Below are 72,089 nucleotides of genomic sequence, written 5' to 3' on the forward strand. Positions count from 1 at the left end.
AAAAATTCATCTGTAGAGGAGAGTGTCAGAAAGTATGGAAGAAAAATGAAGCCTCACTCACTGTGTAACTGATGAGTGGGGCCTAGTTGCAGTCGAAGGCGAAGCTGCTGCCTCCATCTTCTGTAAGGGCAAAGTCGCGCGTCGCGTCTATTACACACGCGCGATGTGCAGCATGAGGGGGCGGGGCTTAAGGGCCTATTTAAGCCCAGCCGCCCTTTCCTACCCCCTCTTTGCTCGCGCGATGCCCACTCCACCCTCCCTCTTTCATGGTGTGCCTAGGGGTCACTTCGGGGCCGAGTAGGAATTTTTATCCTGCCCACCCTAGTTGGCGGGCAGGTTTTTTGCCTGCTCCACACTATGGGAGCGGGAGGGGATCGGGTTAGGGGGCGTTGCGATCAATAGGTGGTTTTGGCTAATTTGGCTAATTTGCATTGGAGGTTAATGCCCTACCGGGCAGATTATTTTAGCACTAGTGCGGGAAGGTACAGGAAGGGAAATAGGTAAGGACAGCTAGGTGGCCCCCTTAGCCACCTTTGGAGGTGATTGGCGGTTTCGGAGGCCTGTCTGTCAGAGCTTTCCGGCTTGAGGGCAGGATATGGGCTGCCTCTGGGGCCAACTTATCTCATCTACCCAAGGGTTATCCGGCCCCGGGTGGGGATGACGTAGGAAGGCCCCCCTACTCACCTACTAGGTGTGGCCTGGGTAAAGGTAAGCACATGGGCTTGCCCTTCCTCCGGCATGGGCTGGTCGCCCGAGAGCTGTGTGGCAAGATACTTGCTTATAGACAGTTCCCGCACCTAGGTTTTCCTTCTGCAGGTCACTTTAAATTGGGTTTTTGTTTAATGTAATTTAATAAAGTGGCCCTTGTTCAACCCAAGCTGATGTCTCTGTGTTTTATTTCGCCCCTCAACTGCAACAGGCTTTCTTGGACAAGATAACAAGGCCACATATATGTGTTATCTGGAGCGGCATGGTTGCAGTCATCTCTATAGCTGCTTTCACACCACTTTAGGTAACATCTGCATCCTCCACTCAAAAGGAAATGTGCAGCCAGGGCCTACAAAGACGATGGATTGTGAAATTAAATACAGTGTTTTGCTGCAAGAAATGTTTCTGCAGTCAGTTCATCTAAAGGTCTTTTGATAAAATCCCACACAAGTGATGCCAGTCTATTCCTTTGGATCACATTGTTGGGGTCAGTTTAATAGTAGTCTTGGATATAAAGCCATGCAGGATACATTTCCAGTCCCTAAACATCTTCTTCTGACTGTTGTGTGCTCTCATATCCCTGGAAGTAAAGAAAAGGCTGAGTTACTAGCAGCTACTCAGAGTTAGTCTATCTGGTTAGTCTGTTCATGAACATGAGAATTTAAAGTTCCCAGTAATTGGTTCTGAGGGTGACAAGCACTTACGTAACTCAAAACATTTTATTTTCTTTTTTTGTATAATGTTTATTAACGTTTTTTGTTTTCCAAAACAGAAGCATGTGATAAAACAATAAAAACGAAGAAGAACCAAGGCAAATCCCAGCGAAGAACTGTTACATATGTCATGTACAGGTAAAAATTGTGCTTGTATTCTAGTTGTAATGTCCAAACCTGAGAGCCTTTGGTCCCCTTCATTTCCTGATCTTAAAAATAAAAAACAACTACAGAAGAAGAAAAAAACCCTGAAACATTAAAACCTATAATTGCATGAAGATTACACACGGTGACACTTTCTTGACTCCCAAACTTAAGCTATAGAGAACATTTCTCATTTTATCTAAATGTTCATTACTATCAAAATCTCTCTTGGAATCCTATCTCTCTCTTTATATCCAAAAGGGGTACTCTACCACCCAGGCCTAACTTTTCACATGAGAATGTTAAATTGCTAGTTTCTATTGAGTTTCTCTTTATGGAGATGGACAGTTCCATTTCTGATGAAATACAAGCTGTCAGCTAATATTGTCAAACAATGCTGTACTCTTATTAATTTGTTTCAGTCTTGGATTCTGAAAGAGCTCTCCAGGTTCTTAATGTCACCTGTTAGGGGCATTAACCAGCTAAATGATTAATCCATTGGGTAATTGACAACTGATTAAAAATAGATTTTAACTGGAATTAGGTCCAGCAGTGCTGGCCCAAGACATTTTGCTACCTTTTATCTATTTATAACAATATTTATATGTCACCCTCTCAAAAACCATTAGGGTAGTGTACAACAATATTTAAAAAAACCCTTTAAAAGCAATACAGAACAATTCTTAAAATAACTAGCTGCTCAAGAAAACTTTAGGCAACTATGTAGGCCTGTCAGCATAAATTTTGCCTGTTTTGGACTATATTATCTTGGGGATCATCTTTGGGGGGGCACATGTTGTTGGTGGGTGAGACTGAAGCCAGTGGTGAGTGGGTCCAGAGTCAGAAGTGGATGGACCACCATTTTCCCCCCTTGCTTTTTGCCATCACCCTCTCTTTTTCCCCTGACCCCCACCCAGTGGGCTGCAAAGGAAAAGACAGACCACTCTTGCCAGAGGTCTGAACTGATAGCTTGGAGAAGGATTTTGAAATAAGGTTGAGAGGGTCATATCACATTAGGCTGAGGGGCAGATGTTCCCCACTCCTTGTTTCTGCTAACCCCAAATCCAAGTCTCCCAACCCTTACATGTCCCTGTTTAAAAACTGAACAGCCTTACACACCAACTTCCATATGTCAAAATGCTGCAGAAAGATTCACAATATCTCCCTCTACCTTTTTTAAAAAAAAAACACATTGCTCCCTCAAGTGCACCTATGTTGTACCTCTGTGTTACAAGAGTGTGTTCCAGTCCACCTGAGAAATGCAACAAGAACACCTTCCCAAACTGTTGGCTCCCATCCACTGCCACATATAGCCAACAGAAAAGTGGCTGTGCTAATGGTCCCAAATCTCTGGCTGAACCTTTCTCACCAGAGCATGGGCAATGACTCTAACTCAGACTTCAGAGATTCAATCTGAATTACAAAAGCCTTCTCTCAGTCTCTCTCTCTGTATGTGCATGTGCGCCAAGTGATTTTTTAATTCATCAATTCTTATTGTTAATTGCTGACTATCTTTGTGTACCTATTTTCCACATACACACGCACTAGGGCTTGCCACAAACACTCATTGTGCAGCTAGCACCCCACTATCTGTGCCCAAGTGATGACGATGATTTCTTTGTGTACCTGTGTTCTGCATACGTATTATTGTCTATTATGGATTGCAGTGCTATCTTGTATTCCCAGATGCTCACTGTTTGAGCGGCATACAGCAATAGTATGCACATTTAACACAGTCACACCTCTTCAAACCTGTTCCTCTTTGCAATCTTTGTTTGCTAAAATAATATCCCCTTGGGTCAGGGAATGTAGTGGAGGCAGTGCAAAACCTAGCAGGTCATAGGAATGTAGGAAGCTGCCTTATACTTAATCAGACCATTGGTCCATCGAGTTCAGTCTTATTTATACTGACTTGCAGCAGCTCTCCAAGATGTCAGACTGGGCACACCTGCAGCCCTTCCTGGAGATGCTGGGGAATTGAACCTAGGACCTTCAGCATGCAAAACAGATGCTCTACCAGTGAGCTATGGCCCTTCCCCAGCATCATATGTGGAGACAAGAGGAACCTCATAGGTCAAGGCCAAAGCCAGGACAAAACCTGGGATTTGCTGGCTTTTCAGTTCCCAATACCTGTCAGTCCACAGTTTAACTGACTCTTGGTGTTTCACCATTTCTGGAAAAAAGGAAAGATGAATTTAGGTATATGATTGGACAAAGGATGTCGATCATATTCATTAGAGCCAAATGGGCCTACCATGGCTTTGTCAAATGTGAAGATGTTAGCTGCACCATTTTCCTGCCAGTACAGACATTTAAAAATAGCTCTTGAATTTACCTAGTCCAGACACAACAATCATAGGTATCCTGCAACTCAGAAAATGAGAAAGTGGCCTGTGATTTTACATAACGGTTCTTTCCTGTAACTTTCACCCTATGACTTTAAGCATATGCTCTTTTTGAAAATAGCCATTAACCTTTCACATGATGTATAACTAGCTTTATCACTCTGGAAAAAGAAAATCCCACTCTGAGTTCTGAAAAGACGACCCATTGGGAAACACACAAATGGTAAACTATACCAAAGGACACAAAAAGGCCCATAAAACATCAGTAGGGTTATAAAGGTCTATGGATTTTAATTGCTGTGTGCCATTGGGCCTTTACAAAGCAATCAAGCAGGCAATCTCCAAAGACAGCCCTGCCATAATACATTTAACAATAGAGTTCTCACCCCATCAGCAGAGTAGGGTTTACAAAGGTCCCAATAGCAATTAATGACCTTGTACACCAAGAGAAAAAGGCAAAATTACTTAAATTGGCTGCCGTTTTCTGATGCACAATGTAGTGAAAGATGCATAAATTCTGGAGAAGGAATGCACAAGTTTTAATAGTGGAAAAAAAGGGTGTTCACAGCAGTGATGTTCAATGTTCTGTCTGTGCACATTTGCAAGTGGTCCAGAAATCCATTCTTCGCTGGTAGCAAGAAGAGGAAGTTAATATAGTGCTTGGTTATCTAAAACAGTGCTTTACTGGCATCTGTGGGAGGAGGAGAGGAGGTCTGAGCTAATGTGTAGCAATAATGCAATATTTCAACTTGAGAACTTTATTTGGCTTGATTGCCAGTCTGAGCATTCGATCTTAATGATGTTGAGGCCAATGTGAAGAAGCAAGCATAATCTACAACAGCAGAAGTACAGTTAAGTGGACTGTCTTGTTAATTCTGTTGAATCATAGTGAGAAAGTTTGTCTTGCTTACATGAGTTTTCCTTCTGATTGCATTTACATGTAGAATTGTGCTGATACCTTATACAGGGACACAAACTGAGTGCCAGAACTCACAGAGCTCTAGATACATGGTTGGAGGAAAGTCCATAAAAAAATAATGAGCACCCAGAGGTATCCCCTGTGCTGTGAAGATGAACAGGAGATGTAATTAAAGCAGGACAATAGCTGAAGTTATGAAATTTCAAATGAAAGTGTAAGATCTTGGGATGGTTGTCTTTTATAATGCTAAAACTTTACAATGCTCCAAGTGACAAGTTAATTTTGCACATTTCTTCATAGTGCAGTGCAATTTTTTTCTATTTCTTTTTTCAGTAAGTTAAAGCAGCGATTTTCAAACTGTGTTCAAGTTAGTTCTGGGGTGTCTTGGTGGATGATGTACTCAAAGAAAGCCTTGGGGGTCACATTCAGATGAAAACAGAAAGGGTCAGGAGGCTGAAGACCTGGTTGAAGCTGGTGAGCTGGTGCTTGGATGGGTTCTGGATCAAGTAGACTAGACAAGGCAAGGTTGGCTGTGTGGATTACTCAGTTGTTCAGAATGACAAAACAAGCTTGGAGCAGCAGTAACATAGAACCAGCCAGACCCCTGTTGGTTAAGGTCACTTGGACTGATTGATCTGATGAACTGCAGATCAACTGGACCCTAATCCTGAGTCCCCAGTTCTTAGCAGAAAAAGTTAATATGGTTTTCAACTCTGAGTTTCTTTCCTGGACATCCCCCCCTTAATAATGTTATTTGTTATTTAATCTAACTTTTGTAAATTGTATTGCCTTTATCGTTGTATTTTTATATTTGTGTCTATTTTTCTTTGTAAGCTGCCTTGAGGGCTTTTGGCCGAAAGGTGGGGTAGAAGTAAATTTAATAAATAAATTTAATAAATAACTATGGAAGGGGATCCCTAGAGGTAGGAAGCTTGAAAATCAGACAACAAGAAAAAAGCATTGTTGCCTTGCAAGTTATGAAAATCTACATACTGAAGAAGGCTGAAGACCAGATCTGCAAATATTAATAACACTAATCTAAATAATCCAAACACCACCATTAGCTATGCCAAGAACAGCGATGTGTGATTCCTATGGATAGAAAGATCTGTAAGTTTTTATTCTCTCTGATTCTCATTTTTCCAATCTTAAATTCAGTTCTCCACATTTCTGAAGCAATTTACAATTTCTTTTAAGTCCTCATGAAAATTCTTCAGTATTTTAGTGTGAATTTCTCAAACATAGTTTTGTATGCAATTTTGACTAATATACACATTTTTGCAAGCAATTTCTCCTAATATATGTTCTCTACCACATGAGCAATAAAGAACCATGTAAGAAGTAAGACTTTGTTTATACTGCAGTTATAATGATGAGTGGAGCAGGACTGGGTGCTTATTACTAAAGGGTGAAATAAAAAAAATAACTTAAAGAGATCTGGGGGGGAAATTACCCTAAGTCACCTTTTACTCTTTCAAAGCACTCTATACTCACAATCATAGTTGCTATTTTTCTTCTTGATGGCAAAGGATGAAAACAGCCATAGAGGAATGGAAACATTGCTGTGCACACTACAGTTAAGTGGCTGGCTGGCCACCTAGCCTGTAACTCAGGCCTAAATTCTGATTTCCCCAATGTGTGCAGCTCAGCATGAAGCCTTTTCAGGGTTCACTGACTCACAAGCATTTAGCAAATTTGTTTTTTCCTGAATTTGAAAATGAAAGGACAACTAAGCTTAATTTTGATAATTTTTTACGTTACTGTAATTCTAAGAAAAACCAAAAGCTGCAATTGTTCTAAAGTACAATTTTTAGATACTATATATTTTTGCTCACTCTGAAAAGGTGTATCATGAACCTGCCATTCAGAAAGCTTTCTTGCATGTTTATCAAGTGTTTTTATAAGTTTACAAAAGGAAGTCGGTTATGGAGTAAATATTTTACAAAGTTAAGGACTCAATTTCATTCAAAAAGGAAGTTACACATATTGTTCTCAATACCTCTCTACCTAAAATTTTCACTATAGTTGCATTATAATGTGCTCTTACTTTGTTTCTAAACCTGTTTTTTTAATATTGGTGGTGGTGTGATACCAGATTAAAATTATTTAATTCCAAGACAGCGGAAGAGTATTGTGGAGGTGAACGCTGTGGAGGAAGACCGGGATTATTGTGGCCGGCCTCCCTGTGGTGGTGCCCGGCGGTGGCTAGAGAGTGTGGCAAAAGCGGCCCAGTGGCGGTGGAGAGGGTGCCGTGGAGGAGCGGTCCACCGGCTGTGAGAGAGCCGAGAGAACATCAAGCCGATGGCTGTGAGAGAGCCGAGAGAACATCAAGCCGACGGCAGTGGCGGTGAGAGCGCCGTGAGAAACGGCCACGGCAGTGGCGGTGGCGGCGGAGTCGAGGAAGTGCTGCCGAGGAGTGGCCCTGCGGCAGTGGGAGGCCGCCGAGGAGGAGCGGTGTGGCAGCGGCGGCAGCGGCGGCGATGAGAGAACGCCGCCGAGGAGGGGACCAACGACAGTGAGAGATCGCCGAAGAGGAGCGGCCCGGCGGCGGCGAAAGAGCGCCACAGAGGAGCGGCCCGGCGGCAGCGGAGGAATGCAGAGGACGATTGGGCCTGGAGAGGCCGTGGAAAACGTTAGACCGGCGGCTACTGGGGGGCGTCAGGGGGGCGGCTGGCGGTTGGGTGTGGCCAGCCTCCCCGCCTTGATGCAGGACAGTTGACCCGGTGGCGGAGGGGGCGCTGTGGGAAGAGGCCGAGGTGTGGGCGCGGCCTTGTCGCATGGAGGCACCTTGGCTGGCGGGCACCTGGACTCAGAGGCAGCTGTTGGTTTGTTGCCAGATTGCTGCTGCAAAGACATTCCGGGAGTGTTTTGGGGGCGCTGCCTGCAGGCCTTTTTGGGGTTTGTACGAGGGGGAGGTGAGGGAAGGAGAGTCGCCGGTGCGCCAGATTGGGGTGCCTGGTGGTAACTGAGTTGGGAGGGGAGGAGTCAATAACAGACTTTTAGAACTCTGTGTGGGCCATTAGGACTGGGGGATTCTGTTGAGGCCCGGACGGGAGGGGGTCATGTGCATAGCAGAGAGAGTCCCGGTGGGGAGGGTGGGAAGCCATGACATTCAGAGGCTAGGCGGCAGATGCTGGAAAGGTGCTAGGGGCAGGCCAGGCCAGTCTCGGGGAACAAGGAATAGATGCATAATATCCATCCCCTGTTCCGGGCCTGCTCATTACCCGAAGATAACTGGGGGATGTACAGCTCCAACCAATCTTCGACTGCTGTTGTGTAATGCCAGGTCTGTGGTACAGAAAACATCTCTCATCCATGACATGATCATGGATGAGAACACAGACCTGATATGCATTACGGAGACATGGCTGGATGAGGCCTCAGCTCCTGTGCTTGAGGCCATGTGTCCAGCCAGTTTCCAGTACGTGCAGCAGCTGAGGATTGGTAGGCGGGGAGGGGGAGTGGCGGTTATTTACCGGGGGTCCTTGATTTTTGCCAGACTCCCTCTCCATGAGACCAAGTTGTTGATTGCATGTACTGGAGGTTGGGCCTTAAGGGCAGTTTAGGGTTTCTTCTTGTGTACCGCCCACCCTGCTGCACAGCTGACTCCCTGATCGAGGTGCTAGAGGTTCTCTTGGCTGTGCGGGTTCTTTCCCCCAACCTTTTGGTTTTGGGGGATTTTAACTTGCATGCCGAGGCGGATTTCATAGGAGCCCCTCGGGATTTCATGGAAACCATGACTTCCTGGGAACTGCACCTTAGTAATTGTGGGCCCACCCATGTAGCTGGTCATGCTCTCGACCTTGTATTTACCTCTGGAGGGGTTGGTAGTGCTCTGAAAATGGGGGTTATTTCTTCAAACCCCATGTCATGGTCAGATCACTATCTGGTGAAAATGGACCTCTTATTGCCGCACACCCTCCGCAGGGCACAGGAACCTTTTCGGATGGTCTGCCCCAGACGCCTGATGGAGCCAAAAGGATTCCTGAATGCTCTGGGAGATTTGGAGCTGTCTGAAGGCCGCCCGGTTGAAACCCTGGTGACAGAGTGGAAAAGGGAGCTCACCGGGGCAATAGACCGGGTGGCTCCAAAACGTCCTCTCCCCCTGAATAGAACTCAAACCGCACCATGGTATACACCACGGTTGCGGGGTTTGAGGCAGGAGGTGAGACGGCTAGAACGCCGGTTGCGGAAATCTCGCTCCGAGGACGATTGGACACTGGTTAGAGCAGCGATAGCAGCCTACCAAGTGGCAACAAAGGTTGCATCTGCGGAATGTTGTCCCAGGAGGTTGTTCCAAGTGGTCCGAAGCCTGGTCGGTCCAGTTGCCCAGGAACCCATGGAGCACTCTAAAGCCTCCTGTGACGTATTTGCAAAACACTTTGCGGATAAAATCGATTGCCTGAAGAGCTCAATTCCGCACGCCGTGGACACAGGAAGCGGGCTAGAGGCGATCAGTTGCGATCCGGTCTGGTGGGATCGGTTTCAGCCTCTTTCCTCTGAGGAAGTGGACAAGGTGCTCTTTATGGTGAGACCGACCACTTGTTTGTTTGACCCTTGCCCCACGTGGCTCATTGTGGGCTGCAAAGAGAGACTGAGCAAAGGGATCAAGGCGGTGGTAAATGCTTCCTTGCAAGAGGGTACATTGCCATCTGCCCTCAAGGAGGCGGTAATAAAGCCCATCTTGAAAAAACCCTCCTTGGATCCCCAAGATTTAAACAACTTTTGCCCAGTCTCTAACCTACCATTCTTGGGCAAGGTGATCGAACGGGTGGTGGCCAAACAGTTACAGGCACACTTGGAGGAAACCAATTATTTAGATCCATTCCAATCGGGCTTCAGGACTGGATATGGAACTGAAACAGCCTTGGTCGCTCTGGTGGATGATTTAAGGAGGGCATTGGATAGGGGAGAACACTCCTTCCTCGTCCTCCTGGATCTCTCAGCGGCTTTCGATACCGTTGACCACGGTATCCTCCTGGATCGCCTGGAGGGAATGGGAATTGGGGGCACTGTTTTATGGTGGTTCCGTTCCTATCTCTCTGACAGGCACCAGAGGGTGGCATTGGGAGAGAAGGTTTTAGACCCTTGGCCTCTTAATTGTGGTGTGCCACAGGGCCTATCCTCTCTCCCATGCTGTTCAACATCTATGTAAAGCCGCTGGGGGCCATCATCAGGAGATTTGGGTTGCAGTGTCACCAATATGCGGATGACACTCAGCTCTATCTCTCATTTAAGTTCTCACCGGAATTGGCTGTGGATACTATTTCCAAGTGCCTGGAGTCTGTAAGTGAATGGATGGGAGGAAACAGGCTGAAACTGAACCCCGACAAGACCGAGGTACTGCTTGTGGGAGACAAGAGAGGGGTAGGAGATATTGACCTGGTGCTGAACGGGGTTAGAATGCCCCTGAAGGACCAGGTTCGCAGCCTCGGGGTCATTCTTGACTCCCAGCTGTCCATGGAGGCTCAGGTGTCAGCAGTGAGCCGGGCAGCTTGGTATCAATTACATCTGATACAGAGGCTGTGACCCTACCTCCCTGTCCATCTGCTCCCACGGGTGGTGCACGCCCTGGTCTCCTCTCACTTAGACTACTGTAATGCGCTCTACGTGGGGCTACCCTTGAAGACGGTCTGGAAATTACAACTGGTACAGAATGCGGTGGCACGGCTGATTACATGCTATGGTAACCTCGCGTCTGGACTACTGCAATGCGCTTTACGTAGGGCTACCTTTGAAGACGATTCGGAAGCTACAGCTAGTGCAAAATGCGGCAGCCAGACTGCTAACAAGAACTAAGCGGTCTGAGCATATAACACCTGTGCTAGCCCGTTTGCATTGGCTTCCAATATGCTTCCGGGCCAGATTCAAAGTGTTGGTACTTACCTATAAAGCCTTATACGGCGCGGGACCACGATATCTGTCGGAACGCCTCTCCCGATATGAACCGGCCCGTACACTACGGTCTACTACGAAGGCCCTCCTCCGGGTTCCGACTCATAGGGAAGCCCGAGTGGTGACAAGATATAGGGCCTTCTCAGTGGTGGCCCCCGAACTATGGAATGGCCTCCCCGAGGAGGTGCGCCTGGCGCCGACACTATCATCTTTTCGGCGCCAGGTTAAAACCTTTCTCTTCTCTGAGGCATTTTAATTCCTGTTAATTGTAAATTATTATATTTTGATTTTAGACTGCACAGTTTTGTGTACAGTTTTGTGTTATTTTTATTGTATTTTTAATGTTCACTGCCCAGAGAGCTGTTGCTAGTCGGGCGGTATATAAGCTTAATTAAATAAATAAATAAATAAAATAAATAAGAACAGCTGCCGCCAGGATCATATCACCCCAGTGTTGGAAGACCTGCACTGGCTACCAGTTGTGTACCGAGCCCAATTCAAGGTGTTGGTGTTAACCTTTAAGCCCTATACGGTGTCGGTCCAGTTTATCTAAAGGAGCGCCTCCAGCATCACCAAATATGCCGCCTGACGAGATCTGCCTCACAAGACCTTCTCTCGGTCCCACCAGTTAAGACAGCTAGGCTGGTGCGGACCAGAGAGAGGGCATTTACAGTTGTGGCCCCCACCCTCTGGAATTCTCTACCATATGATCTTCGCCATGCCCCCTCCCTGGTAAGTTTTCGCCAAGGACTAAAAACTTGGTTGTTTCAGCGGGCATACAGGACTCCAAGATAGTTTTAGTTTACAGTGTATAGATGTAGGTTGGTGGATTATAATGGTATTATATGTTAAAACTGTATTAAATGTTGTATTTTAATTTAATTATGTACGCCGCCTAGAGTGGCCGTTCATTCGGCCAGATAGGCGGCCTAAAAATAAAATTTTATTATTATTATAAAAACAGATCTTAAAATACATTAAAACAAAACATCATTAAAAACATTTAAAAAAAAACCTTTTAAAAGGGTTTAAAACATTATTTAAAAAATGTATTAAAATGATTAGGACTATAGAATAAGTATGTCACTGGAATTTTGACTTTGTGACCCAATTCCTAGATCAGAGTTTGATGAAACTGAATGGATGTATTTGTGAGGTAATACAAAATGAATGTGTAAATGTTTGGTGTTGGGGGGAGTGTACTATGCAATCTGAATAACAAGTGCCTCTCCTCAGATCAAAAAGTGGTCTTCTTGTATAACAGAATAATTGGAGGGAGAGGAATTGTACACTTTTACATATGAAGTTTACTTCTACAAAGTTCTCTGGCATATCTTGAGTCTAACATTTCTCCCCCAGGCACCTAATGTCTTTTTTACACACACACACGCACGCACCACACACACACACACACACGTACACCCACACACCATTCCTTTTCACACACTCTGATATTTTCCTGTTATATTTCCCTGTATCTTCAGGCTGTGATTTCTTTCCCTAACCATTTTTGTTGCACAAGCTTTTAGATTTCTACTTTGAGCCAGGAACTTCTAAGTCCAGGTCCCAATAATGCACTTATCTCAGATCCCAGATTCGTACCTTTGGCTGTTTATTGATGGATTTACCAACTTTCAAAATAGTAACAGGATATTTTTGAGCCCAAGAGTAATTTAGGAAGCTTGAAGAAATCATTCTGAAATGGTCCTTTTTTCTCACTTCACATGACTGTAAAATTACTCAACTTGATTCAATTTAGGCTTGGGAAGACATACCAACTATAGGAAGCTGGCAATGTGCATGCCATTTTGGCAATACGTAGCACATGAATTTAGTATATTTTTACTAATTTACTAAAGCAGCAATAGGAAATAGCTGTACCTTTAAAAATATCTATTAATTTCCTATTCCATTGAAATTGTATTGTAAAGAATATTTTGTGCATAATGTAAATTAGAAAAAATAAGTTGCAGAGAAGCTTTGATGCTCATCTGTAGCATTGAATTCATGCCAATGCCTAATGTAGATTTAAAATCCTCTGCTTGCCATTTAAATATCTGCTTTTCTGCCCTATGTTTAAGGCATCAAGAAAAGTGTGATGACAAGATGCAGCATTTGTCTTTTCATTTTCAAAACATTCTGTCCTTTGAGCTATTCACATCCTTCTGCATATTTTTGCTTATTAATTATGAGCAACTAAGAGATCACATAAAAAAGCAGACCTTAAACTGAACTTAGTTACAAAACAGGAAAAAGTTTTGAAAACTAAACCAATAAGAGAATAAAATAGCATAGCTTGTTAGCAGCAGAATTAGCAAGTTCATAGTGATCAACTAAGGGACAGTAATCTCAAATTTATTTGCATAGATTGTTGTGACACTACATTCCATTGAGAAGCTTCATTGGGAACATTTGATCTGTGCAACATTTAAAATGCTAATCTTCCCACGATGTTTATACCAATTTTCATAGCACAAGTTAGGCTGCAACGCCTATAGTTTCTTAGATTTCCACTTGACTTGTAAAGGATTGGGATAATTTTAATTGCATATTATGTATTTCAGTTAAACAGATCTGTGATCATACGGTGTTTAAAAAAAAAAAAAAAGAATACAGTTCAGGCCCAGCAAAATCATGCTGGTTTTATACTAGCTAAACTGTCATGGCTTGTATGAAAGAACTTTGGAAATTGTAGTTTGACAAAAATGCTGTGTTAGAAATCTCTATCCACCCTAGGGAAAAAACAGTTCCCAGAGTTCCCTGGACAGAAGTAATGACTATTCAGTTTGTCTGTACCATAGATATGTCCCAGGTGTGTGCTGTAGGTGTGTAGGCGTGTGTGATGTGTGTGTGCAAGTTTTGCCTTTGGATAAGCCCATTTTTGGGGTGGCCCTGCCATCACTAGCATGAGGCCCCTGGAATGTTGGCGTGAGGGAGGAAGTGTGGCTTTTGAATGGGAAAAGTTTCTTATCCTTCTAGGAATCACCAATAGGTTCTAAAATCTGATCCAGTGTTACATTTATGCCTGGGGTTGCCAGATGTCCAGTGTTTACCAAGAGACTCTGGATTTTTGGGGTGCTCTATGGGTCTCCAGTTGAGTCACCTTAATGTCTGGACTCTCAGCTTTCATTTTTTTTCAAAAAATTAAGTTTCTAGGTGGTCTGGTTCACGAGATATACACCAAAATGTCAGCCCCTCCGCAACTTCAGTTAAATGAGCTCATAGCTGGCTGCTCTAATCCCTCCCTTTTAGGTTTGTAGCCACTAAGTGAAGTCAGGGTTGTGATTGACAAGGCAGTAACTAGAGCCCTTTGCAAGTCAGAAAACTTGTTTGTCCTACTTTTCTGAAAATCTAATCAATTAAGTACATAGCTTTCAGTCTTTTTGTCTATTGTGTGCAGGAGTTTACATATACATTTACATTTACAAGTTTACATTTTCCTGGGCTGTTGAAGGGGGCAGTGTTTTGAAAACCTTCCCAATCTGAACCTTTAATCCAGTACTTGCTTTTCTGGCAGTAAAGCTGCAATGCTTATCCCACATACCTGGAGTAAACCCCACTGAATTCAATAGGACTTACTTTTGAGCAGCCATGGTTAGGACTGTGTTGTAAATTAATGGGACATTTGAGTGAACGTAGCAAAGAATTGTGTTGTAAATCTTTCTCTCGCCCTCCAATGCTATTTTTAAAGCAATTAGGCAGGGCTTACTTAGGTGTCTCTGCTTTTATTTTGTAGGAAAATAATACTGATTTTAATTTTAGAAATGTTCTGCAATGACCAACAGGTCTTGACAATAAATTATTACATGGGGTGTATGTATTTTTACAACTCCTCTGTGTGTGTGTGTGTAGTCATTCCAACAACCCTGTGTGTTGAATGTGCGTTAAATGATTTTTGTGGATCTACCCTAGGTAGGCTGTGCATTCATTAGTGAATTGAAAAGAACAATTTTAAAAGTTACTTTTTTAAACAGGAGAAGGGTTGTAGCTCAGTGGTAGGGCATATGCTTTGCATGCAAAGGTCCAAGATTCAATTTCTGGAAAAGACTACTGCCCGGAATCCAGGAGAGCCAATGTTAGTCCATGTCATCTGTACCCACTACCCTCAACAAACCATCTAGTACTAGATGGTCCTAAATGGCCTGAGTCGGTATAAGTCAGATTTCTTTGTTCCTAAAAATGGAAAGAGGCCACAGTGACTCCAAAATATATCTACATATTTTTACAACATTCATATACTGCTTTATTGTAAAAAATCTCAAAGCAGTTCATAGAAGGAATTAAAACAAAATTATTGGCAAAAACAGCTAAAGACAGGTATTTAAAAACATTCAAAATAATAAAACCAACAATGAGTTAAAAACAGATTAAAAATACAACAGCTTCTACATGCCTGGGTAGGCTTGCTTAAACAAAAAAGTTTTTAGTAGGTGCTGAAAAGAGTACAATGAAAGTGTCTGCCTAATGTCAATAGGCTGGGTGTTTCAAAATGTTGGTGCTGCCACACTAAAGGACTGATTTCTTACAAAAGCAGAACAAGTACTATGTGGCACCGGTAACATGAAAGCACACCTTGAACTTGGCCTGGTAGCAAATCAGCAACCAATACAGATTTCAGAACAGAGGTATTATGTGCTGATAGGGTTACACTGATGTCAGCAATCGTGCCACAGCATTCTGCTCTAACTGCAGCACCTGGGTCAGGTTGTGCTGCATGGGGATTTCTGTGACCTTGGTTTACTGGCTGCCAGGATTTTTTTAGTTTTAGTTTTTGGTTAGGAATGCTGACTGGTTATGGGATGCTGAGTTTTCTGCCTTATAGTAATCTTGTTGTGATTGGTATGGTATTGTATTTAGGAAATCATCACTGGGTTCCTGCTGGGAGGAAGGGGGGGATATTAATCAAATAATAAATAAATAAATAAATAATTCACTCTTTTGTTTTTATTTGTCTATTTGCATTTCATTTACCTTTATCCTCACACCCTTTAATCCATAGAAGCAACAACAGTGGTTCCATGCACTCTGCTCAACCCCCTTAAACCCACTGATGATGCACTTTGTTGGTTGCATGACAATTTGTTTCTTGCTCAATAGCAGTAAAAGCAATACTGGGCAGCATGGTTTCAATTGTTGTTTCCAAGATGCTGCCTATGAAGGTAAACCAAACCATGTGTGTTTTCTCTCTGTCAATTATTATTCACTGGAATTTGGTTGGTTGTCAACGTGAGTTTATAGCAGCCCACAGGGGAGAGATGAAAGAGTATCAAAAGGGAATTTTCCTACTCTTACTCATTTCTCAGACCTCTTTCTGAAGTGAAGGATCAAATCTATAAAGATATTTGGAGCAGCCATATTAAAAGATAGGGGCAGGGCATTCAAGGAAGGGGGTTGCCAACCCTACTTGGTTATGGATATCTTTTCAGAGGATCCCTATTCAAGCTTTACCAACAACACAATCCAAACTATATCTACTCAGAAGTAAGTCCTATTGAGTTCTGTGGGGCTTAGCCCCTTACTGAGTGTGTTTAGAATTGCAGCCTTCAGGGGCATCCATCTTTACTCCTCGGTGCTCTCATCTAACATCTCCACAACACTAGGCTCCTTTCTTCCTACAATGGCCTTCTGGTGACTGGCCAGGCCACAGGGCACTAAAACCATTTTTGCCAAAAGCAAGTTGGCTAGATTAAATGTTCCCTACCCAGGCTCCATCTTTTAGCTAAGGTATCTATCTTAATTTCCAATCAGAGAAATATTTTTGTTTGGATTGTATGTGCCAAGCAACTGTGGTTGATGCTTAATGTATCATGCTTAATGACATCACTCAGGCTTGCCCCATGACATTGCTCATGCCTGCCCCATGACATCACTCAGGCACACCCCCCCCAAAAAAATCTCAGGGTTTGGGATGCTTCTGACCTGGCAACCTTATTTATGTCATTTTACCTCCAAAATGGTTCAAGTGTGTTTTTCTCAAATAAAAGGAAATACAAGGAATTTAATTTATCAGAATTTAATGTATCAGCATTTTCTTTCAGGGGTACTTTTGTCTACATGGCATTTTTGTCTACAAAATTTTTCTAATAGTTTTTACTGTAAGGGTTTTTTTTAACTTGTAAACTGCTTTGATGTTTTACAATAAAATAGCAGTATACAAATATATTTCTAAATAGATAAATAAATAAAATAGTCCTTTTGTTTATCTGATCTGTACTAGCATGCCAGTGTCAGCACATGGCATGTTGGCAAATGTTGGGATCCTCTGGGGCTGATGCCAGAATGATTATAATGATACTTTCCACATTTTAAGGGCCCATGGCATTGCCAGAGTCACTTGGGAGAAAAAGAGGGTAGCCATTGCAGCCGCCCAGCCAGATGCTTCTTTCAGCATCAGGCCCTTAAAAGAAAAGCAAAACTTGTGGAACAAGCACCACCTCCCTAAGTTCCTTAGTCCATCTTCCTCTTCCAACAAGCCTTTTAAGTTGAGACCTTATCCCAGTCTGTGTCTGTGTTGGAATTGCTTTTTAATATGTTTTTAAACCTTTTTTTTTTTTTTAAAGCACAATATTTTTTAACCGTTTTTTTTTTAAAAAAAGATGTCTTGGAAGCTTTTAAACATGTTTTTAAATATGTTTTTTGTAATGTATTTTAAAGTCTGTTTTTATGATGTTTTAAAGTGTTTTTAGTGCTTTTGTTTGGCGCCCTCTGCTCCTGCTGAGAGGAACGGCGGGATATAAATCAAACTAGGGGTGCTGCCACTCACCACAGTGCTGATTTGTGGGTGAGAGTTTAAGAACATCGTGTTCAGGGCTTCCTCAACTGGTACTAGCCCAGTGTACCAGAGCTCCAGCATGACAATTCCCCACCCCCACTGACCTTATTTTTTAACCAAGGACTAAACTAAAGGGCCACTTCCCTTCTCTTGAATCTCATACATATATTTATATATACATACATACACTGGATTTACCTTTGCCTGTTGCTCCTGAATGTTATACTTGTGAATAATTAATATTCAGCTCATTAGAGGCATTAGACGCTGCTGCCATTTTTTGCCAATCAGCCACTTAAAGGGTTAGCTGCACTAAAACCACTTGTGTGCCTCGGTGTACTGTTATAATAAAGCAAAGTCAGTTATACAGTCATTTATATTGGAGAATAGGACAAAATTGTAAACCAAATGCGATACATCATGTTGACATAACAAATGTGGACATTAATTAAAGAGCAGCAGCATCCAGCAGAGAAGTTTGCCCTTCATCTGCTCGACCTCAGGTAATGACCATATTTCTTTAACCAGAAGTGACACATTTTCTTGTATTTCGTTGGACTCGCTGAAGTTACCACCCTTGGTATAACTGACCATATGTGTCACATCACAAACAACAGATTGACTATAGGTTTCTCATATTTTATAATGCTTTATCTTTTAAAATGCTTGTTTTTCCTTACATAATGCAGTAAGCCACATACTATGGATACACTCCATCTCCCATACACGCAGCAACGTAGTATAGGGCTCTATACATATTTTTCATTATCAGTTTGGATACTCCAAGGGAATAACATTCATTTTTAAGTTCAAAGGATGAATGCCATCCCTTTTCTGAAAAGAGTTTTGTGTTTTGTCTATACCCAACATGACTTTCATTTTGTTCATTGTTACTGTTGAACAAATCATTCAAATTCAAACATTTGGGTTGAGCTATGGGGGTTTGGGGGATGGAATAGACTTTTGTATCAGCTGGGGGGTTAGTTTTTAAATATTTTTGCTTTGGCTTTGTTATTGAGCTTTATGCTCATTTATGTTTTGATGTATTTTTTTCTTAATGTAATGATTATACTTTTTATTATGTGTTGTGCTATTGCATTTGGACTATTTGTGTGAACCGCTTTGAGCACATGTGTATTTGTGGAAAATGCGGTATATAAATAAATGTAATAATAATAATAATAATATTGTTTAGTTTCTCATTTTTTTCACTCTTAAGTTTAGTTATCCAAATTCCCATATCAGTTTACAATTTTTAAAGTCCTCATGAAAATTCATGAAGTGTGAACTCCTAATATACAAACATTTTTGTATGCAATTTTGGCTAAATATACACATTTTTGCATAGCAATGTTCCCTAATATAATGCATTTTTGTATGTTAATTTAACTAATATATGCATTAATGTGCACACTTTACCCTACTATGTGCATTGCTGTACACATTACTTGGCTGAAGAACTGCATTGCAGAATTTGGAAAAGTAAACATTTTGAAGAATGGCTGTGTTTCAATCCGTGTAGTTTCTGAAAGAGTGAATTAGGTAGGTTCACCTTTAAATGTGAACTGAATCAAATTTGTCTCCCATGACTAATTCTGTGAAAATGCTACTAATTTCCACACAGCATTGCTCTGCTAAGGCTCTAGGCCACAAAGGAAGTCATCCCTATGAGGAGGAAGGAGCATTCATGGACCAGTCTCCTTTGCAATTCCACTTAAAGAGGAGCAATTGGTTGTGCCCTAGGGGCTTTTCAAAGATCCTTGCATTGGGGGAAAATATAGTAAAACATATCAAGTTGATTTTTATATATCATATGGAATTAACTACAGTATTCTAACTGCTAAAGGCTGAGACACAAGTTCTTTGATGCCAAGAACTGTTATCAGAATTTTCTGGCAAAAAACATCCAGTCCTTGTGAAGATACCTGGATTGTTAGAAGAAATGTGTTCAAAGCATAGTAGCAATGAAATAGTAGTATTGGGAATCAAAGTTATCCCAGTAGAATATAGGGCCCAACCATCTTCTGCATAAGTTATAGGCATAAAATTGGCTCTTCTATCTTCAAATAATAATCAGAAAATGAGATACTAATGATTTATTTTATTTTATTGGAAATAATTATATTTCTTCAATTGGTCTTCAGTGGGTTTTTATCAACCTCTACATTGAGGTTGTTCAACTGAATATCTACTAGGGTTGCCAGGTCTCCGGTTTTTGCCTGGAGATTTTGGATTTTTGGATTCTCTCCGGGTCTCCAGATGACTTACCTTAATCTCCGGACTCTCAGCTTTCATTTTTTAAAAGTTTCTAGGTGGTCTGGTTCACAAGATATACACAAAAACATTGGTCCCTCCTGCAACTTCTATTAAATGAGTTGTAGCTAGCTGCTTTAACCCCACCTTTACAGGTTTGTAGCCAATAAATGAAGTCACGGTTGTGATTGACAAGGGATTTCTTGGCTTCCAGGCAGTACTTAGAACCCATTGCAACACCAGAAAACTGTTGGTTTTTTTCTTGCTTATCTGAAAATCTCATCAATTGAGTAAGTATATAGCTTTCAGATTTTTCTCTATTGTGTGCAGGAGTCACACAAGTTTACATTTTCCTGGGCTGTTGAAGAGGGCAGTGTTTTGAAAGCCTTCCCAATATGAAGTTTTAATCCAATACTTGTTTTTCTGGGAGTAAAGCTGCAATTCTAATCCCACATTCCCATTGAATCCAATAGGACTTACTTTTGAGCAGCCATGGTTAGGACTGTGTTGTAAATTAATGGGACTTTTGAGTGAACATAGCAAAGAATTGTGTTTGTATTGTAAATCTTTCTCTCCTCCTCCAATCCTATTTTTAAAGCAATTAGGCAGGGCTTTCTTAGGTATCACTGCTTTAATTATGTAGGAAACTAATACTGATTTTACTTTTTTTAAAAGAAATGTTCTGCAATGACCAGCTGGTTTTGACAATAAACTATCATATGGGGTGCATATATTTTTATATGTCCAGTGAATGTGTGTACATGGAGTCTTCCAACACCCTGTGAGGTAGGATTGCCGATTGGAAAACACAGTAGCTCTCGATAAGAAACAAATTGCTTTAAAATCCAATAACCATAAAAACAAGTATAAACAGTTGCAAAACAGCTTAAAGTGGCATGATTCTGAATTTCGGTTTGGGTGAGTGAAGTTCCTTATCACTTGAGGTTGCAGTTCTGTGCATGCTTCCCTGTTTGAGTAAGCCCCATTGGATACATTGGGACTTGCTTCTGAGTAAAAAAACATAGGACTGCACTATTATTTACAGGTTGTGTAAATAATAAACCTTTGACAGTCATGCTTTCATAAATATTTCTTCATACTATGTTCCAATAAGTATCTGACTTCACATTATAGTTATTATTATATGTTATTATTTCCTCTACATTTTAAGTGTGCCCTTCTTCCTTGGGATGGTCATGGTTCCCATCTGTTGTTTTCATCCTGATGGGCAGATTAGGCTGAGAAATGGCCCATGATCAACCACTAAACTTTATAGCTCATTTCCATTTAAACATTTAATTAAAATGATTTACATGCAGGCAATAGATCCACACAATACGTTTAAAGTATATCCAAGTTGCATTTAAAGGGCATGACTTCCCATAAAAAATCCTGGGAAGTGTAGTTTCCCCCTCACAGTTATAGTTCCCACCACCCTTAACAAACTACAGTTCGCAGATTAAGGCCATGAAACAGTACAACACTCCACATTGGCAGTGCAATCCTATACATGTCAACTCATCATAAGTAAGTCCCAATAAGTGCAATGGGGCTTCCTTCTAGGTGAGTATAGGATTGCAAAAGTCAGCAGTCTCTGCTATAGAGTGCCTCTAGCTTAATTGAAGGACTAATCTTCAAGTATGCTGTGCTGCTAAATAGTCAACAATGCATGGAGTTCAGGGGAAATGGAATATTGCCTGGGAAAGTGTTCCCCCCCCGGGTGCCCCATTGTGGCCATCTGCAGAACACCCATCCCCAGTGAATAAAGTCTCCATAAAGATGTAATAGTTAAAGTCATAGACAACAAAACACCAGCACTTTCCCCCTATATCCCTGCTCATTACCATTGACAGCTGTACAGTGGTAGGATGGGGTGGTGGGCTGCCTTCAAAGGGCAACCACACACTTTTAAACTGCTGTGGCTTACACTGTAACATGGTTGTTCATGTCTTCCATAGGTTCATTGCAAGATCTATGCATCTTCCAACCCTCAACCTCATACAGTATCAATTACGAAATCTTCCTTGAAGCTAAAGAGAAATAAGATCCCATATCTCTCTGTGTTTTCTTCTTTTTGGTATGACAATACATAGGAAATTAAAACATTCTTTTTGTGCTGGAATTGGCAGAGGAACAGACGGCATTTTTCTTGGTCTGGAACAAGGATGTCAATTCCAGTTAAAATATTCTCTCTTTCTCTTTCCCCATTGCCACTGCTTCTGCCTTTCTCCTTATAAAGATTTTGCTTATGCTTAGTAAATGAAGAAAGGAATTAGTGATGCTCCTCTCATTTCCTGTCTTCCCACAGATGGTGATAAATTCAAATTCAGACTCCATTAAACCTGAGTAGAGAAACCCAGCAGGTGGCTACGCTAATGGAAAATCCTGGCTTTGGAATAATGGGAATTGCAACCGACAGTTCTTCTACCCCACAAAAAAGATGATGTATTCCTATTGACAGTGCTGCTTTGAGTCCAGAAGGCTGATCTGATAGTTCAAGGCTGGCACGAGGGAGGCTCAAAGGCCCGTGGGTGTTTTCTTTGGCCACACCACTATAATTTTTTGTCATCAGAACCATCTATTATAATTCATTGTACAAATCTCATAGAGGTTGGAGAAAGGGGCAAAACCTCCCTTCATTTGGCCTTCAGGCATACATTTGTTCTCCCCCCTCCCCCTTAGTTTAAAGGACAAATCAAGGTTGACACACAACAGCATTTCCAGCCATTGCTGGATTTTTAATGCTGACATTCCTAGCCCACGTGCTGTTACTGTTCCCAGACAAGCTCATCTGAGAGAGTTTGTGTTAAAAAGATGCATGGATTGCCCCGGAGGTGTAATGCCTGGATGTTTTGCTATGAATTGCCAGAATATTGCATTTGTGCGCATTTTTTAACCTATGGATTTTCAAAAGGTACAGTATTTCCAGAACACCTATTGCCCAATCGCTATAGAAAAGAAATTAGAATTGAACCTTTTAAATACACTGTTCTTAACTTTACTGTTGTATTCCCAAGACTTTTTGTAAAAAAACAATGCACTTTTCAATCTCATTTATTCTTATAGTTTTCTTCTAAAATGGTATTTTCAGTGTGTCATTTAGTAATTCTGCAGAATTACAAAAAATAAAAAGCTTAAATCATACCATGGCACATGAAAAAGTCAATGTCCAGTAAAATATCCAACTAAAGTAGTAAGCTGCCAAGATACTGTTATTAGCCCTATAATGAGATTCTAAAATAAATACCAGAGCATGTTAAGATCATTGCAGATCACAGTTTTTTTATTATTTCAAAGTACTTTCTGGGCAAAAAATTCAGATATAAAAATGATTCAGAAATTGTTTCCTGATACTGTACAAAATGTATGCAGAGTGGTTCTGTGTCATGTTCTGTTTGAAAAGTATAAAATTATTCCTATAAACCAGAACAAAAGAGGCTGAAAATGGTGGACTATTTTAAAGCATTTTAATTCAGATCGTATTTCATTACATTGTATGCCATAAAACGCATAACCATGGTTACATTTATTTATTTTATTTATTTATTTATACCCTGCCTTTCTTTTTTCATGAAACCCAAGGCGGCTTACATATGGTTCCCTGGCGGTCTCCCATCCAGGCACTGACTAGACCTGACCCTGCTTAGCTTCAGCAGGGAGCTGGTCATATGTGCCTTCAGACATTTGAATGAAATGTCAAATATATATATAAAAAAGTGTCCATGTTAATATATAGCTGATGACTTCCCAATGAACTAAAAGACTTTATATTCTTTCTTTTCCTTTTTTTTTTTTTTGAGGGGGGAAGAATACACACTTTTAAATTCATAAATTCAACCAAGTTAATATTTATTTTAAATACTAAGTACATTGGCAATCTTTCATTTTATTTGGCATAGAGTTTATTATTTCCATCCTAGTTTCTTGTTAATCTCGGTATTTTTTCTGGTACCTGGCACTAATTTTTTTAATTGTTTTAAGTGGCAACTGGCTAAATTTTTTCTCAAATGCAAGATGTTATTTTCACTGTTCAGATTGCTCTTGCAATTTTCCTCTTTTCTACTGAAACAGTTACCTCTGACCTCTAATATTGAAAAGAAATACTAGTGGGACATCCACCAATCTGGGTAAGGAAATATGAGTGAATCTGAGCATGGGCAAAGTTCTGACAGAGTGTATCTCTGCCAACAAGATGAAAAAGAGGAAGTGAGCTCTAGTGCTCAATCAAGCAAAATTCTTTATTGTAGCTCTCTTTTGCTCTGTTTTGAAGTGACCCTTTTCTCTTATTTTCCTGCATCCTGTGACTCTACAAGGCCTAGGAAAGTACTCTGTGCACCTGGGCCCTAGGCAGTCAATATGCAAAAAGTTCTAATCCTCCTTGCTGTTGAACTGATAATGGCACAGTCATATCTGAGAATAAGTATCACCTGTTTGTTCCTCCACTCCATCGCAAGAAGTGATCAATGTTTGTGATCAGTCCTGTATTCTCCCATCTCTCAGCACTGTTAGCATGACTGTTGATGCTGAAAAGTGATACTGTACACACAGAAACAGATTTCAGCACATGCCTTCCTTTCAATGAATTAGTACAGCAAAAAAGTAGCAGTAGTAGTGAATGAAACAATCCACAGTACTCTGTTAAGGTGTTATGGGTGGTGCCAAAGGGGTAAGAGGAGACAAGCAGCCTCCTCCAGAGAAATAGCCTCGCTCCATATGATGAGTAGGGATGGGTGAATTTGTCATTTTCTGTTTCTCTCCTTTTTTTTGTTTTTCAAGTCTTAAGGTTAACTCTCTGAAGTGCCACATCAGTTTGTGATACTTTTTAATTCCTCGTGAATATTCTTTAGCATTTTGGTGCAATTTTCTCCTAATATACACATTTTTCTATACAGTTTTGCCTAATATACATATTTTTGCAAGCAATTTCTTCTAATATTTAATGTTGCTAATGTATGCATTTTTATGCACACTTTACCCTAATAGATGCATTTTTATAAACATTTCTTGGCTGGAGAACTGCACTGCAAAATTCAGAGAAGTGTGGATTTTGAAAGAGGGTTGTGCATTGTTTTGGGAAGTGCAAATTAGGTAGGTTTGCCTTCAAATGCTAACTGAACTTAATTATTCCCCCATCCTTAGTAGTGACATGAAGAAAAAACTTTGTTTATGTAAACTATAGCATAATCATAAACTGGAATTTAAAACAAGGCATGCTTACTTGAAAGTTAATGCCATCAAAATTAATTTGGCTCATTTCAGAGAAAACATGTATCCACGTGGATGGTAATATAAAATATACCAATATTCATAAATCTAATGTGGGACAAAGCTTGCCTCTCCCCAAAATGCACTTTGCCCTTCCCCAGTATATTTTTTCATGCCCCACTGCATGCTGATTTACTGTAGTTAAAGTGTTGTTGTTTTATTCTATCGAATACATATTCATGATGCTTCCTCGGTTAACAGAAAAAGAGATTCAAAATGTCCTACATACTCACTTATTCTCTCACACACACCTTAGTTATTTATCTAAAGGATCCCTCAGATTGGGACATAAAATGAGGGTGTTTTAAACTATAAAAAGTGTCTCCATTCTGCCTTCCATCCCATACATTCTTCTTGCAAGGAACCTTCTTTAAAAATGACAAAAAATGTTTGACCATGCAGAAGATAAGCCAAATGGTGGTGTTTGTATTACGTGATGAAAGTCTTTATCAAAGTAGCATTCATTCATATTCCTATATTAGTGATATATCCTATTATGATGGCTGACTTATCTTGGCTTAGACAAAGTGTTGTCTGATAAACAGACTTAATGCATAAAATGTCTGCTGGGAACAGGCATCAGCAAACTGTGGACAGATGTTTGGCTCTCTTTGGAGCTCATCAGCAGAGTTCAGCTGCTTTATTTGTCAGATTGGTGTGTCCCCAAGACCAGATTCAAAGAAGCTCAATACATTGTGATGTGTGTGTGTGTGTCTGGGGGGGAGATACAGTAAGCTGAGTGAATGATTTGCAATAAATTATCCTTTATATAAACTTTAGCCTTCTTTACTGCACACACATCAGCAGCTAACAGCTCATATGCCCATTTGGTGCATAGGAGAGTCTTGTTTAACCAGCTGTGCTACACAGAAAATTCCTTACAGACTAGTGAAGAGTCTCCCTGGATCCAAACCTGTGCATTTGCACAAGAAACACAAAGGAGATGATACCTTCACATGTTTTTTTACTCCCCAGACAAAGCAGAAAGATGATGGAAGAAATGAAGGATGGATAGTATCATCCCTCTTGAAGAATGAGAAAGCTTTCTACAGTGAGTTATATCAGCTATACATCGGTTACATTAGTTACTTAAGCCCTAGCTCATCCCTGCTGCCCCCTTCTTACATGGTAACTACCCCTTTTACAAGGAAAATGGATACGATTACAGCCACATCAGTTAGACTGTTGAACTAGGAATGTTGAGGTCCAGGTTCAAATCCCTACTCAGCATGAAGCTCAGTCTTTGACCTTAGATCAATCATCGGCCCCATCAAGACAGTCCATTTACAGCAGTATAGTCATGTGTTTTTACCCTATTATTTCTTTTACAAAAGTGCTGTGGATCTGCCACACCACTGGAATGCATCTTACTCTTTTTGAAGAGTGAGACCACACTTAGTTATCCACACCAATATTGGCATTGTTGATATTGCTGACATTGCTCAGAAAATGCCCACTACTCTGATCCCCCCCCACATCATAGAGTAGAATTACTCCCAACACCTTCCACACTATTATACAGTGGGATCATACTGGATCTTCCATCAAACATCAAATGTTTTGAGATACAAAAAAAGTTGGCCTGGTGCCTACATTGTTCTGGAATACCAGAGAAATAGCAACAACGTCATATAGAACCATGCACAAAAATATGAAATCTGGGGGGGGGAGGGTGGAAACGTGATAGCATTGCAAAAGCCATATCTGGAAGGACCCATTGTCTTGTTCTGAGCATAAAATGAGTGCAGGGACCATGTGCTATGAACGCTTTGCACAAAAGGCGGGATATAAGCAAAGTAATAATACAATCATTAATTAAGAGTGACTTATCAAATGAAAGGTTGAACAATTACATTTAAAAAATTGATTGTAAGCAAGAGTAATCCATGTGCCTTTCTGGAGTGACTACTGCACATGCAAAATGGTACTGCACACACAATTCTGGATCTCCACATGAAGCACCCAGACCTGGGCATGCAGTACCCAGGATCAGGGGCAAACACAGTATGCCAAAAATTATGCTAAAAATGGTAGGTGAGGCTGAATCAGTCTCTCCTTTTACCTTCCTTCCAGTCAACTCATCACACTGTGAAAACTCACAATCAATGCTGTTTAGGATTACCAATCTGTATGCATTTTTTACCATAGAAAGTGTCTGGATAGTACTGTTTAAAAAAACCTGATGAATTTCAAGGCCCCCCATATGCTCACACATGCATGTGCACACACACACAATCATACAATATTTGTGAATGAACTCGAATTCAGTTTCCTCTCATTCCATCTGCCATGTAAACTTTTATTGATACAGTTGTCAACAACTATTAACAAGCATGGCATATCAACAGCAGTGTAGTAGCAAATTCAGAAGGGCAGGGTCCCTTCATGATAGTCACAGCCACACTCCTTCCTCTTTCTTTACTGCTGGGTTGAGAATGAGATCCTTGTTAATGCCTTCTTCCACAACAACAGACTTCCATAGGAGCCAGTAAGCATGAAAAAGGAGAGTGTTAGCTACTGAGAAGAGTCTTCTCAGTGGCTGACTCACCTTCTTTCACTCCGACTGGCTCCCATCAGCAGGAAACAACAAGGAAGCATATTAGAAGACTCAGTGGCTAACACACTCTCCTTTCATGTTGATTAGCTCATAGGATGCTGGAGACATAGGGACCCTGCTGGGACCCTGCTCTCAAAAATATAACGGGTCTAAGACCCCCTGAGATCCTGGACAACTACAACACTGACAGTATACCACAGTATTGGAGTCATTTTTTTCTCCCCAGGAAGCCTGTGAACTCTAGTTCTGTGAAGTTCATCAAAGTCACAAATAAGAATGCTCAGCACCTTCACCAAGCTACAATCCCCAGGATTCTTTAGAGGAAGCCATGATAATCATACTGTTATAAAGCTGACATACTTCACATGCACATATGACACTGTTTTGGTTAACAGATTGGTCCAGAGACTGCCAGACAACCATTATAAATACCTACTTAGAAGCACCTCACCTGGTGGGGCAGGGCTGTTGTGATAACTTTCCAGCAGGTGGGTCATTGTTTCTTACCAGGAGGAAGAGGAGGTCAGGCGGCAGGGAGGTTGGTGCAGTGCAAATGCACAAGTGGAGGCAATCTGGCACTCCTGCTGGTGGGTTTGCACCACACTGCCTCACCTCTCCCCTTCTGGGTAAGCAACAGAGATCTGCCTGCGAGGAAACCAGCATAGCAGCTCTGCCTTCACTCTAATAGGGATACAGCGCAATTATCCTAATCTCACTGTAGCCATATTCACGTCTTCATCTCCTGAGTTGAATCAACACTCAAAGGGGAAAGCAGGGATGAGCGTTCTAGCACTGCCCTGTCCTTAAATCTGCATCGCTCTGTACAAGTTAAGAGTTGATTATCCGCAACAGGCAGCTGCCTTTGCTTGCCTAGGCTCCCTGCTTGATGGACAACAAATAATAAATAAATAAATAAATAAATAAATAATGCATTGACTACACCCTGGATCTACTCGGTGAAACCCCCTCAGCAAGCTTTAATAAGCCAAGAAGGGCAAGGGTCGAGAGGACACATTGCTGGCTGCATCATTGCAAGCACCTTGTCTATGTCATTGGGCTGCATCAACTGAAACAGTTCCTAAGAAGTTGCATCAGACGTTGCACTGGACACCTCACTGGGAATGACAGTAGATGTTGATAGGGCATCAAGATTACTACAGAGGAGAGCAACTTTACCCGCAAAGTGCCTTGCAAACAATCACAGTGGGCCTCCAAAGGGTCTAAAACTCCATTTCCTGGAGTTACTGTCAACACACCCCTGACAATATGGAAAAGCTCCACTGGATGGCTACTTGAGGATGCAATGGTAGCAGAGAAGTGGGCCTTCTTCGCTGCTCTCACTGCCACACAGTAGGCATGGTTATGGTGTTTTACTCATGCCCGATCAGCCTCACAGCATGTCTTTCACCACTTGCGCTCTAGCTGTCGTCCAGCCTGTTTCATTGCCATTAGCTGACTGGTGTACCAAGGTGCAGACCGGGCTCCACAATGCCAGAGAGTGTGCTTGGGGGCAACCATTTCAAGACCCCGACACACCTCTCTGTTCCACAGCATGATAAGGGCTTCAACAGGGTCACCTGCTCTGCTAGTCACTCTCCCAGGGCATTCAGGAATCCAGTGGATTCCATTAGTCTCTGGGGATGGACCATCTTAATCTGTCCATCACCCCTGCAGAGGAAGATTAGAGCCATAAGTCTAAATTTCATCAGAAAGTGGTCTGACCATGACAGTAGGGTGACATTCACCCCCCCATCTCCAGACCACCCCTTCCTCAACCTGGAGCAAAAACCAAGTAGAGGGTTTGCCTTGCACTATTCGTCAGGCCAGTGACAACTCGAAATAGCCCCAATGGTTGTCATGGAGGCCATGAGGTCCCTAGCGGGAACATTAGAAACAGCCTTAGCATAGACATTAAAATCACCCAGGACTATCATTCTGGGCTCCTCCAGTACCACAGCCGAGATGGCCTCTGCCAGCTCAGTCAGAGAAGTTGCTGGGCAGCAGGATGGATGGTACACCACCAGCAGCACTAGTTTACTGTCTCCTTGGCCCGACACCAGGTGCAGGCCCTCACAGCTAGCTCCAAGACAAAGTGGTCTTCAGTATTTTTATTAATGACTTGGATGAGGAGGTGCAGGGAATGTTTATAAAACTTGCAGATGATACAAAATTGGGAGGGATAGTTGGATAAGCAATACTACATGCGAGAAGAATCTTGGAATGGTTGTTGATCAGAAGCTGAATATAAGCCAACAGTGCGATATGGCTACAAAAAAGGCAAATGGTATTTTAGGATGCATTAACAGAAGTATAGTTTCCAAATTGTGTGAAGTGTTAGTTCCCCTCTATTCAGCACTGGCTAGGCCTCATCTTGAGTACTGTGTCTGGGTTCAGACTGAGTACAGGAATGGGTTCAGAGGAGAGCAGCAAAGATGATCAGGACTGGAAACAAAGCCCTAAGAGGAGAGACTGAAAGAACTGGGCATGTTTAGCCTTGAGAAGAGAAGACTGAGGGAAGATACGAGGGGAGATTCTTCAAGTACTTGAAAGGTTGTCACACAGAGGAGAGCTGGGATCTCTTCTCAATCGTCCCAGAGTGCAGGACATGGAATAATGGGCTCAAGTTATAGGAAGCCAGATTTCGAAAACTTCCTAAACTTCCTAAATGTTAGAGAGGTACAGCAATGGAACCAATTACCTAGGCAGGTGGTGGGTTCTCCTACACTGGAACCAATGAAGAAGCAGCTGGCAGCCACCTGCCAGGTATGCTTTAACTTGGATTCCCACATTGAGCAGGGGGGTGGACTTGATGGCTTTATAGGCCCCTTCCAACTCTATGATTCTAGATAAGGGGGACACAAGGCTTGGACATAAACTCATATTCACAATTTCTTAACTATAGCTTTTGACTCCTTTCTCCACATTTTTTTCCCTCCATTCCACCTCTCTCTCTTTTCTCCTTGCCTCTGCCTTTCTTTCTAGTAAGGTCATCTGGGGAAGAACTTGAGAAGAAAAAGAAAGTGGAAAGGGACTAAAGCCATACAGAAACAGCACTATTTTTTTTACACATTAGCACTACTCTTACAATGAAACGTTCATTGTGCCATGGTGGAAGGGGCAGGGATGGACAGATTAGGAATTAGAGGTAGGTGCATGTGACCTCTTGAAATCCTCCCCTCATTTTGGATTAGTGAAATGTGGAGACCATTTCACTGAATTTCCTTAGGTGCAGGAGAAATTCTCCAACACTTTCCCAGAGGTGGGGCTCACCTTTTGCAGTGGTGGTAAGCACAGATTCTTCATCTTATTTTGTTTGCTATCATTAAGCAGCACCAACTGTGTTGACACTCTAGCCATCACCTTGCGTCCTCCACAGTACCCAGGATCTAGCATCATTCTGGAACATTGTGGAGTGTGGAGTAGCAGGAGGGAAATGGCAATGGAGAAAAAATGGAGAAAATTCTGCACAATGACATTGTTTTCCTCGGGGCTGAGAAAAAGAAAAAATATCATTTTTTTCCAGAAAAAAACAACAGAGAAAATATGGCACAGCTCTAGATGGAGTATTTGGCAGAGCATTTCATGCATGCTCATGCTTGAACATAGAATTTCAGCATAACATCATAAGAATTTTTAAAAAACCATAATTCATCACTGGCTAAATGTGAAACAAATTGTCAGTTATATAAAAGGAACTCTCCAGATTGCACAGGCAAAAAAAAAAAGGTCTGCTTTTTACTAGCTACTGTACATAGGACACTAAAGGCTCTCTTCAGTGTTTTTCCCCATGGTGCTTAAATCTTTAATACTAGCAACTTAAATATAGTGCTTATGAAGTGATAGTATTGGAGCTCTTTGAGCATTATTGATTCAGAATATCTCTCTACAGCAGTTGCAAATACCCTTTCAGTTCACATTCATATATTTCAAGACAGAGCTATCTTTTAATAATAACTGGGGGGGGAGTTAAAAGGGAGGGGGGAAGCAAGATGAATGCCTCCGCTAATGCAACATTCATATCAATTAAATGAAACCTCTTTAACAGCATGATCTTTTTTTTCATTTTCTCTATCACCTCAGTCGCCTTAAGTTATTTTATTAAAAAAAACTAAAAGGGGTCTTTTAAAAATGCTGATTTTTTTTTAAAAAAATGATTTAATATATGTTCTTTTCATGTATCTGCTGTTGCATGCTTCTGAGCTGGCTAACAACTATGGAGAGGGCAAATGAGAGAGAGGGCAAACTTGTCTCATTTCCTGTGAAGAGGTGACTACCTGAAGTGCGGCTATGAAAGGGAACCTCAGAATTTTCTGAAAGGGTTTACTACAGAGAATAAGGGGCTGAGACCTTCATCTAACCCTGGATGCACATTATTCTTAATAATGCATAGCCATACTTTCTTTCCTTTTTTTTTCTCCCCTCCTTTTTTTTTGCAACAGGAAAGTAGCGAGCTTACTCAAATTGACAATATTTTACAGAAACTGGTGGGGGGGGGAACCATGTTTCCTGTATCTTTCACAGTTCTTTCATTTGTGCCATATCACTTTTATCTCTCCTTGCTTTAACACCAGATTTGGTTTAATTAAATTTATGTCAAATGAACACATGAAACGAGAAAGAAATCAGAAAGCCTGCAGTTGCCCATTAGTGAGTCACTGACTGCACAGTGAAAAAAGGCTTTTGAAGCCTGGCTCTCTGCCAGAACAAGCTTCCAGTGATGCTCAGAGACACCCATGATGCTTTGAAGGCAGGGACTTGAGTTGACCTGAACCTGCTCAATGGAATCAGTCCAAATCCTCACAGACTAGATATAAAATCTATAATAAGTCTTCTGTCTTCAACAATTTACCTGTCAAGTAAGAGCAGCAGGGGGCAGGGAAATGGTGGGTAAGGTACATAATTAATTAGACCAGATCCCCTTAATTTAATTTATTTTATTGATAAAAGGCATGCTGTCTCTAAATATTTCATCACTATTAGGAAATACAACGATCCGTTATAATTACACATCAAGCTGTTTCATCTGCAAATCTTGATCTCACCGGGAGGCCCAAACCTAGACCTCTGCAGTCTACAAGGAACCGTACTGAGCATCAACGGCACACCCAGCTTGCAATGTCCCAGGTGATCCCTGAGTTTGGTGTGGCTGCATGAAACTTAAAAGCATTTTGCAAAGGTTTGAACATTTCACTATGCCATTCTGGAGAGGATGAAACTAAGGGGAAAAGACATGACTGTTCCACTTTAATTTGGCTGCAAGATCCTAGTGCTGTTCTGTTTATATAACTCCCAGCAAGGGGCAGCTCTTGCAGTAATCAGCAAGATGGGGAATAACCTCAGAATCTAATTTTGGTGCTAAGGTTACCATACATAAAGCAATAATAAAGAAAAGTGGCTGTACCACTGGCTCTGCCCTAAAGCCTTTCTCATCTCAGATTAAAGCAGGGATGGGGAAACAGTGACCATCCAAATGTTCTTTGCAGAGCTTGGAAAAGTTACTTTTTTGAACTACAACTCCCATCAGCCCAATCCAGTGGCCATGCTGGCTGGGGCTGATGGGAGTGGTAGTTCAAAAAAGTAACTTTTCCAAGCTCTGGTTCTTTGGTTCCAACTGCCATCAGGCCCGGTCAGCATGTCCAATGGTCAGGGAAGATGTCAGCTGTAGTCTAACAACATCTGGAAGGTTTGCACTGTGGCTTAAGGGATGTGGCATTCAGGGAACTAGGCTGACATCAGGCAGCAAGACTAAACTTCTCATTTTATAGTTGTGCGGTGATGTCCTATGCATGTATCTTTAGTCATAAATGCCACTGTATTCAAGTAGCCCTTACTTCATAGTAAATGTATTTAGGATTTCAGCCTAAAAAGTGTAGCCGATGCCACACATCAAGATGTTATTAGGATTTTCCCACTATACCTCTCTTCTTCTGCCAGTTTCATGCAGAGACAGATTTCCACATAGCACAGAAGTCTGGGGATGGGTCAGTAATGTCTATCAGTGTCACACTGGGAACAAAATTGTGTTGATAGACTGAAATTTGGAAACACCAACATAAACATACTCAAAATGTCTACTGCTAAACATAGGTTCTAGCCAACACCTAGACGGCTTTGGATAGTAATCCTGTGCACAGATCTGGGAAGGGGGATTCCCTCATAATTCCCATATTCATGCACGTTACTAATAGGGGTGCATGTCCACTTCAGATGACTCCCAAATCTTGAGGTGAAGAAGCCTACTCTGGAGAGATTCAGAACACCTTTGAAGCAAAGTGGTCTCTTCCGAAGTGATACAAACCAAAGCAGGCTTGTCCCAAAGCTTTGGAACATCCACCTCGGAGGATGGTTTCTACCAGTTTCAGTTTGTAAGCCCACTTTAATACATTTTTGAATATCCCTCATACTCTCCACAAGGAAGAGCTCACACCGACATCTCCTAGTCCTCTGGCTGAAAGATGGGGCCTGAGCAGGCTTCCTCTCAGTTCAGCAGTCCCAAGGCAGCAGGCATTTAGGAACATAGGTAGCTGCCTTATAAGAAGTCAGGTCCTTTCATCCATTTAGCTCAGTATTGTTTGCACTGATTGGCAGTGGTTCTCCAGGGTTTCAGACAGGAATATTCCAAGCCCTACCTGGAGGTGATGAGGTTTGAACCTGGGACCTTCCCCATGGAAGGCAGATGCTCTACCGCTGAGCTATGCCCCTTCCTCTAAGAGCAGAGTGTTTCCCTGGAGCAACTCCTTCTCTGGAGCAGCCTAGCTGGTTTCCCACATGCCATAATGCTCTTTCTCCTGCGAGGCAGGGAGTGCCACCTCCTAGTGAGCCCTTGGTTCCCTGGCTGGTGGCAGAGTAAGAGTTTTCTTCTCTCCAGTCCCAGTAAAGTGCAGTGTATTTGGGCCCTGTTAAAGTGCAGCAGACCTGGGAATTTTGTAGAAAGAAGCGGCGTGAAATTGGCTCTCCTTGGATCACTGTGATGCCAAGGCTTGGGAGGCCTCTGGTCTGCAGTCTCCATTGCCTGGCCCATAATCCCTACAGTTCCCCACTAGGGAGTGGGGAAGAGAGATGAAGGCTGTGTGATTTTGTGACTGACAGCTCTGGCGTCCAATCAGGGTATGACTTTGCCAGGGCTCTCCAATCGCATAACTTCGGGGAGAGGCACTAAAGAAACATGTCAGTAGTTATTCAGGGTATTTCGCTGCTCTCTGTAGGTTTTTTCTTAGGGGAAGCAAAGCTTAAAGAGTTAGTGGCAGTGGTGTGTGTGGTGTGTGGTGTGTGTGTGTGGTGTTATGTGAGCTAAACCTTTCCTTATTCCAGTCCAGACCAATCCTTTAGTAAAATCCAATTGCTCATGTCCTAATTTGTTTATTTACCCTTGCGCTCTCTTTGAGTGTGATGTGTGACTGTGTGTTACATATGCATACATAGTGTATGTGTGTGTGTAGAGAGTGTTTGTGCACACCACATATATTATAGGGAAGATGATGCGCTAGGGTATAAAAATGTGCACACAAGCATTGCAGTGTAAACTTCCATGACTGAATAAAGTGTGTCACTCTATCAACGATGGAGCAGAGCAGGTAGGACTGGGAAAGTCCCCTGTCTGGAATCCTGGACAGCCACTGCCAGTCAGGGTAGACAGTGCTCTACTAGAGGGACCAATGGCAGCATAATGGTATAAGGCAGCTTCCTGTATTATACCTCATGCAATCCTGCAAAAAATGGGAAAAAACCACCCCCACAATAAATAAATAAATAAATAAATAAATAAATAAATAAATAAATAAATAAATAAATAAATAAAATGATATGGGTTTGGTACTTGCTTTTTTTAAATGCACACACACAAACCTTAAATTTTAAAATGCATAGCAGTAATCATGAAAGTATCATACTTCCTATAATAGTAAATATGAGTACCATCTAAAACTCTCACTCACCTCAATTTAATACTATTTAGTCTCAGTGTACTTAGTAGTCCTTGCTCCTCCTAAGTAAGCACCCCCAGGATTTCAGGTATGCAGTACAATCCTATGCATATTTGCTCAGAAGTAAGCCCCTCTGTGTTCAATAAGGGTTCCTCACAGGCAATTCTGTATAGGTTTGCCATCTAAAGCTGCACATAGCTGGGTTTAACAGTGGCTGTGTTGCACATGGGAAGAGCCGTGGAGCTATCCTCAAACAGAGGTGTCATTGCCGCTTACTTGGATGAGTTGGGGGGGGCAGGGGGCAGCCATATTGGGACTGTGCAGGAGCATTGGCAAGAGCCCCAGATTAGCTGCAATACTCCTACCAGAGCACCCATGTGGTCCCAACTTCACCACTGCCCTGCCCCCTCCAGATAAGCAACATCCACCATTGTTGGGAGGGTGGCTCTAGCTCCAGTAGGGTTGTCAGGTCAGAAGCATCCCAGACCCTGAGATTTTGGAAGCAGGCCCTAGTGATGTCAAAGGGACCAGCTTGAGTGATGTCATGGCAGGCCCAAGTGATGTCAGGGGGCAGGTCCAAGTGATGTCGTTAAGCATCAACCACATTTGCTTGGAGCATACAATTCAAACAAAAACATTTCTCTAATTGGAAATTAAGATAGAAATCTTAGCTAAAAGATGGAGCCTGGGTAGGGAACATTTAATCTAGCCTTTTTGCTTCTGGCAAAAAGGGTTTAAGTGCCCTCAGGCCAGGCCAGTCACCAGAAGGCCATTGTAGGAAGAAAGGAGCCTAGTGTTGTGGAGTAAAGATGGATGCCCCTGAAGGCTGCAATTCTAAACACACTCACTAAGGGATTAAGTCCCTCAGAACTCAACAGGATTTATTTCTGAGTAGATGTAGTTTGGATTGTGCTGTTGGTAAAGCTTGGCTAGGGATCCTCTGCAAAGATATTCATATCCAAGCAGGATTGGCAACCCCCTGCCTGGAATGTCCTGCTCATATCTTTTAACATGGCTGCTCCCCTGTGGGCTGCTATCAGGGCCAGTTCTAAAGGGTGGCCAGATGGGGCACTGGCCCAAGAGCCCCCCAGCTACAGGAGCCCCTGAGGGGCCCCTGAGGGACCCTCTGCTCCCCTTCCACAGTCCACAGCAGGAGCCGCAGATTGCAGGACAGGAGGAGCTTCTGAGCCGTCTGCCATCCCCCCTGCTTCACCTACCTTTCTCTACTGTTCTTTGCGGCTGCACACACTGCACGTGCAGGGTTGCCATCAATAAAGATGGCGGCCGAGGTTTCTGTAAGGGACTGAAGCCTCTGCCGCCATCTTGGTTGATGGCAGCAATGCTCGCGCTGCGTGCCATCAACCAAGATGGCGGCAAAGGCTTCAGTCCCTTACGGAAACCTCAGCCACCATCTTTATTGATGGCAACCCTGTGCGAACAGCAGACAAAGGTAGGTGAAGTGAGGGGATGGCGGGTGGCTCGGAAGCTTCTGTATTGCGATCTGCAGTGCGGCTAGTGCTGCAGATTGCGGAAGGGGAGTGGAGGGCCCCGGGGCAGGCTGATGCCCAAGGGCCCCGGCATTCCTGGAGCTGGCCCTGGCTGCTATAAACTCACTTTGACAGCCAACCCAATTTCAGTGAGTAATAAATTGACAGGGAGAAAACACATATGGTCTTGTCTACCTTCACAGGCCAAAAGCAGAAAGTGGTAAGCATCTAAAAAGTCAAGAATAAAAAAGGGGAAACCCCAAGATGCCGAAAAATGTGGTGCTTTTTTTCAAAACAAGCCCGACGCGTTTTGGCCACTATGTTGTCTAGCCTTCATCAGGGGTTGTAAATAAAATTGCAAGGACACACAACATTATTACACATATAACACAAAGTGCATTATAGTATGAAATCATATTCTACATAACTAATCTGTACAAAAAAAATTCCACTTACATGGACTGGTCTGCAATATTCTTTTATAGCAAATTTGCTTAAAATGATGGACAACCACAAAGAAGAATTCACATGAGTGTGCTCATGTATATACATCCCTAAGTCTCTTAATTCTGGTGTAACCAATTAAACATAGTGGAATTACGTGCAACTGAGGAAAAAGAATGTGGGAGGGATCATCGATATTTGTTAACATTCACAGGAGAGGAAGAAATTCTAACCCCTCATTGAGACCACCAGGGGTCAGCATTTTTAGTTCCAAAATCCAAGCTATTTCTCTCCCTAATAAAACATTACTTTTTTCCACACTTATTTTTTCTAAAACTCAAAACTTAAAATCGGCAAAGGAATGATGACATCTTATAAAATGCTCCACCAAGGGGGGCCCAGATCTCTTGTTTTGGATATTGCTGAGGTGTTCCCCTATATATCTTTTGGTATTCCTTGATGTTTGGCTTATATAAAATTTTTGGCAACTGCACTGATTGCATAAATGGCATTGGCAGTGTTACATGTAGAAAATTGATTCAAAGTGTATTTTTATTTTATTTATTTATTTATTTAATTTGTATCCCACCCTTCCTCCCAGGGATGACAGGGTTAACAGACTCTGTCATCTTAAATGTAAATCTGCAATAGGCACAATGCCCACAGAGATGATGACCCATAGGTGCATTTGTGCCTGGTATGGTGTTGAAAACTGAGTGATTGTTGTCCCTAAATGCACTTCTAATAAAAATATCCCTCATGTTCCCAGTTCTCTTGAACGAAATCATAGGTTTCTCATGACATCCAGGAATATGACGTATAACATGTCAATGCCTTTTAATGCTACTTTGTAGTCTATTAGTGACATGATTAAAAGTCAAATTGCAATTCAAACGATTAGAAGCTGTTATAATCATTTGTTGCAAAAGGTCGTTAGGGAAGCTTTCCTGAAATTATCCTCAACAATATTCTTCGGATAACCCCTCTTGAATAAATGTTTTTTCAGAATGTTGGATTGCTGTATAAAATCCCTTTCAGAGGAAATGTAAAATGTAAATGTTCTGTCTTCAAGTCGATTCCAACTTATGGCAACCCTATGAATACGGTTTTCATGAGACTGTGAGGCAGTGACTGGCCCAAGATCACCCAGTGAGCTTCATGGCTATGTGGGGATTCAAACCCTAGTCTCCCAGGTCGAATTGTGTTTAATCCTTAAAAACTGTCTATACGGTAAGTTCTGTCTTAGTAGTTTAGGGAGGGAACTATCAAACCTTAGATAAGTGTTTCTATCTGTGGGTTTTCTATATATGGAAGTGCACAAATGATCGCCTTGTTTCCTAGTAGTCTCAATAAGGGGTTAGAATTTCTTCCTCTCCTATGAATTTTAATAAATATTGATGATCCCTCCCACATTCTTTTTCCTCATTTGCACATATTTCCCCTATGTTTAATTGGGTTTTTTTACAAGATTCCTTTGAGTAAGGCAGATTTTTTTACAATAAAGCGGTATATAAATGTTGTAAATAAAATACACAAATAAATTTTGGAGTCACTGTGGCCCTTGGGTCTCTTTCCACTTTTAAGAACAAAGGAATCTGCCTTATACTGACTCAGGCCATTTGGTACCGTGTAGCTCAATACTGATGACATGGACTAGCATTGGCTCTCCTGGATTCCAGGCAATAGTCTTTTCCAGAAATGAATTTTGGACCTTTGCATGCAAGGCATATGCCCTACCACTGAGCTACAACCCTTCCCCTGTTTAAAAAACTATCTTGTGAAATTGTTCTTCTCAATTCACTAATGAATGCACAGCACACCTAGGGAAGATCCACACCATTCATTTAAAGCACATTCAACACACATTTGAAGCACATGAATCCCACCACAGAATCATGGGAACTGTAGTTTGTTACGGGTGGTGAGAACTATAGCTGTAAATGGAAAACTACACTTCCCAGGATTCTTTAGGGGAGTCATGCACTTTAAATATGAGTTGAATGTGCTTTAAATGAATGGTGTGGATCTGCTTAATAAATTTTGGCTGCATGTAAATCATTTTAATTAATTTTTTTCAAAATGGAAATGAGCTATAAAGTATACTGAGTGAACATGGGCTACTCACCATCTCTCAGCCTATCTGCCCCTCAGGATGACAACAACAGAGGGGAACCATGACCACCCCAAGGAACAAGGGCACACTTAAAATGTAGAAGAAATAATAATGTACAACCATTGTGTGAAATCAAATACTTATTGGGACACAGTATGAAGAAATATTTATATAAGCATGACTGTCAAAGATGTTTATTATTTACACAAGCTGAAAAGATATTTATTGAGCAATCCTATGTTTGTTTACTCAGAAGCAAGTCCCAACGAATTCAATTGGCGTACTCAAATGGGGAAGCATTCACAGAACTGCAACTTCAAGTGATAAGGAACTTCATTCACTCAACCCCAAATTCAGAATCATACCACTGTAAGCTGTTTTGCAACTGTTTGTACTTGTTTTTATGGTCATTGGATTTTAAAGGGATTTATTTCTTATTGTGTGGTGTTTCCAATCACCAATCCTACCTCCCAGGGTTGTTGGAAAGACTCTATACACACACACTGCAGATGTAAAAATACATGCACCCCAAATAATGGTTTATTGTCAAACCAGTTGGTCATTGCAGAACATTTAAAAAAAAATAAAAAAAATCAGTATTACTTTCCTACATAATAAATGCAGTGCCCTGCCTAATTGCTTTAAAAATAGGATGGGGTGAGAGGAGAGAAAGACTTACAACACAAACACAATTCTTTGCTTTGTTCACTCAAAAGTCCCATTAATTTACAGCACAATCCTAACCATTTCTACTCAAAAGTAAGTCCTGTGGGATTCAATGGGGTTTACTCCAGGTATGTGAGAGCAGCATTGCAGCTTTACTCCCAGAAAAGTGAGTATTACATTAAATGTTCATATTGGGAGGGTTTTCACAACTCTGCCCTCTTTCATGGCCCAGGAAAATTTAAACTTGTTTGACTCCTGCACACAAGAGAGAAAAAAACTGAAAGCTATATATTTACTCATTTTTGTGATATTTTCAGATAAACAAGAAAAAAACAATAGTTTCTACCTTTGCCGTGGAGTCTAGGTACTCCCTGGAGGCCCAGAAATCCCTTGTCAATCACAACCCTGACTTCACGTATTGGCTACCAACCTGAAAGGGTGGGTTAGAGCAGCCAGCTAAGAGATCATTTCACAGAAATTGCAGGGGGGGGTTAAGCTTTGGTGTATTATTACTATTTATTATTTATTACTTGAATTTATATGCCACTTTTCCATATAAACATGCTCAAAGTGGCTTACAATAGCACAAAAATGCAAATCATTTCAAGACATAACAATCCAACAACTCCAATTGATTACCTAAACATGATCACATTTAAAGTCATCATACAACAAGCTATCAATCAATTAAAATATATCAAATTAATAACATAACATTCCAATACAAAAGCATAAGAAAACAGTTTTGTCACTCTAGCATTGATGTTAAAGCCTCTGCTGATGGCTGCTGTTGTTATATGGAGCCTCCATGTTCAGAGGTAGACCGACTCCAGACACCGGTGGCTGGAGAGAACCAACAGTGGGAGAAGGCTATTCCTTGTGGACTTTCCCAAGAAGCAACAGGATGGACACTGTAGGAAGGCGGGATGTTTCAGTCAGGTCCTTGATGAAATAGAGCAACCAGAGCTCATAAAAGCGCTCCTTGGAAACTATGGTGAGGCGTCGGCGTCCCTCACCATCTTCACTTTATCCCTCAGCACCTCACTTGTCTGCACCAGGTTCCATGATGCGGTGTCGGCAGGTGAGCAGGTGGGCTGGCAACTTTGCGTGCAGTGTGGCGGCACACAGCTCCTCACCCCAGGCATCGTGCCAAACTCCTCCGGTGTATATCCTCCACGAGTGAATATCTCATGAACCAGACCATCTAGAAACTTAATTTTTAAAAAAATGAAAACGGAGAGTCCAGAGATTAAGGTGACTCATCTGGAAACCTGGAGCGGACCCCCAAAATCCAGAGTCTCTAGGCGAAAGCCAATCCTGGCAATCCTAGGCTCCAGGCCATCGCATGCATCACTACTGGGGTTGAAGCACTAGTCTGTCATATATATTGGAACTTGCTTCCAAACAAACATGCATAGAATTGTGCAATCAGGTTCCCTTTATTGTATCTTTACCATTCACTGTTGTGTACAGTTACATATTTTTAACTGTTTTATATGTGTGTGGGGATTCATCAGAGGTATATCCTCAATTCATCTTTTTTCTTCACATTAAAATGTGTGTGTATGGAGAGAGAATCTTCACTGCTTTTTCCAATACATAGGTTTTCCCAAAATAACATATTAAATTAGATTCTCAGATTATCAAACTTGTTGACACCTTCAATGTAAATAAGGCTGTTTTACCTTTGCTTTGTAATGAAACCCTACAATGACTTTATGACACTCAAGAAGAATACATATTTGAACAGTGTAATCACATGATTTAACTTACTGTTTTAAATAACACTTGTTTATTTTGAAAGATGTATACTTAAATTCTATACTCACCAGGAAATTCATAATAATATAATATAATAATAATATTATACAAAATATTAACTTGTTTCAGAGGAAGGCTTGTTTACAGATTAGATATGGACAAATCTGAGTTGTTGGCTATTTTGTATACACTGGGATTTTTAAACAGAGACATCAGGGTTTTTAAAACCAGGCCCTCAGATCATTCTCAGTTCATTCTGTATTCTGCTTGCTTCCTTCTGCATATCTAAGGCCCAACCTGCACCTTACATTTAAAGCAGCATTATATTCACAGAACTACAATTTTCAGAGTTCCCTGGGAAGAGGGATTGATTGTCAAGCCATTCTGGAAACTGTGGCTCTGTGAGGGGAAGAGGGGCCTCCTAACAACTCTCAGCATGCTTCACAAACTACAGTTCCCAGTATTCTTTGGGAGAAGCCATGACTATTTAAAGTGATATAATATCCCTTTAAATGTAAGGTGCAGATGTAGCCTCAGATGATAACAGTAATGTGTGCTAATTCTTAATATGAAAACATTTTCTCTCTGTTGTTGACGGTGTCAGTACCACTGCCAGCATAACCAAACAGACAGCATTCCTTCCAGCAGAGGGGTTTCTCAAGGTTTGCAGAAATACATTTTTTTAAAACAAATAAAAAGCCTAAAAAATGAATGCCCAAAACAATTGGGTCAGGGCAGAGTATGGTTAGTGACCACAGAATACTGACTGATGGGTGGGGGGACTGAGTGCATGAGAAGTAGGAATGAAGTGGAATGTTTGGAATCCTGAACAGGGAGAGCTTCACACTGCAGCCTTTTGTTGCATTTCCCATTTGTTGTCAGCAGACCCCCAAACAAACAGAACTAAGCTCAGAATCCAAAGTTCTCAATGCAGGTTTCAGTAATAGGACTATTGCTGTCTGGTAGGAGGTGGCTACTGGGAGGCTACTGTTCAGCAGCATGTCCTGTGGTGTTCTGCAGAGTTCCATCTTGATATTTAACATCTATTTAACATCTATATGAAGCCTCGGTGAGCTGTCATCAGGAGATTGGACTGAGGTGTCATCAGTATGCAGAGGACAGCCAAATCTATCTCTCCGTTCCATCTGAATCAGGAGAGGCAGTTCAGTTGCTGAACTGGTGCTTGGAAGCAGAGACGGGCTGGATGTGGGCCAATAAATTGAGGCTGATCCTGAAAAGGCAGAGATGTTATGTCTCCAGAGTTCTCATATCCAGGTGGTGGAGAGATGGCCTGTTCTGAATGGGGTTCCGTTTCCCTGGAAGAAGCAGGTCCACAGTTTGGAGGTATTCCTGGATCCAGCATTGTCACAAGTGGCCTCAGCAGTTAGGAATGCCTTTTTCCAGCTCTAGCTGGTTTACCAGCTTTAGCCCCTTTTGGACAGAGATGACTTGGCCACAGTATTCCATGCTTTGGTAACATCCAGACTGGATTATTGCAATGTACTCTACATGGGCTGCCCTTGAAGATGATACAGAAACTTCAACTGGTCCAAAATGTAGCAGCCAGATTACTAGCTGGGGTTGCTTTTAGATCTCATGTAACTCCTGTTTTAAAAAAGCTGCATTGATTGCCAGTTTGTTTCCAGGCCCAATTGAAGGTGCTCATGCTCGTGTTTAAAGCCCCAAATGACGTAGGTCCCAAATATCTGAAAGACTGCCTCCTTCCATACAGAACCTCTCCGGTGTTGAGGTCAGCAAAGGGGGCCCTTTTGATAGTTCCACCACCCTCAGAAGCTTTAGTGGTGGTGTCCCAGGAGAGAGCATTCTCTGTGGCAGTCCCTAAGTTGTGGAACTCCCTCCTCACTGAGATGTGTCTGGCAACCTCACTGTACAGCTTTAGGCAAATGCTGAAGATGCACCTCTTTACCCTGGCCATTGACACAAGACATGTATATTTTAGGACCAATCCTATTTTGTGATTCTGATTGCTTTTAATTGTTTTTCACACTGTATTTTAAGGTTGTTGTAACCCGCCCTGGGACTTCTGGGTGAAGTGCAGGCAATAAATGCTAATGCTAATAATAATAATAATAATAATAATAATACCAACTTTAGCTTCTCCAGCCCTTATCTCCTGAATCTGCTTCTGCACCTGGACAACAACAGCCTGCTGTTCCTGATGCGAAACTGTATTCATTTTGCTTTTTGGTTTTTGTACAGAAGCAATTGGGGGGGTAATCTATGGCTGAAATTAATTAAATGTGAGGGTCTTTTTATTATTAATTTATATCCCGTCCTTCCTCCTCAAGGAGCCCAGGGTGGCAAACAAGCTTATAAATTGTGCATCACTTTACACTTTCCTGCATTAAATCATATTTGCCATTTTAATGCCCATTCACTCAGTTTTGAGAAATCCTTTTGGAACTTGCCAAAAATGAACTCCTTTTATTTTAATCACCCTGAACAATTAGATATCACAAGCAAACCTGGGCACCTCACTGTTCATCTCTAACTGGAGATCATTAATAAGAAATTACTAGTAGTAGTAATTTATTATTGCTTTTAGCCATAGGCCATCGCAAAATACAGCAATTATAAAACATCAACAGATAAACACAGCTAAAACCATTTACAAAACATTAAAAGCTTTAAAATCTTGGATATAAATCATATGCAGCTTCCTAGCGGCCAACACAAAGTTGGCCACGGAGACCATCACCTGTTTAACATTATCGCTCAATAACTCCACTACCAGCTCCTGGGGGCATTTGCCTGGCGAAAGATGGAAGAGAGGGGCCAGGAATTTCTGTCTGGGGTTGTCATACAGCAGACAGTGCAACAAATAATGGGCGATGTCTTCTACAGAGTTACATCCAAAAATACAACTCCGTTTCTCTAGTGGGATTCCTAGATATCTCCCATCTAAATAAGCAGAAGGCATCTGTTGGAATTGAAGTTCCGAGAAGGCTCTACGTAATGGAGCGTGTGTTAAGACCTCTAGGTACTGTGACTTAACATGATTAAGTTTGAGTTGGGGGTACCATGGGGAAAACGAAGCTATTAAGATAGACACCCGGTCTCGGGCTGCATCCTGGTTGAAAATCCAACCCCTAAGGGCACGCGGACTAAAAGTCAAAAACTCCCCCAAGGGGAGATTGTACCACTCTAGCATTTTTTGGTAGTGAGAGGCCCATCCCCTATCTTTCAATTGCTCCTCCCAGCACTGTTTGGTAAGGGAAGAGTCGGGAGTCCCAGGTAATCTGCGCCAGTATCTGAAGAAAGCCAAATCTATTCTGGCTGCCAGTGAGGGTAGGCCGAGCTCCGCTCTGAGATGCGCAGCAGGGGTTCCCGCAGGGAGCCCTAAGGTCTGTCTCAGGAACTTGTTTTGCAGGATTTCTATCTCCCGCTTTACAAGTTCCCCCCAGAGTTCCGCTCCATATAATATGGAGGGTAAAATTTTTGCAACGAAGACCTTGATCATTGGGCTGACCAGTTGGCCCCCTCTGACGTAAAAAAACCTCCTGAGTTGTGCTGAGGATCTGGCACCAACAAATTTAATTGACCTTAGGTGGGACTTCCAAGAAAGGTTCTTGGTGAAACAAATGCCCAGATATTTAAATAGGTGAACCTGTTCGAGGGGGTGTCCATTAAGGACCCAGTTTGCAATTGTCCTCTTCTTACCAAAGGTCATAATCTTAGTTTTGGTGTAATTAATTGTCAGGCGGTGCTCTGAACAATAGGTGCCAAGCTGGGTTAACATTCTTTTAAGGCCGATTTTATTTAGAGATAACAAAGCCAGATCATCAGCGTAGAGCAGGAGGGAGATCTTGCGGTTGCAGATGGAAGGGGGGGAAAAAGAGGGAGAGGTCATTGCAGGAACAATGTCGTTTATGAAAAAATTAAATAAAAAAGGGGCCAAAATGCAACCCTGCTTCACTCCTCTTTTGATCTGAATCGCTCGAGAGAGAGTACCCTGCAGGCCCAAGCACACCTGCAAGGAATTGGCTTGGTGGAGAGACCGAATAAGATGATATTGGTCTGGGCCATTTTTTGCCATAATAGCTCCCTATCTATAAGATCAAATGCAGAAGTGAGGTCTACGAAAGCTACATACAGGGATTTGTTTGGGCCCCTGATGGATTTGCAAATTATGTGCTGCAAAACAAATGCCTGATCGATGGTGCTCCTGCCTTTCCTGAATCCCGCTTGCTCCTCATAAAAGATGGAATTATTAGCTTCCCAGGCGAGGAGCTTATTTAATAAATATTGTCCATATAATTTGGAGGTGACATCCAGAAGGCTGATAGGTCTGTAATTCCTCGGGTCTGAGGCCTCTCCCTTCTTGAATATAGGGACAACTATGCTGGAGTGCCAACCGGAGGGGATAACGCCAGTCGCATTAATATAGGTAAATAGAGACGCCAATACTGGTGCCCACCAGTTGGCGTCTGATAAAAATGCCTCAGGGGGAATCATATCCTCGCCTGGGGCCTTGCCAGGGCGGAGCTGGGAAATTAAATCCAAAATTTCGGAGTTGGTGACAGGTGGCCAAGATGGCAGGGTGGAAATATTCCCTGGAGCTACAGAGGGTGAACTTATGTTGCCTCCAAAGATGCTGGAAAAGTGGGAAACCCATGTTTCCGACGGAATCAGTGGGGCTACCCGGTAATTGGAACATGTAAGTCCAGCTTGTATCAATTCCCAAAATTTAGGCTCATTCCTTTCACTCAGTGCAAGGGCCAGGGCTTTCCAGTTGTTGGCATGAAAGGCCCTCCCCCCCCCAATTAGAGATTTATATTCTCTCCGACAACATTGGAAAAGAGATATGGAGCCAGTACAGGCTGGCACTCTAGATAGATGGCGAAGTTCCCTTTTCTTGGCTCTGCATTCACTATCATACCAGGATCGGGGTCTACACGGCATTTTACTAACTAAATTTGAGGTGACAAGAGGTCTGATTTCACTGATTATGTCCTGGTAGATCTGGAAAATGTGCCCTGGGGATTCGGCTGCCATAGAACGGAGATGGAGAAATTTATCCAACTGCAGCATCCGGTCCAAATTAGTACCTATTTCCTGGGACCATTTAAGACATCTAACCCCTTGTAGATGTCTGGGCATATGGAGGCCTGATTTTACGGTGGAGCAGAAGTTACGGTGGAGCGGAAGTCCATTGGGAGGGATTCCTAATCTCTGTTTCCTGTTTCTTAACCAGTTGCTTACCCATAAGAAGACCTGTTCTCTTATTCCATGACTGCTAAGCTTACTCAGGAGGACCTCAACTGGATTCCCTCTATATGCTTGTTCACACTTTCAAAAACTATAAGGGTTAGGGAGATAGGACTTAGCTTTGTAGGAGCCATTCTGGCTTTGCTCAGCAAGGCTTGTTCTTCTATATGCCTGGTAATGTTATATTTAATAATGGTTTCCACCAATTTTTCCAGAACAGACATTAAGATAACCACCCTGTGATTTCTCATATTCCCTCTGGATCCTTTGTGTTACATTGACCACTTTCTAGTATCTAGGTATGGAGACTAATCTTAGAAATAGGGTATATATTTTTGTTAAAAGATGAACAATCTGAGAACTGTTGATGCTAAAAAAAAAGTGGAATCCAGAAAAGACAGAGAAGATTCTAGTGGGGCATGGTCATGGTCTGGGGGTGGGTGAAAACTTATGATTGATGGGTTACTATTTCCCTTTAAGGCAGGTAAAGAGTGAGCTGGGTGCCTTTTCTTTTCTTTTGAAACACAGGTCAGATGGAGTCATTGCTAGAAATATCTTTTTTCACATAGCATGTAGGCGTGGTTCCCTTCTAGGCAGGCTGCATCTTGCTGTTCTAATCTATGCTTCTATAACAGGTGTAAGGAACCTTTAGCCCTCCAGATGGTGCTGAACTACAACTCCCCTCACACCTGGCCATTGGCCATGATTGCTGATGGGAGTTGCAGTTCAGCAGCATCTGGAGGGCCAAAGCTTCCCCACATCTATTCTATAACTTCTAGGCTTAACGACTTTAACATGGTCAATGGAGGGGATGCACTTGGTTCAAAATACAGCTGCAGATCTGCTGGGGTTGGTGGGTGTGTCCAGATCAGGGATGGAAAAAACTTTCCATTTCAGATCTCTCAGTTTCTCATTTTTCCAGTCTTCAATTCTCCACATTTTTATAGCAATCTGCAATTTTTTAAAAAAAAAAAAACTCACAAAAATCTCCAGCATTTTAGTGCACATTTTTCCTAATAAACACATTTTTGTAGGTAGTTGTGAATAAATTGACATTTTGTTAAATTAGTTGACATTTAATTGTTAATTGACATTTTTACAATCACTTTCTCATCATATTATACTTTTTGTATAATATTTTTACTCAGTTTTTTCACATTTCCCCCAACATATTCCCTTTTTTCTAAACATTGTTCGGTTGTTGAATCGTTTTGTAAAATTTAAATAAGTGTGAATTTCAAAGGATGGTTTTGTTTCAGTTCTCACAGTGTTTTGGAAAGTGCAGATTTGATAGATCTGACTTGAAATACAAACTGAATTGAATTCCTCACCCATCCCTAGTCCAGATTGAGCCTGTTCTGTACCAGCTACCTTTGGCACATCTGTGCTTCCAGGCTACGCCCAATTTAAGATGCTTTAACTTTTAAAGCTGTAATACACAACATGAGATCTACTTTTTCTTTTTGTTTTGTTTTTAGCGTTTTGTTTGCCGCCCTGGGCTCCTGCTGGGAGGAAGGGCGGGATACAAAATAAATAAATAAATAAATCATACTTACCTCTTCCTACATGCCACTAGTGGGTTATTGTGTGTTTTTGTTATTTTAAAGTTTGATTTATTTTTAGTTGGTAGTTTTTTAAGTGTTTTTAATTATTGGTTTAATTGTTGCAATAAACACTTTGAGCTTGTAGAAAGGGGGACTAAAATGTTTAAAACAACAAATTTAGCCAAACTCCTGAAAAAGTGTGAGTCTCTGTTGATCCTTGATCATGTAAGATCATAGTAGCCCAGGAGGATCTCTTCTCACAGCAGTAGGAAAGCACACCAATCTAGCTTAAAAAGAAGGTGAACAGTGCTGTAAATAACCATAACCTAATTTATTTTTGGTGTTGCTGAATTTTTTTTACCATAGTGATGACAGAGGTAAATTTTCCCTTTGATATTAATATGCCCTTGACCACTTAATGTTTAGAAGCACCAGCATCTTATTTGTGAAATTGCTCTTGTGTCCCTGCATCTAAATTTATATTTTAGCAACATGAAGCAAACAAATTGACCAGGGGACTCTGATGGGGCTATTTGTTTGCTTGTGCTAATTTGCCCTGGAAGAGCTTGTGCCTTTTAGCCAGCTGTTTTCTTAACTGAATGATGCCACTGACATCTTCTGCTGCAAAGCAAACCCAGTTTGGGACAGAATCCTGTATGTCTTTTGCAGGAAGGAAAATCTCCTTGAAGATAACAAATGCAACACAACTCCACTTTGCAGTGTGTGACTTGATTCTGTTTATTCAAATTAAATGTATTCTGTTAAGATCATGGTGAATGGTGGCATTCCCATGAAGGAAAAAGATTAATTAATTTTCAAGAGACAAATCAAGCAAAATTGGGTTGTGAACAATCATAAGGAAGACATGATACTTAAAATATTTGGTGAATTACATTGCTTCTTTTTTTTGCTTGCAAAATCCAGTCAATACACAGATTGTCTAATAAAAGCAAAACATACCAAAAGTAAGCATTATGAACGCTATATACTTTTTGGGGTGGGGGGAGTTGACTGTGATCTAAAAATTATCCATTTAAAAAATATTCCAAAATACTCTTAAAGGGTGGTCCGGTAGACTTGGGGTTTGCACTGACCATTTCTATGTTGAAAAAAATGAAATGGAAATGGACTGCCTTCAAGTCGATTCCAACCCTATGAATAGGGTTTTCCTGGTAAGCGTATTCAGAGGTGGTTTACCATTCCCTTCCTCTGAGGCCGAGAGTTAGTGACTGGCCCAAGGTCACCCAGTGAGCTTCATGGCTGTGTGGGAATTTGAACCCTGATCTCCCAGGTTGTAGTGCAACACTCTAACCACTATGTTACATCAAGGAATTTAACAACAGAACCATCTATTCCTACTATTGAAATTGCTTTCAGTTACATTTCATGGAGCATCTGTTACATAAACCTGTCTACACAAATCCCCTAGTTCCTTAAACATGTTACATTTATGAATTATAAACAAAAACAGCCTTTTCCATGTCTTTAAGATTCTTGTCAGCTTGTGATCTGAAGAGCCTTCCAACTTGTTTGGTCCATGTATTTCATAATTTGACTGTTTATCATCATCATCATCATCATCATGATCATTATTGTTGTTGTTGTTTATTATTATCATTGTTGTTGTTGTTGTTGTTGTTATTAACCTGCCCTTCACCCTAAGGTCCCAGGGCAGATCTCAACAACTTAAAATACAATACCTAAAACAAATTACAATCGCAAAACTAGTGTGGGTCCTAAAAATATACATCTCAAGTGTCAAAGGTGCATGTTTAGCATTCAACATAAACTACAGTGAAGGCAGAGCTTGGAATATTACTTTTAATAATAATAATAATAATAATAATAAAATTTAATTTTTGTGTCGCCTATCTGGCCGAAGCCACTCTAGGCGACGTACAAACTAAAATTCAGTAAAATACAATACAATACAGATAAAATACAATGAAGTCATTAATCACGGCAGCATGAGATCAGTTAGGGCAATCAATAGATAATAAGTATCCCCAAAAAGTTAGCCCTCCCCGGAAATCCTAAAGGCCTGTCCAAAGAGCCAAGTTTTTAAGGCCCGGCGGAATGTATCCAGGGAAGGGGCATGGCGAAGATCAAATGGGAGGGAGTTCCAGAGAGTGGGGGCCACCACCGAAAATGACCTCTCTCTAGTCCCTACCAACCTAGCTGTTTTCGTTGGTGGGACTGAGAGAAGGCCCTGTGTGGCTGATCTGGTTGGGTGGCTTAATTTGTGGTACTGGAGGCGCTCCTTCAGGTAAACTGGGCCGAGACCGTATAGGGATTTAAAGGTTAATACCAACACCTTGAATTGGGCCCGGAAAACAACTGGAAGCCAATGTAGGTGAAATAATACTGGCGTGATGTGATCACGGCAGCGGCTGTTTGTAAGCAACCGCGCCGCCGCATTCTGCACCAGTTGTAGTTTCCGGACCGTTTTCAAGGGTAACCCCACGTAGAGCGCATTGCAGTAGTCTAATCGAGAGGTGACCAGGGTGTGTACCACCAGTGGGAGCTGATGAATAGGGAGGTAGGGTTGCAGCCTCCGTATGAGATGTAATTGATACCAAGCTGCCCGGCTCACTGCCGAAATCTGAGCCTCCATGGACAGCCTGGAATCAAGAACCACCCCGAGGCTGCGGACCTGATCTTTCAGGGGTAAACTTACCCCATTAAACTGTAGGTCAACAGCACCCAACCTCCCCCTGTCACCCACAAGTAGCACCTTGGTCTTATCAGGATTGAGCTTCAGTCTGTTCCTTCCCATCCACCCACTCACAGATTCCAGGCACTTGGACAAGGTCTCCACAGCCATCTCTGGTGAAGATTTAAAGGAGAGATAGAGCTGCGTGTCATCAGCATATTGGTGACATCGCAGCCCAAAACTCCTGATGATAGCTCCCAGCGGTTTTACATAGATGTTAAATAGCATGGGAGAGAGGATAGAGCCCTGTGGCACTCCACATGTGAGGGGCCAAGGGTCTGAAACCTCGTCCCCCAATGCTACATGTTGATGCCTGTCAGAGAGAAAGGAACGGAACCACTGCAAAACAGTGCCTCCTATTCCCAATCCTTCCAGGCGATCTAACAAGATACCGTGGTCGACGGTATCAAAAGCCGCCGAGAGATCCAGGAGGACAAGAAAGGTGGATTCTCCCCTGTCTAATGCCCTCCTCATATCATCCACCAGAGCGACCAAGGCTGTTTCAGTACCATGTCCAGTCCTGAAACCCGATTGGTATGGATCCAAATAATCCGTTTCATCCAAGTGTGCTGACAACTGGCCAGCCACCACTCGCTCAATGATCTTCCCCAAAAATGGCAAATTTGAAATGGGGCGAAAGTTGTTCAAGACTTGGGGATCCAAGGAGGCCTTTTTTAAAATAGGTTTTATAATTGCCTCCTTGAGGGCTGGTGGCAATGCACCCTCCTTCAAGGATGTATTTACCACCGCCCTGATCCCTTCGCCTAATTTCTCCCTACATTTCATAAGAAACCATGATGGGCAAGGATCAATCAGACAGGTGGTAGGCTTTACCGTTGAAAGCACCTTGTCCACATCCTCAGAAGGAAGAGGCTGGAACCGATCCCACTGAACCGGACTGCAATTGGTCAACTCTGGATCCTCCACTGCATACACAGCGTACGGAATCGAGTTCTTCAGGTGCTCGACTTTATCAGCAAAGTGCTTTGCCAATTTGTCACAGGAAGCCTTAGAGTGTTCCAAGGGTTCCTGAGCAGCTTGACCGACCAGGCTTCGGACCACTTGGAACAGCTTCCTGGGACAGCACTCTGCGGATGCAATAGAGGCATAAAAAGGAATAAACTACAATTGCTGTTACATGGCCCCCACACAAAGAAAAAAATGCTATTACAATTACAATTATTCTGAAAGGAATTGATTACCATTACTCAAAAATAATCATTACAATTACAGTTAAGTTACTTTAAAAAAAACTACAGAGCCTACACGGTGCTGGTCTTGGCTGCTGCATACCTAAGTAGGTTAAAACCAACATTAAAAATAAATGCACACAGAACGAGGTACTAGAATAATTCTTTTTATCCATAAAATAGCAGTGGTGGTCTCTCTGCTGGTACAGGAGGCGGGGAAGCAAGCAAGCAGAGGCCACCACTCAGATCTTTGCACTTCAAGCCAAGTGCAACCCCCCACACACACACACTCAGCCAGCATCATCTCTCTCACTCAACCACCTCCCAGACCCTGCCCTGCCACCAGCTAAAGCACACCCTCCCAAGCAAACATTTTCCCCAGGGTGCAAAAAAGTTAAAAACATTGCAAATGCAGCAAAGTAGCCAGGAAGGGTGATGGAGGTTTGCCAAGTGCAAACACAGTATTAATACACACACAGAGAGACGCTGTCGTCTCTCACCTCCATCATTCTTTATCTCCATTCTGCTGCTGCCTCCTTCTCCTTCATCCACGTTTTGCCCTCTGGCTCCTTTCCCCCTCCACTCCATTCTTCTGCACCAACATCTATTTTTTTAACAACTGTTTTCTCCACTCCACCCCCATCTCGCTCTCTACCTCCTTCCTTGTCACCTCCTAAACACCAACAGAGCACTAGGGAAGAGTGATGTTGCACAGAAGCCCAGATTGAGGCACATGATTTTCATTCACGAATCAAAGGAGCAGAAGACTTCCCCTGCTGCCCCCACCCCAGTAACACCCAAAAGTAATGCTGGCAACATTACAATTACTCCTTGTTCTATTACAATCAAACTGTAAACAAATTACCCACTTGTTCCTCAAAAAAGTAATAAAATACAAGTAATACATAGCCTGAACGAAGGTGCCAGATACACATCTGTGGGGAAAGAGTTCCACAACTTAGGGGCTGCCACAGATAATGTCCTATCCTGGGCCACCACCACCCCTGTGCTTTTGAGGTTGGTGGAACTACCAATAGGGCCCCCGCTCCTTAACACCCGAAAAGGTCTGTAAGGAAGGAGGTGGTCTTTCATATACTTGGAGCCCAAGTCATTTAGGACTTAAAACACTAGGGTAAGCACCTTCAGTTGGACCTGCAACCAATGCAGCTGCTTTAAACAGAGGTTGTATGAGATCTAAATGGAGCCCAGGCAATAATATGGCTGCTGCATCTTGGGCCAGTTGACATTTCCAAGTCTTCTTCAAGGGCGAGTGTATTACAGTGGCCAAATCATTTCTGTCTGAAAGGGCTATAGCTGGTGAACCAGCTGGAGCTAGAAAAACACACTCCTAGCCACTGAGGCCACCTGAGCCTCAGTGACAGTGTTCAATCCAGGAGCACCTCCAAGGTATAGGCCTGCTCCTTCCAGGAGAGTGCAGTCCCCTCCAAAAGAGGCCATCTCCTCACCTTCTGGACTTGAGAACTTGGGACACACAACACTTCTGTCTTTTCAGGATTCAGCTTTAATTTATTCAGCAATAAATAAAGCCGCATAAACACTCTGATGCTTAATGTCTTGGGCATTTGTTTTAATTAAAGATTTAAAAAGGAATAGAGAGGAGGCAGATCATATTTTGCAGATGATACAAAATTGGGGAGCACAGCTAATACTATGGAAGACAGAAACAAAATCCAAAGGGACCTTGATAGGCTGAAGCATTGGGCTGAAAACAACAGAATGAAATTCAACAGGGATAAATGCAAAGTTCTACACTTAGGAAAAAGAAACCAAATGCACAGTTATAAGATGAGGGATACTTGGCTCAGCAATACGACATGTGAGAAGGATCTTGGAATTGTTGTTGATCACAAGCTGAATATGAGCCAACAGTGCAATGTGGCTGCAAAAAAGGCAAATGCTATTTTAGGCTGCATTAACCGAAGTATAGTTTCTAAATTGCGTGAAGTATTAGTTCCCCTCTATTCAGCACTGGCTAGGCCTCATCTTGAATACTGCATCCAGTTCTGGTCTCCGCACTTCAAGAAGGATGCAGACAAACTGGAACAGGTTCAGAGGAGGGCAACAAGGATGATCAGGGGACTGGAAACAAAGCCCTATGAGGAGAGACTGAAAGAACTGGATGTGTTTAGCCTGGAGAAGAGAAGACTGAGGGGAGATATGATAGCACTCTTCAAGTGCATGAAAGGTTGCTACACAGAGGAGGGCTGGGATCTCTTCTCGATTGTCCCAGAGTGCAGGACACAGAATAATGAGCTCAAGTTGCAGGAAGCCAGATTTTGACTGGACATCAGGAAAAACTTCCTAACTGTTAGAGCCATATGACACTAGAGAGGTAGTGGGCTCTCCAACACTGGAGGCATTCAAGAGGCAGCTGGACAGCCATGTCAGGAATAAGAACATAAGAACATAAGAACATAAGAAGAGCCTGCTGGATCAGGCCAGTGGCCCATCTAGTCCAGCATCCTGTTCTCACAGTGGCCAACCAGGTGCCTGGGGGAAGCCCGCAAGCAGGGCCCGAGTGCAAGAACACTCTCCCCTCCTGAGGCTTCCGGCAACTGGTTTTCAGAAGCATGCTGCCTCTGACTAGGGTGGCAGAGCACAGCCATCATGGCTAGTAGCCATTGATAGCCCTGTCCTCCATGAATTTGTCTAATCTTCTTTTAAAGCCGTCCAAGCTGGTGGCCATTACTGCATCTTGTGGGAGCAAATTCCATAGTTTGACTATGCGCTGAGTAAAGAAGTACTTCCTTTTGTCTGTCCTGAATCTTCCAACATTCAGCTTCTTTGAATGTCCACGAGTTCTAGTACTATGAGAGAGGGAGAAGAACTTTTCTCTATCCACTTTCTCAATGCCATGCATAATTTTATACACTTCTATCATGTCTCCTCTGACCCGCCTTTTCTCTATACTAAAAAGCCCCAAATGCTGCAACCTTTCCTCGTAAGGGAGTCGCTCCATCCCCTTGATCATTCTGGTTGCCCTCTTCTGAACCTTTTCCAACTCTATAATATCCTTTTTGAGATGAGGCGACCAGAACTGTACACAGTATTCCAAATGCGGCTGCACCATAGATTTATACAACAGCATTATGATATCGGCTGTTTTATTTTCAATACCTTTCCTAATTATCGCTAGCATGGAATTTGCCTTTTTCACAGCTGCCGCACACTGGGTCGACATTTTCATTGTGCTGTCCACTACAACCCCGAGGTCACTCTCCTGGTCGGTCACCGCCAGTTCAGACCCCATGAGCGTATATGTGAAATTAAGATTTTTTGCTCCAATATGCATAATTTTACACTTGTTTATATTGAATTGCATTTGCCATTTTTCTGCCCATTCACTCAGTTTGGAGAGGTCTTTTTGGAGCTCTTCGCAATCCCTTTTTGTTTTAACAACCCTGAACAATTTAGTGTCATCAGCAAACTTGGCCACTTCACTGCTCACTCCTAATTCTAGGTCAGTAATGAACAAGTTGAAAAGTACAGGTCCCAATACCGATCCTTGAGGGACTCTACTTTCTTTTCTTTTTTTTACAATAATTTTTATTCAAATTTTCATAAAACATACAAAACAAAATCATAAAACATTCAAAGACAAAAAACAAAACAAAACAAAAATGATTAAACAAAAAAATAAAATGTTGACTTCCCATTTGTCGCAGATCAAATCAGTTGTAGGTCTACAATATATAACAATCCTGTCTCTTAAATTATATTATAAAATCACTTTCCTCCAGTAGTTATCTTAATTAATCATCAAATCTCATAAACATTACTTTATTCTTTCCACAAAAAGTCAAAGAGAGGTTTCAATTCTTTAAGAAATATATCTATCAATTTTTCTCCAAATAAACATGTCGATTAATCCATCTCAATAATAATAATAATCTTATTGTCATAACCATAGTCCAAATAAACATATTGATTAATCCATCTCATCAAAATCTGTTAGGTCCAATAATTTCAATAGCCATTATTCCATTATCCATATTAATTCCATCTTCCATCTTCAATAGTCCTGTTAAGTCCAGTAATTTCAGTGTCCAATCTTCCATTATCAGTATTCCATAATAATCTTGCTGTCATAGCCATAGTCATATAATAAGAGTCTGATGGGAATTTCCTCTATCCCAAATATTTTCTTGCCATCAATTCTGAATAAGTTGCTGAAATATTGTTGTAAAGTCATATCTGTGTTCTTTTTTACAAAATGCACTGGCTCATCTCTTGAGAGTTTTTCCATTGTCACATGGCTGCAGTTAATTCCATAGATTTTCTCTATATCAAGCTCCATCACGTCATTCCAGTCCAGAAGATTATCCAAGCCATTGATAACTTTATCTCTAATATCTTCATTAATTTCTTCAGAGATAACGTTAAATTCCAAACAGTAGATTTTATTTCTAATATCCATAAACTCCAGATCTTTTTCCAATTCCACATTTGTTCCAATCTCCAGGGCTTGTATCTTCCCTTTATTTTTTCTTTTCTCATCTCTGATCTCATTCTCCTCTCTCACAGGGTCCCCTATTTCTTTAAGCTCCTGCGTCATTTTGCTCAGTTCAATTTTCAGCTCCTTACTGCCCTGTCGCAGGGTTTGTTTCGTTATCTCAATCTCATCCATTATTTTCTGAAACATAATTACTTCCAGATTCTCAGCCACTTTCTTAATTGCCATTTTTAAAACCACCAAAACAAAACAAAACAAAAATAAAGAAGAACCACTTCTTATTTCAGCAACAATTGGGTTAATATTCCAGGCTTGATGACATCACAGTATAAACAGAGCAGCCTGCCTTATCTCTCTATGTTCAAGAACACAAAACAAATTTAGTTCCCAGCATCAAAACAGTTAGTGGCGTCGTGAAGAAGCAGATTCGTCAAAATAAAATAGACCAAAAAGAGAATAGTCCCAGACAATATAATGTTCCTCGGAATAGAAATCCCTCTTCTGTTTATATCTTTAGAATGCACTTCCAGGACAGCTTTTTGCAATAGAAACAGAGATAAGCTGTTAATTTCATGAATAACAGAGAAGAGTTATAGCTCACCCAGAAGCTCTTTAAAGCTGATTCATTTGACAAATCTCTTTTTGCTGCAACAATTTAAACCAAGTAAAAAAAATAACAGAAAGAAGGGTGCTTGCCTGTTAGTCCGTTTTCTCTTTGAAGAAAAGATAAACGTATCGCATTAATCAGATAGAGCTTGTTCGGAAGTCCATCCGGCATTGCTGGCTGGACCTTTTCTCATAAATTAATGAAATCCAGTCCTCCCAACAAAAACAGGCTTTTGAGGTTGATCTCTACGTTTCTCCCTGCCCGGGAGAAATTTCATCAGTCAAAAAAAAAATGTTCTGACTGATTTATATCTGAATAAGCTTCTTTTGAGGTGGGAGCCCATCTCAAAAGCAGGCACAAGCGAAGTCACCCTTCCCGGAAGTCCCGAGGGACTCCACTTTCTACAGCCCTCCATTGGGAGAACTGTCCGTTTATTCCTACTCTCTGCTTTCTGCTTCTTAACCAATTTCTTATCCACAAGAGGACCTCTCCTCTTATTCCATGACTGCTAAGCTTCCTCAGAAGCCTTTGGTGAGGTACCTTGTCAAACGCTTTTTGAAAGTCTAAGTACACTATGTCCACTGGATCACCTCTATCTATATGCTTGTTGACACTCTCAAAGAATTCTAATAGGTTACTGTGACAGGACTTTCCCTTGCAGAAGCCATGCTGGCTCTGCTTCAGCAAGGCTTGTTCTTCTATGTGCTTAGTTAATCTAGCTTTAATCATACTTTCTACCAGTTTTCCAGGGACAGAAGTTAAGCTAACTGGCCTGTAATTTCCGGGATCCCCTCTGGATCCCTTTTTGAAGATTGGCGTTACATTTGCCACTTTCCAGTCCTCAGGCACGGAGGAGGACCTGAGAGAAAAGTTACATATTTTAGTTAGCAGATCAGCAATTTCACATTTGAGTTCTTTGAGAACTCTCGGGTGGATGCCATCCGGGCCTGGTGATTTGTCAGTTTTTATATTGTCCATTAAGCTTAGAACTTCCTCTCTCGTTACCACTATTTGTCTCAGTTCCTCAGAATCCCTTCCTGCAAATGTTAGTTCAGGTTCAGGGATCTGCCCTATATCTTCCACTGTGAAGACAGATGCAAAGAATTCATTTAGCTTCTCTGCAATCTCCTTATCGTTCTTTAGGACACCTTTGACTCCCTTATCATCCAAGGGTCCAATTGTCTCCCTAGATGGTCTCCTGCTTTGAATGTATTTATAGAATTTTTTGTTGTTGGTTTTTATGTTCTTAGCAATGTGCTCCTCAAATTCTTTTTTAGCATCCCTTATTGTCTTCTTGCATTTCTTTTGCCAGAGTTTGTGTTCTTTTTTATTTTCTTCATTTGGACAAGACTTCCATTTTTTGAAGGAAGACTTTTTGCCTCTGAGAGCTTCCTTGACTTTGCTCGTTAACCATGCTGGCATCTTCTTGGCCCTGGCGGTACCTTTTCTGATCTGCGGTATGCACTCCAGTTGAGCTTCTAATATAGTGTTTTTAAACAACTTCCAAGCATTTTCGAGTGATGTGACCCTCTGGACTTTGTTTTTCAGCTTTCTTTTTACCAATCCCCTCATTTTTGTGAAGTTTCCTCTTTTGAAGTCAAATGTGACCGTGTTGGATTTTCTTGGCAATTGGCCAGTTACATGTATGTTTAATTTAATAGCACTGTGGTCACTGCTCCCAATCGGTTCAACAACACTTACATCTCGCACCAGGTCCCGGTCCCCACTGAGGATTAAGTCCAGGGTTGCCGTCCCTCTGGTCGGTTCCATGACCAACTGGTCTAGGGAATAGTCATTTAGAATATCTAGAAACTTTGCTTCTTTGTCATGACTGGAACACATATGCAGCCAGTCTATGTCCGGGTAGTTGAAGTCACCCATTACTACCACATTTCCTAGTTTGGATGCTTCCTCAATTTCATATCTCATCTCCAGGTCTCCCTGAGCATTTTGATCAGGGGGACGATAGATCGTTCCCAGTATTAAGTCCCTCCTGGGGCATGGTATCACCACCCACAACGATTCTGTGGAGGAGTCTGCCTCTTTTGGGGTTTTGAGCTTGCTGGATTCAATGCCTTCTTTCACGTATAGAGCGACTCCGCCACCAATACGTCCTTCCCTGTCCTTCCGATATAGTTTATATCCAGGGATAACCGTATCCCACTGGTTTTCTCCATTCCACCAGGTCTCCGTTATGCTCACTATATCAATGCTCTCCTCTAAGACCAAGCACTCCAGTTCTCCCATCTTGGTTCGCAGGCTCCTAGCATTAGCGTACAGGCACTTGTAAGCAGTGTCTCTCTTCAAGTGTCTTTGGCACTTGTGGTTAGGCCTGTGGTAATTTTGCTCTTCTGAATTTATATGCTGTGCCCCTGCTCTCACAATGCCTACTTCTAGGCCTATCCCTTTTAAAATTTCATCATTTCTTTGGTTTTTATCCCAGGAATGCTTTGATTTGGATTCTTGCATTGAGCAGGGGGTTGGACTTGATGGCCTTATAGGTCCCTTCCAACTCTACTATTCTATGATTCTATGAGGCGATCTATCCTTCTACCCACAGTGTTCGAAAACACACTTTGGTATGGTTTGTGGGAATTAAAGAATCATATATTGCTAATCTATGCCAGAATTGTATATCTTTGCATACCCTTCTTATTGGACATGTTATGAAGAAATCACTGATAGTTTGCAACATGTGGAAGCCTACATAGGTATGAGGATCAGAGAGTGGTGATAACTTTATATGTTGGTATTAAACTTAGGGATTCTCCTAAAATTTTCTTCACCTTCATTTCTTCCTGTCTTTTCCCCATTCCAAATTACCTCAAGTAGAATCTAGTAGTGATCTTGCACTCATGGAAGGTGTTTTCATCCAGTGAAGGAATTTGCTAATGGAAGAGGAAGGGAGGCACATTTTGCCAATTACCCTCCCCATTGCATCCCTCAGCACCCACTGAAAATTCATCCTGGAGAGTCATAAGACCTTCCAGAATAGGGTGGAAAGTGGCATAGAGGGATTCTACTCCTAATTGTTTTGTCAAAGTGGAAATGATGCATTATGAATTCCCCACTTTCTATATTTTATTTCCAAGTTTTATATGGAGCCCATTGGATGTGTAGTTTGCTACAGCTTGCAGCTCCTTTCATTCATGGCTTTACCTCTCCCATCTATATCATCAATGCATGTGAACAAAATATTGCCCCTCCCAAAAAAGAACATTGATGTGATGATATGCACGATGGCATCAAGATTCTTTTTGTGTGGCAGCTACATTTGTGTACTGATGTGCATGTACACTTTTGCACATTGGTTAAACATTGTTTTTTAAAAAATCAAACCTCTGATTGCACTTGTATCAAAATACTTTCTTGTGTGATATTATTTTATTTTTATTTATTTATTTTCATTTCTAGACCGCCCATAGCTAATAGCTCTCTGGGCGGTGTACAAAACAAGATTAAAATACAATATAGAATAAAATCAGTAACAAAGGAAAACATTAAACTAAAAACATAAACATAAAGCATTAAACATTAAAATGCCTGGGAGTATAGCCAGGACTTAACCTGGCGCCTAAAAGAAAGAACCGTAGGCGCCAGGCGTATTTCCTCCGGTAAGCTGTTCCATAATTCGGGGGCCATATGTTAACAATGTGCAGGAACACATGTTTATATCAGTAACACACACACAAACTATTGATGTGACCATATGTACAATCACAACAGGATTGTTTCCCTTCCCCACTGTTTTATCAATGCATGCATGTGCATCAGTAGTGTAAAGGGAAGAAAATACAAATGAAGAGAAGGAACATGAAAGCAGAGGCAAACTGCACCTACTCCAATTCTGTCCTGTCCCCCATGCTGTTCAACATCTACATGAAATGGTTGGGTGCGGTCATCTGGAGCTTTGGAGTGCATTGCCATCAGTATGCTGATGACATGCAGCTCTATTTCTCCTTTTCATCTTCTTCAGGTGAGGCTGTCAATGTGCTGAACCGGTGCCTGGCTGCGACAATGGACTGGATGAGGGCTAATAAACTGAGGCTCAATCCAGACAAGACTGAAATGCTGCTAGCGGGTGGTTCTTCTGACCGCATGGTGGATGTCCAACCTGTCCTGGATGGGGTTGCACTCCCCCTGAAGGAGCAGGTTCGTAGCTTGGGGGTTCTCCTAGAATCATCTCTGTCACTTGAGGCTCAGGTAGCCTCAGTGGCACAGAGTGCCTTCTACCAACTTCGGTTGGTGGCCCAACTATGCCCCTATCTGGACAGGGATAACCTGGCTTCAGTTGTCCATGCTCTGGTAACCTCTAAATTAGATTACTGCAATGCACTCTATGTGGGGCTGCCTTTGAAGACGGTTCAGAAACTGCAGCTTGTGCAAAATGCAGCAGCCAGATTGATAACAGGGACCAGATGGTCCGAACATATAAAACCGATTCTGGCCCACTTGCATTGGCTGCCTTTATGTTTCCGAGCTCGATTCAAGGTGCTGGTATTGCCTATAAAGCCTTACACGGCTTGGGACCACAATACCTGATGGAACGCCTCTCCCGATACGAACCTACCCGTATACTACGTTCAAGATCAAAGGCCCTCTTCCAGGTGCCTACTCCGAGGGAAGCTCGGAGAATGGCAACAAGGGAGAGGGCCTTCTCAGTGGTGGCCCCCAAATTATGGAATGATGTTCTTGATGAGGTGCGCCTGGTGCCAACACTGTTATCTTCTCGGCGCCAGGTCAAGACCTTCCTCTTCTCCCAGGCATTTTAGCATGTGTTCTATATTGTTTTAAATTTTTAAATTGTGTTTTAAATTGTTTTTAAAATATGTATTTTAAATTGTATTTGTTTTTAGTTATTGTAAACCACCCAGAGAGCTTCAGCTATGGGGCGGTATACAAGTTTAATTAATAAATAAATAAATAAAAAATTGCAAAATTAATTTTAGAAATTGTCATTGTAAAGCAGAAATTTGAGAGGACTGGGATGCAAAACAAACCAGAGGAACAATAAAGGAACAGGGCAAGGAACAATCCACCCTTTCCCAATTAAACAGCAAAAACTGAACTTTGCAACTCTTGTCCATAATCAATGTCTTAAACCAAATTGGTTCTTGTGTAGCATTGAATATTGTGATCAAACGTTTAAGTAAAAATCCAGACCTAGCTAACCATAGCCTTTGTGAAACTCTCTCTTCATTTTGCCGTTTTGTCAATGGGCTGTTCCCAACCAGCATTCTAAAATACATTTAGTTTATGATGTGTGAGCCTTAACATTTCAGCCATCTCCTACAGAGGCCCCTTCGTACCATATGCTTCTGTTTTTCTTCATTGTGTGATGTGATCTCTTATGACTGTTACATGCATGTGAAAGGACAGTGGGCTTTTGGGGGAAGAGAAGCCATGCTTTAAGAGAGTACATGTCAGTTAGCCTTCAGCCATTTGGGGCTGATTGGATCTGACAAGTGTTGTAGCTACTCATCGTAATGGAGCATCTGTGCTCTAGCAGAGAAGAGGTGAAAAGGATGCAATCCCCAGTGAAAGAAGGCAACATGAACTATTATTTAATTACTAGCTAATAACAAACCCTCTTGTTGTTGCTCTACCTCCATTCTTACCTAAAGCATGAGCTGGCCTTTTTAATGCATCTCAGCTATCTATGGCTGTTCCTTAAATGTTTATTACCAAATAAGATAACACATAGCAATTTTCTCTTTCACAAAGCGCCTTAAATATCTATGCACATATATGGACTTAGCCAATCTTCTCCCATTTTAAAAAATAAAATAAAAATAAAATCAATTCAATCCTTCTTAAAGGATTAGGGCTGTTAATACAGAGACGGCAGTAATAATTCCACATGTGGTGGCAACTTTCTTTTGATCCAAAGTATGCGTTTAGGATTTGAAAGCTTGATTGGGGTGGGAGCAGAGAATTTATCTTGTCACCTTCTCCCCTTGCCATGATTTGCTATTTGCAATATTGATACCATATTATCCCTTTCATATGATGTTTCCAAACTTGTTTGACCTATTTCTAAAAGAATTTGCTCTATATGTTGGAGACATATTGTATTGTTGCTGCTGCTATTGCAGGAGAACCAGAGGTTAACCTTTAGTTTAATCTCAAATATCTTAGCAAGGCACTTAATATGTGTGCAGAAGAGGAAAAAAGGCCTGCCCCATAGGGATATCTGTAGCTTAAAAATGAATACAATAATATAACCACTTTGCAGTTAGATACTAAATGGATAAGGTATGTTTGAGTGTTGAATTGTTTCAAATAAGGAATGTAGCCTTTTAAACTAGCCCTCTTGATAATTCTCCCTTTAGACTGTGCCCATCATGATAAACCATGGTTTACTGTGATAATGAGCCACAGCAAGCCTTGGACTTGCACTCCCAAGGTGTAGTCTGTTCACCTTTTGCTTTGCACATGAGACCATTGAATATCAGCACTGTATAAGGGTCCTGTTCAAAAGTCGCAATCTTAAACTTGTTTACTCTGAATAAATTTCATTTGATTAATTCAATTTGAACAGGAATTGCAAGTACATATGACTAGAACTGCAGCCTTAATCAAATTAGTCACTTTTTAAGGCCCCTTTAACTACCCATCAGACTGATAATCAGGCTTTTTCACCCTTTCTCTAGATGCTTCTTATTGTTATTATGAACATAGAATTGTATATGTGTGCAACTCTTGTCAATTAATCGAATGTAATGGGTGATCTTGTGTATTTGGTATAACAAAAAAAAAAGCAGGAATGCAGAACCTCTGGTCTTCAAGATGTTGGACTGTGTGTTATTTGCAACTGTCAGGGATGATGTAGTCCAAGAACATCAGGAGGACCACATGTTTCTAATCCTTGCAATCAATGAAGATGATGATATAAATTAGTGCCATCATTGCTGGTTTGGTTTGGTTTTTATATGAAGAAATGAAAGCAAATAAAAACAAATATATGTGCGCCAGACATTGCCTAACCTTATGCCACTTTTGGCAAGCCAACCCAGGACTATTCTGGAACTAGAGAGAAAAGCAGTTCCATCAGTAGGTAAAGGATGGCAAATGTGTATCTGTTAGATGGCACAGAAATTGGTAGGTAAGACATTAAATGAGGGCAGGAATGATGATCAGGCCTTTGAGCCTGTACCATTCTGTGAAAAAAAACCTTCGTTGTTGATACATCAAGCAATTCTAGTTTGGCCACACAATGTCTTTACATTTGCACTGCGGACATATTTTGTCTCTGCACGGTACTTCCATTTTATTTATTTCTCATACAGGAGTCACAAAATAAGGCAAAACCACCAGCAAATATTCTGAGATGGCCAATGTCTATGACAGGCTATGTTCCACTAATGAGTCTATCCTTACTTAATTTGAGACTGTATACAGGTTTGAACTAATATTTGACAAAATATATTTATGAAGAGAATTTGGCCCAGTTCTATTTTATAAAATCATCACCATCATGGAAGTACTGTGGCTCAGTGGCAGAGAGTATACTTTGCATACAGAAGGTACCAGGTTCAACCTGTGGCATCCCCAGATAGGACTGAGAAAAGGATCTCAGAGAGCTTTTAAAATGTTCTCAAACATAATATGTGTTGGGGCAAAGTAGGAAAGCAAGAACAATCCCAAGACAATCCCAAGAATTGATTGACTACAGCTTACACAGAGTTTGGCATGGCACAGAACAAAGTTCAAGGTCACTGACTGTTCCACTGCTAACTCATAATTACCCAGCCCATGTGCCAGGAGAATGATAAAGGGTGGAGGTCACTATGGTGAGGACTGATACAGTGGGCATCACTGCCAACCCAGGTGATGAGCCAGGCTGAGCTGGGTTGGGCCTTGAAATGACATACCCAAGACCAAGTCAGGGATGCTATCATTGAGATGCATCCTGTACAAAGTATGTTTCCCTCCCCCCGAGCTATTATTTTTATTCATAAAGTAATGTCAGGCTATTCCCCCTATCATCTTGGACACCAAGCTTCATGGTATGCTATTTTAACAGGCTACATCATCTGCTCAATGCTGCAGTATAAACCAGCATGATTCTAAAATAATGTATTTACCACACTTCAGGATTATAAAATAATGTATTATTTTATGCAGTTGAATACTGCAAAAAAAAAAACCCTACAAATCCTATGTGCATTTATTCAGAAGTAAATCTTGCTAAGTTCAGTGGAGCTTACGTCCAAGTAAAGACGGCAGGAAAACTCAGTTTGCCTTTAAAGCTGAATCGATTAAATTCACACTTTCTGAAACAATATGAGAACTGAAACACAGCCATCCTTCGAAAGTCACACTTAGCCAAATTTTGTGCTGCAATTCTCCAACCAAAGAATGTTTACAAACATGCATATATTAAGGGAAAGTGTGCATTAAAATGGATATATTAGTGGAAAAAATACAAAAATTTATTAAGGGAAACAACTTGTAAAAATGAGTAGTTAGAGCCACTTACAAGAAATATGTGTATTAGGAGAAATTTGCACTAAAATATTGAGTAATACTCATGAGGACTTTTATTTTTTAAAAAAGTAAATTGCTGCAGAAATATTGATAACTGAATTTAAGATTGGGAAAAGGACATGAGAGAACTAAAATTGTCAGATCCCTCCCTGCACAGGACTGCAGTCTTAGCATTTATGTAGCACTTTTCCTAAATGCTTTAAAGCACCATCTCTACCATCAGCTGCAAGCAACATTACAAGAATGGTTAGATGAAAGAAAACAGAAGGGAGTATGTTCATCTGTACTGATGCTATTGTTTTGCACAGATGGAACATCTCTACATCCTTCCAGACTGCTGCACACCATCAAGGATGGTGAGCACAAGCAGTCTGGAAAGAGTGGAGAGAGGCTAACTGGCAGGACGCAAGAAACAGTAGGTTAGTCCAATAAAAGAAGCTATTGTGTTTAGATGGGGAGACCCATTGTGGCGAATCCCCTGTATAACAAAGAGGGAATAAGACCCATCTCTCCTGTTGTCATCTGTTTAAGTTTGGAAGCTTTGAAGTCCTGGCACATACACAGAGTCCATTCAAAGTGCTAACTTAGATTTCCTTCTGCATCTTTTTTAATCTCCAGGACTGTAGGAGACAGGGAGTGGATGTGCCAAGAGGGGGTGGATGAGTGGATGCCTGTCTTTCAGGATAATGGGGGATGTTTGTCAGAGCATGAGAAAAAATAAATGCAGAATAAAAAAAACCTTCATCCCCTCCCCCTGTATTCGACAAAAGGATGATCTGTCACAATGTCTAAAGACTTTGATTTAAGGTACACTGTAGCACAGACTAAAGGTCTGATTCGAAATCCAAAAGAAAACCTCTGTTTCTCAACCACTTTTCTTAATCGTGAAGCAGGGGGTCTTTTCTTCATTTGTGGGTCCACCAACACGCCAAACAAATCTGAAGCCATTACAACACATGGCAGTTGGTCGATAGTGTGGAAAAACCTCATTTACTGACTGGCCAGACAGTTTTAAAACCTTCAGATTTTTCTAAGTCTAGGTTATTAACTGTCTGACTGTAATCACATCTTCACCATAGGGAGCTTCAAAAGCTTTTCATTTGCATTGAATCAGTTGCCTTCCTCCCTGTCTTTCCCCCCTGGAAATAAGCTTAAATAATTCAACAAACTGCACACATGGCTAGTGATTATTGAACCATTCTGAAGCACTCGAGGCAAATGTACCATTATGTGGTGGGAATTAAAACTTTCCTTTCTGTTGGCATTGGGAGGGATACAGTATATACATTACGTTCTCACTGTACAGAGAGTCATAGAAATGAATCCATGTCATGTATTGGATGACTTACATGTCTGTCTAAATACACTCTGTATTATACACAGTCATCATGGGTGAGCTTCAGATATACTACGCCACCCTCCGTGTTGATGCTGACAGACTGTAGTTGTTGAATCTATTATGTATAAAAATGAAGAGATGTTCCATGTTGTGAAAGTAATCCAGAATTTGTGCTCTTTGTAATCAGAGTTTGCACTCTTTCTGCAGTCTGTCTTATGTGGGACCGGTGTGCTAGAGCCAGAGCCAGAGCCAGCTGCTGGCATTTTCATCTTTTCAAAGGGAGAGTGGCCATTCCTTCTTCATCCCAGAATGCTTTGGTGTGACTGCACCATCTTTTGCATTGGGTACCACTGTCTTGTTTAGTCTGCAAATTGTTGTTGTTGTTACATTTGTATACTGCCCCCATAGCTGAAGCTCTCTGGGAGGTTTACAACAATTAAAAACATTAAAAACAAATATACAAATATACAAATTTAAAAACACTTAAAAAAAACAATTTAAAACCACATGCTAAAATGCCCAGGAGAAGAGGAAAGTCTTGACCTGGCACTGAAAAGATAACAGTGTTGGCACCAGGCGCACCTCATCAGGAAGATCATTCCATAATTTTGGGGCCACCACTGAGAAGGCCCTCTCCCTTGTTGCCAGCCTCCCAGCTTCCCTCAGAGTAGGTACCTGGAGGAGGGCCTTGGATGTTGAGCATAGTGTATGGGTGGGTTCATGTCAGGAGATGTGTTCCATCAGGTATTATTATTATTATTATTATATTATATTTATTAGTCACCCATCTGGCTGGTTGTCCAGCCACTCTGGGCGACGTACAAGAAGAAATACATAAACATTAAAACATTAAAATTTAAAACCCAACAGTAGAAACTTAACCCATCCCAAAGGCCTGCCTGACAAACCAGGTCTTCAAAGTCCGGTGGAAGCTTATCATAGAGGGGGCATGGCAGAGGTCATTTGGGAGAGAGTTCCACAGGGTGGGGGCCACTATTGAAAAAGCCCTCTCTCTAGTCCTCACCAGTCTAGCTGTTTTAACCGGTGGGATCAGGAGAAGGTCTTCTGAGGCTGATCTTGTTGAGTGGTATCCCTGCCGATGCTGGAGGCGCTCCTTCAGATAGACTGGTCCAAAACCATATAGGGTTTTAAAGGTCAAAACCAACACCTTGAATTGGGCTCGGTAAGCAACCGGTAACCAGTGCAGCTCCTGTAGCACTGGAGTGATGTGATCCTGCCGGCGGCTGCCCTTAATCAGATGAGCCACTGCATTCTGTACCAGTTGCAATTTCCGGACCATTTTCAAGGGTAACCCCACGTAGAGCACATTACAGTAGTCTAGGTGAGAGGTGACCAGGGCATGTACTACTGGTGGGAGCAGATGGTTGGGAAGGTAGGGACGCAGCCTCCGTATCAGATGGAGTTGATACAGCGCCGCCCAGCTCACAGCCGAAACCTGAGCCTCCATGGACAGCTGGGAATCAAGAATGACCCTCAGGCTGCGGACTTGGTCTTTCAGGGGCAAACGTACCCCATTGAGCACCAGGTCTATATCCCCTAACCTTCCCTTGTCTCCCACGAACAGTACCTCGGTTTTGTCGGGATTCAGCTTCAGCTTATTCCTTCCCATCCAGCCACTCACCGACTCCAGGCACTTGGACAGGGTTTCTACAGCCAACCTCGGTAGAGATTTAAATGAGAGATAGAGTTGTGTGTCATCCGCATACTGATGACACTGCAGCCCAAATCTCCTAATGATTGCTCCCAGAGGCTTTACATAGATATTAAACAGCATCAGAGAGAGGATGGAACCCTGAGGCACCCCACAAGTGAGAGGCCAAGGATCCGAAACCTCCTCCTCCAATGCTACTCTTTGGTACCTACCAGAGAGGAAGGAGTGGAACCACTGCAGTACAGTGCCCCCTATGCCTAACCTCTCCAGGCGGTCCAAGAGAATAATGTGGTCAACGGTATCGAAAGCCGCTGAGAGATCAAGGAGGACAAGGAAGGTGCCTTCACCCCTATCCCACACCCTCCTCATATCATCAACCAAGGCGACCAAGGCTGTTTCAGTCCCATGTCCAGGCCTGAAGCCCGATTGAAATGGATCCAGATAATCCGCTTCCTCCAAGTGCGCTTGCAACTGCTTTGCCACCACCCGCTCAATCGCCTTGCCTAAGAATGGCAAATTTGAAACTGGGCGAAAGTTGTTCAAATCTCGAGGGTCCAAGGAGGGCTTCTTTAAGATTGGTTTTATTATTGCCTCCTTGAGCGCTGATGGCATTACTCCCTCTTTAAGTGAAGCATTTACCACCAGCCTGATCCGCTCACCCAGTCTATCTTTGCAGCTCATAATGAGCCACGATGGGCAAGGATCGAGTAAGCAGGTGGTTGGCTTTAAAGTTGAAAGCACTTTGTCTACTTCATCAGAAGGAAGAAGCTGGAACTGATCCCACACCACCAGAGCAGCACTGGTCACCTCTGGCTCGCTCACTGTATCCACAGCGTATGGAGTAGCACTTTTAATACGATCGATTTTCTCCTCAAAGTGCTTTGCAAACTCGTCACAGGAGACCTTATCACGTTCCATCGGTTCCGGGGCAACTGGACCGACCAGGCTCCGGACCACTTGGAACAGTCTCCTGGGTCAGCACTCTGCAGATGCAATCGAGGCAGCATAAAAATCTCTTTTTGCTGCCTTTATTACCACATGATAGGCTGCCGCTGCAGCTCTAACAAGTGTTCGATCGTCGTCAGAGCGATACTTCCACCACCAATGTTCTTCTCACCTCCCGCCTCAGAATGCGCAGCCGTGGGGTGAACTACGGTGCCGTCTGAACTCTATTCAGGGGGAGAGGGCATTTTGGAGCCACCCGGTCTAATGCCCCGGTGATTGCAATGTTCCAATCATCCACCAGGGTCTCAGCCGAGTGGCCATGAGCCTGCTCCAATACATCCCCAAGCGCATTCAGGAATCTGTCAGGATCCATCAGACGCCTGGGGCGGACCATCTTAATGGGTCCTCCACCCCCATGGAGGGTTTGTGGCATCGAAAAGTCTAACTTCACCAAGTAGTGATCTGACCATGACAAGGGGGTGATGGATGTACCCCCAATTTTCAGATCACTCCCCTCCTCTCTCGAGACAAACATAAGGTCGAATGCATGAGCGGCTACATGGGTGGGCCCCATAGAAAGAAGGTGCAGCTTCCAGGAAGCCATGGTTTCCAAGAAGTCCCGAGGTGCCTCAATAAGAATAGCCTCCGAATGTACATTGAAGTCCCCCAATACCAAAAGGGTATTGGGGACTGTGCCCGCACATCAGAGACCACTTTTGGCACCTCGGCCAGGGACTCCATCGTGCAGCGGGGTGGACGGTACACGAGCAGGATCCCTAGACTGCCCTTTGGGCCCAACCTCCAGTACATGCAATCTGCCACCTTGGTCTCACACAGAGGAGGTCTGGTGAAGGTATTGTGGTCCCAAGCCATGTAAGGCTTTATAGGTTAAAACCAGCACTTTGAATCGAGCTCGGAAACATACAGGCAGCCAATGCAAGAGGGCCAGAATCGGTTTTATATGTTCGGACCGTCTGGTCCCTGTTATCAATCTGGCTGCTGCATTTTGCACAAGCTGCAGTTTCTGAACCATCTTCAAAGGCAGCCCCATGTAGAGTGCATTGCAGTAATCTAACTTGGAGGTTACCAGAGCATGGACAACTGAAACCAGGTTATCCCTGTCCAGATAGGGGCATAGCTGGGCTACCAACCGAAGCTGGTAGAAGGTGCTCCGTGCCACTGAGGCTACCTGAGCCTCAAGTGACAGAGATGGTTCTAGGAGTACCCCCAAGCTACAAACCTGCTCCTTCAGGGGGAGTGCAACCCCATCCAGGACAGGTTGAACATCTACCATCCGGTCAGAAGAACCACCCACTCAGTCTTGTCTGGATTGAGCCTCAGTTTATTAGCCCTCATCCAGTCCATTGTCGCAGCCAGGCACCGGTTCAGCACATTGACAGCCTCACCTGAAGAAGATGAAAAGGAGAAATAGAGCTGCATGTCATCAGCATACTGATGGCAACGCACTCCAAAGCTCCGGATGACCACACCCAACAGTTTCATGGAGATGTTGAACAGCATGGGGGACAGAACTGACCCCTGTGGAACCCCATACTGGAGAGTCCAGGGTGCCGAGCAAAGTTCTCCAAGCACCACCTTCTGGAGCCAACCCACCAAGTAGAAGCAGAACCACTGCTATGCTGTACTTCCCATTCCCAACTCAGCCAGTCGTCCCAGAAGGATACCATGGTCGATGGTATCGAAAGCTGCTGAGAGATCAAGGAGAATCAACAGAGTCACATTCCCCTTGTCTCTCTCCCAACAGAGGTCATCATACAGGGCGACCAAGGCTGTTTCCATGCCAAAACCAGGCCTGAAACCCGACTGAAATGGATCCAGATAATCCGTCTCATCCAGGAGTGCAAAGAAGTTCCTGGATCTTAAAGCTGTCACACATTGCTCCGACAGTGGTCTTTGCAAGC

This window comes from Rhineura floridana, chromosome 1 (genome assembly GCF_030035675.1).
Source record: "Rhineura floridana isolate rRhiFlo1 chromosome 1, rRhiFlo1.hap2, whole genome shotgun sequence".
NCBI classification, from domain to species: Eukaryota; Metazoa; Chordata; class Lepidosauria; order Squamata; family Rhineuridae; genus Rhineura; species Rhineura floridana.